Here is a 72089-nt window from a genome sequence, read left to right as displayed (position 1 = left end):
CTATTACCAAATTCCTCAGATATTTCTAATCTATCCAGAGTTTGAGAACCACACAAAACATAGTCTTGATTTAGAAATTAGAATGTCCAATTCAATATGTTAATTTCCATATTAGTCATCCTTCAAAGAGAAGATTCCTCCCCTCCCCTCTGAGGTGGGATGCCCTCTGCTGGAGCAGTAGCATGGTACTTACCCACTCTTTGAGAGCCTCTTGTCTATCCCTTTGTCTCTTGCTTCTTGACAAGCACATCTGGTGTCAAAACAAGAGAAAGGAAGATTAAAAGAAGAGCAGAAAGGTTCTTGTTTGACTACCAAGCTTAAGATTTTACATGTACATTTTAATAACAAAATATTAAACAGTATTGTTATCTTCCACCTGAAAAACATAAGAACTTTAGAATGCTTTAAACCTTATTATCCTATCCAATCATGCATGTTATTATTGTTTAGTGTTTCACTTATCTATATTTTTAATTACCAAATTGGTGGTGGTTGTTACCATTATCATCGTATACAGTCAAGGTTTACTGAAGTTTCCCAATTGTTTTGTTCAGTAATACTATTTGTTTATTGAGGTTTACTCACATGTTTACCAGCTGTTTCATTTAGTAATACTACTTGCATTTTATTGTACTTCAGAAGTCTTCCTTGTGCTCCTTTCCTGCATTACTCGCCTCTCTTTTCTCCATCTAACCATTATCCTAAATTCTAATATGAGAGATCATCTTTTCTGTTTTTCTCAGTCTTGAAAGAACTTTCCACTGGCTGTCCGCTTTTAGACTGTCATTATTTTTTCTCCACCTCTTGAAGGTAGATACAGTAATTGTACCTGTCCAGCATCTATTTTTGCATTTTCTCTTGGTGAGTGAATACTAAAGCCAAATGCCAGCTAAATATCTTCATTCCCAGCCTTCATGGCTGCTAGGGGTGGTCATTAAAACTTTTATTAATAAGATGTAAGTGGAACTCTACTAGTCACTTCTGTGAAAAGTTTTATTTTTATAACAAAAAAAGATAGACGTTGTTGACAAAATCCTACATTTCTTTTTGCCTTGGATGTGTGTATGTGATTTCCGTACCTATAATAGCTATCTAGTGACTCTAAAATTTTAAGCATGAGGAACCAACAGAATTTGAGAGATGACAACTCTGACATTGGTGAGCCACTTAATTAGTGCCAGCAACCACCCATTTGATTTAATATTTTAAAAATCTTACATTTTACACAATGCTGTATGTGTCATGACATGTACATTAATTTCTGTGCAACGTTGCACCGGCTCTTCTCTCTCTGTCCTTCTCTGTCTAGTGTGCTCCTTGTCTTGCTTTAAGTCTCAGTTTAAAACTTACTTTTGTAAATATTTTCTTGATTCCCACAGGCAAAACAGTTAATTTTCATCTGTTCTCTAGCAACAATTTATTCATGTTTAATAAACATTTATCACATTATATTGTAATTCATCCTTTGAATCTGTCACTCTCAATAGATTGTTTGCTCTTTAAGAACAGGCATCATACTTTCTTTATCCATGGTAGTCTCTCCTTATCTGAAGTTTTGCTTTCTGTGGTTTCAGTTACCTGTGGTCAACTGGAGCCTGAAAATATTAAATAAAAATTCCGGAAACACACAATTCATAGGTTTTAAATTGTGCACCATTCTGAGCAGCATAATGAAATCTGGTATGGCTGACTCCTGGACGTTGACTCATCCCTTTGTCCAGTGTCCTCACCCTGTAGATACTCCCTGCCCATTAGTCATTTAGAAGATGTCTCGGTTATCAGGCTATTTTGGTATCACAGTGGTTGTGTTCAAGTCATCCATTTTTTACTTAATAATGACCCCAAAGCAAAAGAGTAGTGATACTGGCAAAGAGAAGCTGTAAAGCGCTTTCCTTAAGTATAAAAGTGAGCACAGTGCAACAAAATATTTTGAGATACCACATTCACAAAACTTTTATTACAGTATATTGTTATAATGGTTCTATTTTATTATTAGTTATTGGTATTGATCTCATACTGTGCCTAATTTTAAACTGAACTTTATTATAGATGTGTACTTATAGGAAAAAAACATAGTACATATAGGGTTTGGCACCATCTGCGATTTCTGGCATCCACTGGGGGTTATCTTGGAAGATAGCCCCCATGGATAAGGGATGATTAATCTATATTTTAGCCCAAGTAAGTGCTTTATAATTGCTTTTTATTAAATTAATCTACACCTTATGGGCCTGGTTGCAATGTCCAAATACAAAAAGTATTATTAAGAATTTCTCCCCCTGGCTTTCTTTCTCTGAGTATATTTCATATAGTGGCTTTTACTGACAAATGAACACAGAGCTCCTGCAAGTACTTTGCAGTACAAATAATTCTTCTAGAAATCTTCCCAGGGATGATTGGTGGAGTTATGTTCTTAATGAGCTTTCTGTTCCTGGAATACTACATAGAATGTTACTGTTAATAACACTTCAATTTAGTTCTATTCTTTCCTCAAAATGCTGATAGTGTTAATATAAAGTTTCCTACAAGAAAAGAAATACTATTTTAACATCTCTTAGCCTAGAAGAATAATTCTTCTTAATTAGAGCAGACTTGGAGAATAAAAACCAAAATAATGTTAAAGGATATTGTCTAGGAGCAAATTTTACCATTTCAGAGTGATTTTACTATTTTACCATCAAAGTTAAATAGGCTGAAGAATATTTTTCTTTTTATTCTTTTTATAGGTTTCAATGATATTTCTAACTAGGATTTACTTTAATATTTGTTGATTTTACTTTCTTTTCTGGGTATTCTTTTATAGATTAAAAAACTCTTTGTGTTTATAGACATGTGAGTCAGACTCTGATGATCAGAGAACTTACTGTGAAAACCCAAAGACATCTTGCTATAAGGGATTCATAACTAAAGGATGAAGGTGAGACAGATGGAGAAGCAATTTAGTTAGACTAAAATAATTTAAACCTTGGCAAAGTAAAACTGTATTTGGAAAATGATACTTTCATACTACGAAACTGGAGTAAATTAAACCTATCATGATTTTAGAATGTACATAAAATATTTCAGTCCTTGCTAGAGAAATGTTTGAGAAATTGATAAATTTTCCTTGAGTTGTCATTCCTTTAGTTTTAATATACACTCAAACTATAAATCTTTTAACTATGTATGATATGTTTGATTTGCTAGTTGTTCATATTTATTACTTTTTATTTTATACCACCAAAAAAAATTCCTGTTTTTCTATATAAATACTTTCCCCAATATCTCATATCTTTCTTGTTCTACTCTAATTGTTTTTCTTTGTTAACTTACTTTAATGAAAAAAAAAAACTTCAAGTTTCTATTTTGTTTGCATTAAAGTAGAAAGTTCCACATGAGATGTTACCAACAAATTCTTGCAGAAGATTTGCAGATGATATAAATGAAAGAGTGAGCCAAGTGTAGACAGACCACTGGGGAACGGGTCTGTGGAGATTGCTGGGTCAAAGACATGTACCCCATCAAAAGTGGATAGCTGCTACTCAGGTTTTGCTAATTTTTAACGGATCTTTTTTTTTTTCCCCCCAAACAGGCTACGTATGCATCCAGATATTTCTGTGTTATCTCCATTTAAAAAAATACTGCCCTGCTATTGAACGTCAATGACTGTTAAAGAGAGAATGATGGAAGAATATATCACTGCCTATGAAGCAGTTTTGTAAATAAAAAAAATAAATAAATATATCGAATGTGAACACAGTGTAACTTCTAGCTCCAACTCCCAATTTACAAGGATACAGAGAACACAGCAGCTCGTTAAACTACACCATGGGGATGCAATCAGCACAATCTGGCTACAGGGAACTACAGGACCAACAACACAGTTTCTTCAAACAAATAACTGCAAGGAAAAAAAAAAACACATGGAGGGGGAATTTACAGATGAAAAGAGATTTAAAAGATACGTTAACCAATTACATGTGTGAACCTATTTAAGATCCTGATTTTTAAAAATTATAAAATTTTTGAGATATGATTGGACACTTGATATCAAGAAATTATTGTTGATATTTAAAAATATGAAAAAGTTAATGTAGTTATATTAGAAAAGCAACTTTAGTGATACATATAAAAATATTTATGAATGTAATTTCTGAAATGCATTCACAATTGAAAAAACAAAATACCAGGAAAATGTCACGTGATTATGAGCCACATGTGGCTTGAGTGCTGACAGTATGCACCTGCTGATCTATAAGAATATATGCAACTAATTTACAATTTTTATTTCTCACCATCATCAAAAACTAGACTAGACTATATTAATTATGCTTAAGAGATATAAAGACATATAGGCCACAATTTTCACTTGGAGAATAACGAGATACATAAATCAAACCTTAAAGAATAATGATATTCCCATTCTCTCACCTCCTGCTTTAATGTTAAACTCTAATTACTGGACTGTTTAAATGTTTTCTCAGATATTTAGTCTTATAACAGTTAATATAATGCTTCTGAGTAATAACAAATTTAAGTTAGTAAACAGCTTATGGGTCACTTTTGCTGTGAAGTGTATTTCTGAGCAAACCATTCTCCTCAGATCTGCCAGTCAGCAAACGGGACATATTCAGAGTGCTTAATGCTATTATGCAACACACTGCAAAATGAGAGCATTTGGGACCAATCATACCCTCTTCTGATGTCCCTGGGGACAACTTATCATTAATTTGTTAAAATCACTTAATTCTGTCTAATTCTCTAAGTCCTACTTGAAGAAATTAAACTTAAGAAATTCCGGAGATATCATCGCTGCAGACACTCCTGAGCCCCATTGTATGAAAGGTGGCCACAGTTCGGGGACTGGCACTTATGTACAAAGTGCTCACTGAAGGCTGGTTACTCTCCCCTCCCCTGCCCCCGTGCTTAATGAAAGCCATCTGATGAAAAAGCAGGATCTTCTAACACAGTGCTTCTCAGTCCAGGGACGGGATGGGAGTAGAAGTGACATATTAAACTTACCTGGGGGGATTTGTGCGTGTGTGTGTGTGTGTGTGTGTGTGTACGTACGTATGTGTGTGTGTATATATATATGTGTGTATATATATATACACACACACATATATATACATATATATAAATATATATTTATATATATATATAAATATATATACACACATACGTACGTACACATATATATTTTTATATATATATATATATATATATATATATATATATATATATATATATATACACCCTCCTCCTATAGATGAATCAGAATTTGAGAGGTGGGGAGGACTGTGAAATCTAAAAAAAGCTCCCCAGAGATTCTAATATGTCATCTTTCTGGTGACGTCCCTGCTCATGGCACCCTGGCTCCCGCCTCCCCGACTCCCTTGTCAAGAACCATTGCTCTAACATGAATCTCGATCTTAAATGAGAGAATTTGCAAAGATGTTACTATTCTGGTCTAATTCATCATTGATCTTAAGAAATCTGTGATTCTGTAAATTTCTTAAGCATATCAAATTTAAAAGTAAATCTTAAAATCACAAGAGTTATATTCTATTGGTCTCTGTTAAACAAGGCTCCTACTTTATGCCGCAAATGTTAAGACAATCTTACTGCTTTTTCAAAAGAATTATCTTTATGTTTAACGTTGTTATGATTGCTAGAAATATAAATTAAAATAAAATACTTCCAGTTAATTTTAGGAATGCTTTTCTACAAGACATCGTAGTTACAGCTCAGGTATGAAATAACTCACATAGAAATATAGCAGAAGGGAAGAAAAGACTGTTCATCCATTATTAACTAGAAAATAAATTATAGAATAAGAAATAAGAAACTAGAAATTGTTATAAGCCAAAAAATAGTCTTTACATGTAGCCATTATGGAGCTACTACAATTTTATATACCAAAGTACTTTGGAGATGAGGTAGAGTAGAAACAAATGACTGCTCATGGACAATTAATCAGATTTCCTCAGGCTTAATTCTGCCTCCTACCTGATGCTTCCATGGTATGTGGATAGCTGCTTACACACAGTTCTTGCACTTGTGAAACCTTGTGATATTTGAAATATCCTGAGGGAGTTATGTCACTTCCTCTGTGCATTTTTCCGATAGGATCTGACTTTTTGTATGAAGGAGAAAATGTATTAGCATAGATTTTTGGCTTTCCGTTTGGAGGTTGATAGTCAAGATATGAAAGGATTGATTCTTCTCAAAATTCTTATAAAACCTACTTTGTGTCTACCCTCTCCTTTCCCCCTCATGCTCCTCTTACCTCTCCATGACAAGCTGTCTCTTTTGTTGGTCAAGGGGCTTCAGTGCCAACAGGATGGTGGCATTCCATCCCAGCTCTGCACAACTGGCATGGAGGCTCCCAGGGCAGCCTGAGGACTCCCAGTTTGCTGGCAGAAGGTCAACTGAGCTAAGTAATTTGTGAGATCTGCCCCGCATTGGGGTTGAGGGATGAGTGAGGCTCAGACACGTATGTTTTAAAAGTCCTAGCACAGTTTATTTATTGTATGGATTGTTCTAAAAAATGAGATTACTACTCTAAGAGGATTACTTTTTAAATATTAATGACTTCTACTGTTCTCTTCATTAAAAGAAAAAAGAAAAAACAACTTACAAATAAAAATTCCTTTGAAGATTGTAGATCTATACAAAGTACAAATCTCAGTTTAAACTTCAGAGGTGAGTGAGATGTAGTTTCTTTATATTTCTCTAACATCTCAATTTCTATTACGTACCTCTGTTTATCTTGTGAGATGACAGTTTGGGGTCCCTGCTCCCTTTCATTAGAGTTCTGTCTAAGGTCTTTATTTTTCAACTTTTGGGAATGGAGAGGACTTGATCATAGTTATTCTCTGGATACATGGGCAGCTACATGCAGCACAGACATAATTGGTCCCCAATTGTTAGCACACACAGATTGTCGCTGTGTCATCTCTCATTCCTGTTAAAGAGCTCCTTTTTTGTCCTCTACTCAGCAAGGGATTGACCTGCTATTACTTCTGTAGTATGCTGAGTTACTTTATTGTCTGAGTCACAGTTTTAGTAGCTGCTTCTAATCCCTCATCGCTCTGGATAAAGGGGACAATTCTGCTGCTTCCAAGCCACGCCGGGCCACATGCACTTCTTGTGACTGTCTCATGTTCATCTGATTAAATATACTCCACAAACCTTACCTAGAGAATCTTGCCTCCAGAGAGCTCTACCAAGGAAGCAGGGCACAGCTCACTCTTCTGAGCGCACTAGGAAAATAGCTACCCTCTGTTCCAGAGGTTGGCCTGGCATGAACTTTTTCTTTTCCTTTTCTGTTCTCCTTCATATTTTCTTTTTAATCAACTTTATTGTGACATAATTTGTATACCATAAAATGCACTATAAGTAATAAGTTCAATGAGTTTTGACAAATATCCATACCCATATAATCATCACCACAATTAAGATATAGAACATTTTCATCACCCTCCCTCACATCCTTTGTAATCAGCAACTTCCCTAATCCCAGAACCAAGTAACCTCAAGTCTGTTTTCTGTTACTATAGAATAATTTTGCCCCTTCTAGAACATCTTATAAACAGAATCATGCAGTATGTACTTTTTCATCTTTGACTTTTTTCACTCTAGTAAGAATTTTTAAAATTTCCACATGTTGGTTAAGGTGACAGTATTTCATTCCTTTTTATGACTAATAGTATTCTATTATATGAATATATTATAGTTTGCTTATCTATTCACCTGATAATGGACAAATGTGCTGTTTCAGTTCAGGAGTATTATTACTAAAGCATTCATGTACAAGTATTGTTTGGACATTAGCTTTGATGTCTCTAGATTAATTCCTGAGATGTAGATTTGCTGAGTTGATAAGAGTTTGATGAACTTTAGAGGAAAATGGAAATTGTTTTTCAAAGTGGTTGTATTATTTTACATTCCCACCAACAATGTCTGAGAATTTCAGTTCTTCCACATCCTTGGTCCACAGTTGGAATTGCAAGGCTTTTTCATTTTAGCTAAGCTAATGAATCTGTAACAGTTTATCATTTTAGTATTAATTTTCCTAATTAAAAACAATAATGAACATTTCTGCATATGCTTATTAACTATTTGTATATTTTCCTTTGTTCATTGTTCAAATCTCTTGCCAATTTTGTAAATAGATTTTGGTCTTCTTATTGAGTTGTAAAAGTTCTTTATATATTGTGAATATAAATCTGGAATACTTGTCAGATACATGTGTTTCAAATATTTTTCCCATCTATACCTTTCCTTTTTTATTGTATGAATTGTTTCTTTCAGAGAGCAAAAGTTTTTAATTTTGATGAGGTCAAATTTATAATTATTTTTTTATGGTTTGTGTCCTATCTAAGAAATGATTACCTACTCTAACGTTGTAAAGATTTTCTTCTGTTCTCTTCTAGAATTTCTATAATTTTATTTTTTACAATATATTCTATCTATGCCTTATTTTGAGTTAATTTTGAGGTACGTTCTAAAAGTTAGTGTCAAGGTTCACAGTTTTTCCATATGGATAGCTGGTTGTTTTAGCATCATTTATTGAAAAGGTTATCATTTACCCTTTAAATTATTTTGGGTCTTTCTTGAAAATTAATTAATAATATATGCGTGGGTTATTTCTGGACCGTTCTAGTAATCTATATTTTATTATAACACAAATAGTATACCTCTTGGCTTCTTTTTAGTGTTAAAACTTGAAATACTTTTTTCTAAATTATTTACATTTTAGAATCCATTTATTAATTTATACTGGGATTTTGACTAGAATTGCACTGACTCTATAGATATATTTGTTGAGAACTGACATCTTAATATTGAGGCTTTCAGCCTATGAAATTGGTATATGTTCATTTATTGATCTTCTTTAAAATTCTCCTAGCAATGCTTTGTAGTTTTCTGGGTAGAGGTCTTGCCCTATTTCGTTAAATTTACCTCCAAATCATTCATGTTTCATGTTGATATAGATTTTCTACTGATATAGTCTATAGAGTATTCCATAAAAAACAGTTAAGTGTTCCCTGAAAAAAAACAAGCTGTGAACTATTACCATATTTCTCTTTTGAAGATATACAATATACATTAAACTCTATGAGAAGTCTTATAATAAATATGTCTTTTTAATTTTGACTAGCTATTTCCCAAAAGAATTTGACTATTAAAACTTTTGCCTAGTACCCGTTAATATGTTATTGAATTAAGCCTCTGAGGAACGCATGATTTGGGAAATAGCTAAATGCCAAGGTGACAATTAGGTCCACCTTAGCCTGACTCCTTCTGTGGTGGGAGGTGGGGTGAGGTGTAGATCACGTGGAAATCTCTGCACTTGAAGATGCACGCATCAGAACTCTGGGTTGTCTTGGTCAGTAGGGGACAGGGAGACAACGAACAGAGCTTGTTCTGTTGGTTAATTATTGAACTTTTACTTTTTTTTGCCTGGGATTTTGTTGTGTTCTTCCAGTCACTCTATCCTTGAGAGGTATGGGTCAATTACCTGTCAGTAAAAATAAATTCTAATGATTTCCATAGCTGGAACTGTTAATGCTTGACAACTCAGAGGTAAAGAGAGTCTCTTAAGGGCATAAGAAACAACCTAAAGCCTTTCCTCCTGATCTTTTGGTGCTCAAAGAAAATAGAGCCTGGAAACCTGCTTTAAGATAAATGAAGAATAGATGGAAATGCTTATCTAGTCAAAGTGAAGTCTTAATATTGAGACATAAATGAAATAAAACAGTTTTTAAAGATTTGAAAAATATGCTAAAAGTGTCAGCGTTTAATAAACCCAAGGTGACAGTCAAGATTTAAGTAGAAATCATTTTGACTTCTGCTTATAAGAAGCTTTTCTGTGGTATGACAAAGCTATTTTTGGCAAAAATCAATATAGAAAGATAAATAGATCAGTTAGTTCTTAAAAGTGCTATTTTTTTTAAAAAAAATGAGGGTTAACCTTTACTACATCCACTGACAGAAAATTATTAGCAGCACAGGGAAAGCATCTGTGGCAAGGAGGGATTATCTGCAAAGCGGCCTGAGTTTAGGAAATTGAGAGAATATGAGTGGTTAGGGTCAATATAATAAAATAATAATAATAATAAATACACGCCTCCATTGTTTTATTTTATACTCTAGGGTATTATTACTACATATATCTCATATTCAGTTTTTATGCAGTAAGACCCTGCCATTTGGTGCCTTGTTCAAGGGCCACAACTTTCTCAAGACTGTGCTCATTGTCTTCTCCACAAATAGAACTGAGTTTGGGGAGTGACCTATGTTTGTTTTTTGTTTGTTTGTTTTTGTTTTTATTATTTTTTAATATCCTGTTATTCTCAGGTTATTTCTAGATAACCTCATCTCCTTTTTAATCCCATGAAAGCCAGGTATTCCACAGTGTTGGAAGCAATGGTAAATATCTTCAACTGCATAGATATTTCTCCAGAGGGAGAGTACACATAATTTCATTTAAACTCCACAACAATGCAGAAAAGGAAACATTATATCACTTTAACAACTGAGCACATGAACGTGAAAAGAGAGAAGCAAATATTTTCAGGTTTTGCTAACATGTATATTTCAAGGGGAAATGTATCTTGATTTTGATTTTTTTCTGTTTTAGAGAAATTTACTTGGTTTTATAAGCAGCAAATGCAAAGACTCATATAAAATATATATAGATCTATGGCTGAGATGCTTTGAAACTGTTCCCACAAAATTTTTCCTCTATTCAGCTTCTGTACAAGAAGATGTCTCCTACAATTTTTATATTTTGAAAATTTCTTCATATACCATACATACATCTGCAATCACAGCTCCCAAGGAAGCAGTGTTGAAAATTTTCTGAAAATATTCTCAATGGAAGCTTTTAAAGATGAAAATGAAAAAGTTGTTTTGACATTATATCTGAGAGTCAGCAGTATATCAATTTATGACTTTACGTCATTCAAGAGTCCCTTAAGAGGCACAAAGACAAACTGGTAAACACCATTATACACTCTGGGAGGAACTGTGTGACCTGGGGTAGAAAGAGCTCGGAAAACTTCTGGTGTCAGGGAAACCGCGCAGGCAGATCCTACCTGTGGTCAGAGATACAGACAGCTAGAAGGGCCTTCTGACATAGTCAAAGTGCAAATCTCTTATTTTTAAGAAGCTCAGAAGTGTTAAGTTTATTTGACCTTGGGTCGTACAGTGAGTTATTGGCCCTGTGTTACTTCAAGTCTTTTTTTTAGTGACTGTCCAACATCTTAGAAACTTGAGCAAAGCTGGTTTCCCTTCAGTAGTTGAGAAGCAGCAGAGAATCTTTATAGATGAATAAATTTTACACTGAATGTAATCATTTTCATATCTATATGTATATTTTCTTTTAGACAGATAAAACTATGAACAAAGGAAAAAATGACTAATAAAGAAAACTCTCCAGTGACTAATGCTATTATAAAATGGTAGAAAATATATAGGAAAGTTTCAGACACAATTAAAACAAAAGTCAACAATTAGCTTTTCTATCATTGCCTTAAGCAGATGTTCAGCATTAGAAACACAATACCTCAGTTCTTCAGAATTTGTCATTCAAATTACATTAAAAACAGAGTAAGTTAGGTATTTAAAGAGCACAGAATCATCAACTTTTGGTAAAATGAGATTGAGGAAAATACTGAGAAGAGAACAAAAATGAGTAGCAGGGAGAGATATGCTTTTACTCTTACCCATTGTTGAATACACCCATTTATAATTCTTGTTTTATTAAAGAGAAAGTATAATTAAATATAATTATAAATAAACCCTCTATTTCATAAATGATTACAGTAAGATTATCAGATAAGGTTTTTTCAGTCCTTCAAACCGCACAATTTTTACAAAGCCTCAATAAAGATTTCAAAAACAGCTAATATAAGGTTGAGAAAACCATTGGCTTATCATCCATATTTCCTTTTAACTATTAATCATATTCGTATATGTTAGTTATAAGCATTTGCTCACTTATCCATCCCACATTTAAAATATTCAATTTTAATAGACCCTGGAAACAAGACAAAATAATCATGAAACATTGTGATCTAATAATAAAAGCAGAGAAGGCATCTAGCATCTAGCATCTATAAATATTATTATAAGTATATTATTATTATAAGTATAAGTATTATTATATACTGTAAGAAAATACTATGAGAGTAAATGGAATGTCGTCTAAATTGGTTTTATGGAATATTTCCTGAGAGTTGACACAAGTCTTTAATGATTTTAAAGATGGTGAATATTCCATACTAATCTGAGTGTTATAATGCTGTGGTGTATGTTGAAACTACAAATTAACCAGCTTCTCATTAATACACTAAGAACCATATTTCCGTATCTTTTTCAACTTATATGAGCTTGGTAGTAGATTTCAGAATCCAGATTGTTTCCTATAACTTTTCACTTACCATCAGCATTCTTTTCAGTTACATATGATATTTCTAAGATTTACTAGGAACACCAGTTAGTCATAAAAATTAAAATTCTATTAAAATATACACAGCAAAGAGAATTGGCAGTAATCATTTAAGGTACACCTTGAAGCAGGAATTAATGCTTCAAAAGGCATTATATTATATTACTATCTCAGCCTAACGTACATTTAAACCAACAAATATTTCAAGGGACTTAACCTGTATTTAAAATTTAAAATTTTATATGCCTCTCTTGCTGCCATTCTTTCTAAAAGTCTTCTTTTAATTATACAAGCTTTAAAAATCCGATGCTGTCCGAATTATTTTCTTCATTAACATTTTTCTGATAAACTTTATATCTTAAAAGCTAGAATGCTGCAACAATGGTTCGTAATTTTCAAGTGCTACATTTCTTAAGTGTGACATCATTAGCTTTCCATTGTTTGGGTATTTATTTTCAAGCTACTTCTCAAGCTGCTCAGGAGACAGTTGGAGTTCTAGGTAAAAGTGGTAAAGGTCAAAATTTTATGAGGAAAATAAATACATAGAGAGAGAGATAGGTAGATCAATCTATGTTGTGTTTAAATATGTTAACCTGTGGAAAAGGAAACAGACATATGGATATATTCTGTCAATCTGTATATTTGCAAACTATTTTTTACTACAATATCGTTACTATGCAAGTAAATGAATTAAAGTCTGAAAAGAAAATGTAGAAAGCAACTGGAACTCTCTTGAGATCAAATAATGTAATTAATATGCCTCTTTTTTTGTATTCCTACCCATTAAAAATGTCATCCTATCATTAATTTTAATTATTATTTTGCATTTATGAAGCACCAGCTGTGTTAAGAATCTTATTTGACATATAGTAAAAATATAGTTCCCAGAAAGAACAATATTCTAGCTGCATTAACCTCCTAAGTGGACCTACTGTTTATATCCTTGATGGCAGCTCACAAGATAATTTTAGAGAAAGCAAAGAGAAGAATTTGGAAAGTGGCTGGTTAGGGTTTGCTATGTTTTGTTAGGACACTTTCTCAAACAGCACACAGCAGAATCACTGGGAGGGCTTGTTAAAGTGTGGATTGTTGGACTCCACTCTGATTTTTTCATTCCACAGGTCTGCATTAGGGCTCAAGAATTTGCATTTCTAGCAACGACTCAAGATGCTAATGCTGTTGGTCTAGGGACCATGCTGTGACAACCAAGGTGCTAGGAGACGGAAAGTACCCAGACTTCCTCATTTGCTGATACATTTTACCCTGTCTTCAAAATACTTATCATCTCTCCCAGGGCACTGCCCATCTTCCCTTCCACCTCCCATCCACTCCATATCATCCACCTCTCAGAGAAACTAAGAATCTTTCTTCAGGACCATGCAGGCTTTCCCCTCATAGGAGAATTTGGCACCCAATTTCCAACTTTATACATTTATATCACTTATGCACTTTCTCTTCCTAAGGAGAAAAATGATTTCCTGAAGAGATAGATTTTATTGCTTAACAATAAGTGAGCTGGTTAAAACTAAAGTAACTAATTTCTAGATGTCAAATTAAAAGACAGAATAGCACTAGAGTTTGAAACAGCTGCAAAAGCAGTTGTGGAAGTCAGCATTCAATCAATGCAAATCCAAAGCAGATGAAGCAGCACTTTTTTTCAAACACTTAAGTGCTTTCTTCTTTCCTATAGCTTATATTCGTTCAGCTGCATTATGATACTTTCAAAATGCCAACATGGTCATTCTGTAAACCTATTCTCTAAAGAGATGGAATTAAATTTTCAACCTTTAATAACATAGAACCAGCACTTGATATCTTGTGCATATAAAATATATACTCCCATTCTCTTCTTCAGGACCTGGAGGGTGCGGAGACAGACCCTGAAGAGAATGCAGGAGCAGCCTTTTTCTGCACTCTACACGTTGCCTGACTCATGAATCGAAGTGAGTTTATAATTTGAGCTCCTTCTGTGCAAACTCTCTGTTCAGTGCTCTGACACAGCATCCTGACCAGGGTGACCATGTAATTAACGTTTGTATTAGTTTCCTATTACTGCCCTTTGAGAATGGAATGTTTGTGTCCCCGTCCCCCAAATCCATATGTTGAAGACCTCTCCCAAGTGTGATGATATTTGAAGATGGGGGCTTTGGGAGGTAATTAGGTTTAGATGAGGTCATGAGGGTGGGTCCCCATGATGGGATTACTGTCCTTATAATAAAAGAAAGAGACATGAGAGCTCTCTTTCCCTCCTCCATGTGAGGATACAGTAGCCATCTGCAAGCCAAAAGAGAATCCGAACCAGGAACTGAATCAGACAGCGCCTTTATCTTGGACTTCAGAGCCTCCAAAACTGTGAGAAATAAATGTCTATTGTTTAAAACACCCAGTTTATTGTATTTCTTACATCAGCCCAAGATGACTAATATACCACCCTAAATAATTACTATAGTCTTAGCAGTTTAAACAAATTTATTACCTTACAGTTCTGTAGATCAGAAGTATAAGTCTCATCAGGCTAAAATCAAATGTATCGTCAGGCTGTGTTCCTATTTGGAGGTTCTAGGAAAGGACCCATTTCTCTGCTCATTTGGGTGACTGGTAGAATTCAGTTCCTTATGATTTTAAGACTGATGGTCCCCTTGCTTTGTTGGCTGTGAGCATAGGACTGTTCCCAGCTTGTCAAGGCGAGCCACATTCCTATTCCCATCCTCTGTCTTCAAAATAGGTTGGGTTCCTCTCATGCTTATCATTTTTCTTCCTTCCTTTTTTGCTACATCTCTCTTACCCACTGAAGAAAGAATATCTGCTTTTAAGGGTTCATTAGTTGGGCCCACCCAACTAATCTAGGAAAATCTCTTACCTTTCAAGGTCCATACCCATAACTACATCTGTAAAATCCTTTTGCCATGTAAGATGTTCACAGGTTCTGGGAATTCGAGTGTGGCCATCTTTGGAGACATTATTCTACCTATTACAATGTCCAGCAATATCAGGCAAACAAGTTTGCCTTTGAGAATGAAAGAGAGCACTATTAATAATTATGCCATGATAAAAGGAATAAACCAGGACACAGGCTACCAAATTTACAGTACTAAGCATTAAGAGAAGGGTCTAAAATAAGGTGTGTTTGTGTGTGTGTGTGTTTGTGGGGGAGGGAGGTGCTATTTGTATACTGGAGTAAGTGAAATGAGCTCTGCTATCAGGATATTCTCTGATTGAGTTAAAATAAATGTTTGGTTTCTGTTGGCCAGAGTATGATGCATGGGGTGCTAAAATGATGAGTAGAAATACAACTACGACTTCAAGAAGCTTCCAGATAATTTTCCATAGATGTGTTTATGAATGTCCACCCTGACTCTCAAACATGCTGTAGATCCATATGAGTTAGTGGGGATAAATGAGCATTTAATCGCAGAAAAAGAGCATTGATTATAGACAAAGAATAAGTTCTCCTTGACCATGAAGACATGTGGAATGCAGGATGATGAGAAATTATTCCCTAACACTGTAGGCTGGCAAACCAGGACTACTGTGTATAACTAAAAAGAAGATAAAATGAATGTCCTATTTAGAACATTTTTTCGATTAAGAAGTAGACTATTGGGGACTCTGCTTTAATTAACCACAGAGTACCACATTAACCTTTTCTTATGTTGTTATAAAGTTGAAGTTCTACTCCCCTAAGTGAAATTTCTTCAAATGCATTCTGCTATCCTTAGGCATATGCAGATTGGAAAAGAAATTAAATATGGAGATACTGTTTCCATTAAAAGGTAATTATGGAACTCAAATTATGCATGTATTCATACATGATTGTATAATGATTTAAAATGAAGCAATTATTTTGAGACATTCATCGGTCCTAGTTAGAAATGCTTGCATATTTTATGAGAATTAATGTTTTATATTTATTTACATTTGAATCATTACGCTGTAAGATGAGACTTTTTGGCTTGGGAATTTTAATGTTATTAATTTATCCTAATCTTACTTGTACAAGTATGGCTATGATTCTGAGTTACACACGTATTGTTTTAATATTCTTATAATCACCTGGTATTTTATGCATTATTTGAAATATTTCTTTGTAAACTGTTATAAAGTTTATATTGAACTTTGATGTTGTTTCTAGACAAATATATTTAGAAATTTTCATGGTTAAGATGTGTATATAAAATAATTTAATAAATGACAATGTACTTTTATGCTCACTACTAAAAAAAGTGAAATATTGTGAAGATACTTTATAATTTAAGAAATTAAAATAGTACTTACTTCTATTTTGAATTACTATTTCAAATATACATTATTTTTGGTAGAAATATGAAATTTAATTTCCTTAATTATGACATATAAATCACATAAAAGTAATTCAATCTAAATTTTAAATAGAACTATAAAATAAATAATTTTGTTATAAGAAAAATATGATGGATAGAAAACAAAGAAAAGTTGTTTCTTTGAGGATGTATAAACAAAGACATTGAACATAAAAGTATAGATCAACCTTGAAAGGGATGTGGTTGATGCCCATGAACATAAGTTTTTAGAATAAGCTTACAATCAAGAAAGGAACACTACTATGTCAAAACAACTTTCACTTTACAGAGATAAGAAAATACAAATGTTGAGTTCTATTATCATTTCCTAATACAAGCACATAAATCAACCTTACCGTGACTTTTTTTCAGGTTGGTAAACTTTCAATAAACACATTTACCACCAATACATATTTACTGAAGAATGTGTTTATGTAATGAATATAATTATGAAGAAATTAATTTTTTTCATCTGACGTGTAAGCACCACAAGTATTTAAAGTGTGAATTGGTGAAGAGCTGTGAAAGAAGTTGGAATGAATTTGAACATGGGAATGGCGTATGTTACAGGACAGCAGTTTCAGGAGATGAATGTTGGTCAACAGCATGGAAAAGAAGATAAATGATACTGGCTGATAACACAACCTTGGAAAAGCCTGGGTCACCAGTAAGTGTTCAGAGCAAGAGTCTGATAGAACAAGTATTCAAAATAGATTTTCAACTTTAAACACTGGGAAAAAAAAAATCTTTTAGTATAGTCGAGCAGATACAAATATGGATAAGACCTGATCTCTAATAAGTGGATAAGAAAGACATTCGTAAACATGATTATATCAAAATACTACAAGTGCCATACAAAACATGAATACAAAATGGCATTACGGAATGGAATTGTGGTTAACTAAGCACGCATAGAATCATGGCTTCACAGAAGTGGCAACTTAAGGTTTAAAAAGTAATTTAAGGATTTCGTAAGTGTAAATGAGGACAAAAATGCTACAAGCAGAGGGAAAACCCTGAGTACAAGCAAAAAAGCCCATAGATACATTCAGGGGGCTGATAAAGGATGGCAAAGGACTATCAGATGCACAGCTTGACCCAATTATAAAGGGCCTTGAGAGTTATAATTATGCTTTGGATTTTATTATATAGTGGTGTAAAAATATCAAGGCTGTTTTTGCAGAGAATGTGTATATAAGAAGATTTAGGATGGACTATAGAGGGAAAGAATTTGCACAAAGGGTGACCTGTTAGAAAGATTCTGCAAAGGTCTAAATGAGAGCTTGACAGGGATCAATAAAGAACTGATGATGTAGCTGGATTAGTAAGAAGAGAAAGGTCAGAGAAAAATGGTGTAGACATAATTTGGAGGCGTGATGTTGCTACCAGAAATAGCCCATATGTGAATAACAGCAAGCTTGAAGACAAGTTAGAAAAGAGATCAAAGACTTAAGCTTGATTTTAAACATCTTGAATTTGAATTGCCCCTGGGACTTTCCATTAGATGTATTCAGCAGGCAGTCAAATATCTGAATCTTGTGCTCAAAAGAGAGGTCAATTAAGAGATACAGATTTGGGCATGTGCTAATTGAACCTATAAATGGGAGGAGACTACCCAAGGCCAGCACATACATCACGGGATGATCTCAAATATTTAAAGGGTGAGTTGTTGAAGAGCTGTGAAAGAAGTTGGAAATAAGTTATCAGAAAAGAGGAAAGTCAGGAGAGGGCAATGCATCTCGTTTGTGATAATCGTTGCAATCGGTGCCACGGGTGTAGCCCATTTCAGCGCCATAGTGGAGTTACCAATAACATCAACATATTAATGCCATCTCTCCTTTTTAATTGCCCATGATTTCCTTAGTTGTTGGTTGGGGAGTAACATCTAAAGTATTGGCAGTCATTTCCCTTTTGAGAATGAGTTGTTGATTCAAAAAAAAAAAAAAGCATTAAGATGTGAGTCTCTATTGAGACATCTCTGCTTCAGTATTTTAGATTGCACTTTAGCAATTTTATAAAGTAGCCCTGAAATACTATCGCTCAAAATTGCAGTCAGAATTCTACAAATCTATTGGGTCATTTTGATGTGGCACAGGGGATGAGATGGGTCAGGTACTTCACAATTCCTTTGTCTCTAAGCACACATTTTTCTCTGGTCTTTGTCAGCACTAGCAGGAAGGGTTTGAAAAAGACATTTAAAAAACGGTGCTGTTAGTTCTCTGCTGTTTATCTTTACTGAAGTTACATTATTTACACAAGCAAACACTATTTGTGCTACACTTAAACACCATCTTTTATTTTCCTGTTTTATTCATACCTGAGGCATTCTACATTTATGCTGTTTGTTTTCTTGGAACTCTGGCACCTGAAAACACTGTCTTTCAAAAGTGAAATTTTTATCCAGTGATTCTTTGGCTAATCTTTTAATTATTCATTTATCATTTCCTCTTTTTTCTTATGCCATTACCGAATATATCTTTTTACCCTTAGTATTGCTTTTTTAAAAAGTTTCGATTTCCTATTACACTAGTAGGTAACTTTTGTTTAATACACAAGAACAAAGGAAACAGAAATTTAAAAAGAACAGAATGGCAGCTGTGTCATCATTCTGCCAGCATAGTCTTCAACGAACTTGGTAGAACTGGCAATGATTTGCAGAACTCAGCGTAAGTAGACTTACACAAACCTGCAGATGTCAATATTCACACACAAATCCAATGTTTTTCATTCTTTAAATAGAAATCTCCACTGAAGAACATTAGAGAAATGTGGAAAAGATATAAACCATTTGCCTAGGTGTTTCTATCCTCAAGATTTGCCAAACAGCCTTGGAGAATTAAGGGAACTATTTGACTCTTGTAACCATCATGTATGAAATAATTAAATGTGTTTTTATAACTCTCTTTGGTCCCCTAATAATAAAGGTAATTAAATCTTAGCTAATGGAACAAAGATAGAAACAAACTAGAATATTTAGCATGCAAGCCCAAGTAGACTGCCAGCATTAAAAACATTTTTTTTGAGGGGGTGGTGGTTGTGAGGGGAATAACAGTGATTTGAATAAATGGGAATGCGGCCTGTGTGCAGAATTTTTGTCAACCTGAACATCTGCGTTTCTGTCCAAATGTTCATGATAAGCCTTTCCAGAGAAGGCTCACAGAGAAAGTGTTTACAGAGCTAGGACGGTCAGATGTTAGTGATAGCAGGCTGAGTCACACATTCTGATCTCTGAGAAGCAGACTGAGAAATCGGTGTGCAAGAATTTTATTGGGAACTGTTCTTGGAGGTTCCTATCAATGTTCACCCACCAACCCAATATTTTCATACTTTAAACAGAAAATCTCCAATGAAGATTAATATGAGAGATATGTAGAAAAGGCATAGTGACAACATACATTTGCTTGGGTGATATGGGAAGGGTAAGAAGCAGTATTGGATAGAGGAGAAGCTGGGCTGAGATATAGTCTCAGTGAAGGTCTCGCTCAACCCTAGAGGGATCTTGGAAAGTAGGGTGGCTCCTAATCAACCAATTATTGAATACAGGCTGACCCAGGAAGGGGTATGACTCTCCTTGTCTGAGGCATTTCCTGAAGGAGAATAATAGCTGAGGGCTCTCTGCTGGCAACACTCTCAGTAACTCAGGAAATAAATTCTTCAGTTCTAAAGAAGAACCTGTGTCATATCACCGTATCCACTCTACTAAAGACCATTTCTTTACCACTCAGATCCACTTCATCATATAAGATCTGAGAGGAGCTCCTCTAAGAATTTGGAAAACTTCCTTTTGTGGGAAAGTTAGAAGAGAAGGGCTGGTAGGACAAAATATCACCCCAATGCTGTAGATGGTCTTAGAGAAGCAACTAATACCATTTCTCTTTGTTCAATTATCCTAGATTCCACTTAGGCTTGTGTCAGTAGCCTACCTGTTGGCATGACCTACACCTTCATTTCCAAGGAGTCCAAGACCCTGGTTATCAAGGCTTTCTGCATTTGTCAAGCAATAGCTTCTACATTTGTCCATTTATTGTCAGAACACTCAGGTCATATCAATAGGCATCGAAGGTAAACAACTGGATGACGAATTTATTTATTCCTGCCCCTCCTTGTAACAGTAGCCCTATTTCCTTCAGATGATTTGTTCAATTACACCTAACAGCGGCAACTTCTTGCTTTGCCAGCTAATCTCTTGGAATGAGGAGCCTAAAGTATCATGAACTATAAGCAACCAGAGATTATAGTTCAGTGGACCTCTTGCTGTGTCCCCTGTAGAAACATTTTTCCTTTGGAAATCAAGAACTCTAATACCACAGAACTCATATTTGGGGGGATGGGAAGCACATATTTTTCACTTGGTTCACCAAGAATGAGGATAAGCAAGGCCAACCTGCTTCCTCTCCTCAGTTTCTAAACACATATATTCTACTTAATGTGGACACATCACCATATAAAAATTGTTGATTTAAAGTGTATACTGCATTCTGGGGAATGGTGGTAGTAGATGGCTGCTGTACATTGGTCAAGTAATTTTGTCTACTTGTCTAGTTGTTGCCTAGTGTCTCTTCCATGGGGGATGCTTTTGGGTGAATGTCAACATGTGACAGGGAGATCCTTGCATTCCCACAGGTCCATTCTCATGCCTTTACCACCAACCTCCTTGTATTCAGTTTGTAAATCTCTCTGTTTTCAACCCCTTGAACAACTAGCCAAGCCATTCTCTACTGCCTGTGAGTTTATATATATTCTAACCTTAGGTCACCCTTGAGTGGGTCTGTAGTGCAGCTGCTGTCCATTTGTGGCTGGCACTCACATATTGAACCAACACATTTATGAATCAATCATGTTTTTATTTTCTCCTCCATTATCTGGCCATATCCCCCTCCCCCAAAGTGGTCGAAAATATAAGCTGGGAAAGAGGAGAAAAGTGGTGAATGACCTGTGGGTCTGGACTTGTGTGGCTTGTGTGGCTTGTGACCCCTGGCCTTCCTGTAATGCTTCTATGTTATAATAGACTCTGATGGGCTCACTTGATCTTATGACTTGGGCAGCTCTGTACCCATGGTAACTCTGCCTCTATCAGTGTTCAATAATATACCAGGAATTGTTTTTCAAAAGATCTAATTATCCTCTAAAGAGAGTCTTATTAGTTAATTTTAAGAGTCTATTCTGTGCTTCTCCCATTAAGATGCACAATAAACTCCACAGAGTATACTTTCCTACTACTCCTAATCTCTAATGTTAAAGAATCTCCTGGGTCTGTGGGGCAAGTGTCAGACCTGCTTGTGCTACAGCCTAGAACTGCTTCAGGGCCCTTTTAAGATACGATTTAAAGCTGGCAACCATATATATTTCCTGGCATATGGATTATAACAGTGTTTCCAGGTATGAAATATGCCATTTCTTTCAAGATGTGGGAAAAGGTTCAGAGGCTTCCACTGGCTTTTCACACTAGAATAGCTCTCAGCTCACAGGTAAGAAACAGTGTGGGGATATCTCAGTTATAAATTAGGGGAACTAGGGAAATGACTCTTCAGGTTCACAGGCCCAATACATCCACTGTGTTCCAGATCTCAGTCAGTACTCTATTTATTAACATTTCCCAGAGGCTTTCACTAAAACTGGGGCACCATGGTGTTATTCATCTTGGTGTGTCAATCTCTGGTTTTCACACTTTTAATTTTTTAAAACTTAAATTATCTTTCTCCCAAAGTATTCAATTATGCTTAGTAATAGCCACCCTATTCTACTGTACTTATAGTTACTCTACCTCATATAGTCTCAAATGCCTGATGTATCTTACCTTCTAGTACATTTTATTCCACTGCAATCTCTTCTCAGCTCATCTCCTGTCAAAGTTTTTAGTAGCTTTCCTATATCCGTGGCAGGGACTATTTGCGCTCTGTTAACAGTGATGGGGTTCTCTCTGGCATTGCCATCTGGGAGGGGTGATCCAACTCTCAGATTCTATCTTAGGGCTTTCTTTCTTAGCCCACTCCTGGCATCATCTATCACAAGTGGGTGAAACTGGGAAGGAAATTTTGGCTTGGAGATTAGTTTCCCCGCAGTTTATTAGGGAATGCTCTCTTAGTCAATACTCATGGAAGGGGAGGAAAGAAAGTTGAAATGGGAAGAGGGAGACACTGGCCTACAATGCAGTCTTGATAAAGACCTCAGCAAAACCCCTGGGGAGCTCGGAGTCTGAAATGACCCACACATCAGCCAGTTATTAGATGGAAGATGCCACAACAAGGGGTTGTACTCTTTGGCAATGTATTAGTTTGCTAAGGCTGCCATATAAAATTGTTCAATTTTATTGGTCTGGAAGCTAAAAGTGTAAAATCAAGGTGCCAGCATATTTGGTTTCTTCTGAGATCTTTCTTTCTCCTTGGCTTACAGATGGCCACCTGTCCGTGGTGTCCTCACATGGCCTTTTCTTTGTGCATACACATCCCTGGTCTCTATGTGTGTTTAAATTTCCTCTTCTTATAAGGATACTAGTCATATTGAAGTAGGGCTCAACCATACAATCTCGTTTAACCTTAATTGCCTCTCTAAAGGCCCTATCTCTAAATCAAGTCACACTCTGAGGTACTCAGGGTTAGGGCTTCACCACACAAATCTGGGGTAGAGGTGATCCAACAATTCAGACCATAATGGTCAATCTTTACTTCTGAATATTGTCTGTTAGTTGTACCCCCAGTACCTGGACAATAAATTCTTTATTCCTGAAGAAGAATCTGGGCAGCACATCATATAATCCACTGAAGGCAGGTACTGACTGTTATAGGATGAATGTTTATGTCTCCTGCAAATGCATGTTATAATTTTAACCCCCATTGGATGGCATAAGGAGGGGAGGCCTTTGGGAAGTCATTAGGTCATGAGGGTAGAGCCTTCATAAGAAGAGACAGGAAAGAGCTTGCTTTCTTTCTCCTCTCTCCACCACGTGAAGATGAGGAGACAAGTGTCTACAAACTAGAAAGAGGGACTTCACCAGAACTCTACAATGCTGGCACCCTGATCTTGGACTTCCAGTCTCCAGATCTGTGAGAAATAAATGTATGCTGTTAACGTTTACTATAGTAGCCCAAGCTGAATAAGACACTGACTCTTTCAAATTGCTCATATTTATTTTTTTCTTGTAGCCCATCTATATCATCTAAGTAATAAAAAATATTATTCTGCTTAGAGTTCTCTTTCTATTCTTCAAATATCAGTTCTCTCCGAGTACCATCGATATTCCTTTCTCTCCTTTGTACTCCTTAGCATGATTCATTGTATTTGCTTATTTTTGCCCTGACTCCTCTTTAGAATGTAGATTCCATGAGGACAGCAATTGTTAATTTGGTGTTTGCTTTTTTTAATATCATTTTTTAAATTGTAGCACTGTTTCTGGTACACACATGGTACTCAATAAAATATGTATATATTCAGCATTTCCAAAGTCAAGCAAAGCTATAACCAACTATGGGTTCAATTAATAAGGTGATTAGAAATAATAATTTAGTCCTTGATCAAGCACATGTAGGTAGGCCTGAGAATGATATAACTTTAGACAACAACAGCAACACAATGTTTTCTGGTCCAGATATAGTAGCCCTTAGATGTGGATGATAACATCATTGGCGATTAATTTATTTGAATTTAGACTTACTTTTTCCAATTTGTAAAATTTGAATACCACTGGAAGGCTGACGTTATTAGTCATTAATATTTTTAGATGATTTTCAAAGATGATTTCTTCAGATTACCTTTCAAAAGACAGCCAGATATAGAGTAATTACATATAGAAAAGAGATGTTTTCATGTTAATGGAGGGAAAAATTGAGAATAGAATACTTTGGAGGTATATGTGTACTAGGTATGAGTTCTTACTTAGCTGTGGGAGAAGGGTATGGGGTGATCAAATCTGGAGCAGAAGAAACCAAAAAGAGTAAACGAAGTATTAAAAAGAGGAGGGGGATGACTTCTAAAATTGAACTTCAGCTGCTGCAGAATTTTGCCCTGGGCACGCATCATTATTTCTGAATTTTCAATACTCATTTAACACATTCATAAAATATCATCTTTTTCCCATAGAAAGCTATGATACAGCATCTCAGTTCAGGTCAGGAAAAAAATATCAATGCAAGCAAACTGACATGAAATCAGAGAACACGGAATGGTAGAGGGTGTTAATAATTCTTTTCAATGGCCTCTGAACAATACTGGAGTATATTATCCAATGCCTAGGACAGAAATTCATGGCGATTCAAAACCAAGGAAACAAACAAAATTAGGCCAAGTGCCCCCCGTTCATAGCACATGATTTATGTTCTTGTTCTTTCACATTTTCCAAAATGATGAACGTTTGATCCAAGATGGAATATGTTTTACTGCTTAAGTGATCTGTGAGTAAAAGAGCACTCATTTCTAAAGTCAGTAATCCATCAATTTTATGAAAATTTAATATAATAATAGGTATGCATGCTCGTTACTAATTTTCAGCGTTGGTACATTTTATATTTAAAAATAATAGTTCCATGTTGTGGTAGGATCAAAAAGTAATATCCCTTCTTATCCCATTACTAAATTTTCTATTAAGACAACTGAAACATTTATTTAAAGATAATAAAATGTTTTTTTAACCATGTTCTGCCCCATAAATTACATTTATATTTTTGCTCAGAACTGATACCCTCTTTTATTTTTTATCGACAGTAAAATCAGTACTAATAGATTGAAATTTGGATGCAAAATAAACAAATAATGTAAAAGATGAACATTAAATTGAACCATGAATCATAATAGAGTGATCTCATTTTTAAATGTTATGAAAATGAAATTCTCTTCATGACAAGATAGTTCAGAGCAACTTAGTTTTTCTCCAAAAACTAAAAGTAGAGAGAGCCTTTGAAAAACAAGGGTGATTCAACAGCATAAATTCAGCAGGGAAAAAAATCTATTTTCTTCTGCCAGCCTTCCCTAGAGAAAGTAATAGAACTAGTAAGGATCAAGCCTAAGGCACCTTAACATACATTTCCTTCCCTTATGTTGCAAAATCACAGTGAGACCTGAATTACACAGGAGCCAACACTTTTAGATTAAAAAAAAAAATCTCTGCAATGATTTTAAGTAAATAAAATATAAATGTAGTGCTCTCAGAATCTTTGTTTTATATACATGAGAAAAAGCTATTCTGAAATGTTCTCAACCTGAGTGATAATTATTAATTACAGTCATAACATCTTTTGTTGGGTTGTGGCTGAAAAATGGAGAGGCAGAGAATACACGTGAAATATATAAGAATTTTATAATTCAGAAAATAATGCATCTCAAAGTTGAGAGTTTTTAAAAAATTCTTTAAGTTTATAAAGATAGTGAAAATAATAAATGAATCAGATAATCAGAATTTTTTAATTTTTAAGAATTTTTAAAGATTTAGAAGTATTTAAATGCAACCCTTCGGTTTTTTCCTTCTAAATAAGTATAAATATTTTAGAAAATGAGTTTAAAATCCTAATATTACCATATCGAATAATTTGAATCTTGGTTTATGTTTCATTAAAGTATGTAAGCAAGCAAGAGAACCAATGTCTCCCATATTTTCTTCATTTATAGCATTGAATATCTTTTGATACACCACATACTACTATCTGTTGTCATTGGTACTGACTCAATCTTCTCAAAAACTGGAATCAAAGATGATATATTTTTAAAGTTTATTTGTCACCAAATCCGTGCATCTCCAGCACTCACACTAGTTCCCGGGGAAGGTACAATCACTCACACTCGTTGTTTCAGCTTCATATGGACACAGTCATTGTTAATAAGTCAAATGTAATTGTCTTTGCCAGGCTATTCTGAAAAATATCTTTTGGTAGTAGATTTGGAGAATTATAAGAAAAACATAAGGATATATAGTTATAGCTTTCCATTTAGACTTACAGCAAAATAGCTGTTGTTCCTTACTTCTTGTTGAACATTTTACACAGAGGGTATTTTATTTTAAGATCTTGACAGGGGTAACTTAAATAGTACCTGATTCCATGGGAGCGATGTCTACAGAATATTATATGGTGATAGAAAGTTGAGTGTGTGTGAGTGTGTGTTTTTTGCAAAAGGTGGTAATATTGGTAACAGGAACTAAGTTTGCTGAATTTAGCTGAGTCATTTATTCACAAGAGTGTCACCTGTCAAATTAGCCATGCAGACCTAGGATGCTTAAGAAGGAGAACTGATTGTTTGAAAAAGAATAAACTTGTTACTTGAGGCTACTAGTTCCCAAGTGAGGTGACCTCAGCCTCTCTGTGGAATAGTCTTTGAGAATAAAAATACATTATAGGTATAAAAAGAGACTTCCATGAACACCAGTAAACATTAGCAATGCCTGTTAAATGCCTTGTGCTGTCACTGTGAGCTTTAAACTGATTTTAAGAAAAGTTATCAATTTCTCGTTTTTGGACAGAGATTCTCATCCTGTTCAGTATCATTTTCTTACACTCTTCTCGATATCTTTTTTTATGTTAGTTCTTTTCAAACCATTAAGACACATTAATGTGCTATCGAATAGCATCAATTTTCACACTCTACAAAGTCAAAGAAAACAAAAACAGGTCTGCCTGTGCCTCCTTTGAAGAGAATCAGTATAATTTTTAGGGTTCATAAAACTCAGTGAGCTGATCTTATTTCATCCTTTTGTTAGTTTGAGCAGTTTTTATGTGGATGAATTTTCTGACAATGGATTTTGTGAACTTTTGACAGTTTCAATAGACGGCACAGACACTGTTCATCTGGAATTAACTCATTTCTATATTCCCATTGCCCACTATAACTTAAAATAACTCTTTTTATTCTCCTCAGAACTGTTTTTGCATTTGCTCTGTAGTATACTGATTGCAGTACATTGGTATCTCTTGGATTTAATAAAAATTCCCAACGTGGGGATTTACCTTTGGAAATAAACTGTTGCATTTTAGTTTCCAAGGTTATTTCTTGTAACTTTTTATTTTGATATAATTTGAAACAGAAAAGTTGCAAGAATAGTATAAAAAACTCATATATTTTTTACCCAGATTTATCGATTGTTTATATTTTGACAAATTTATCTATTTGTCTATCAATCTATCATCTATCAATCATCTGTAATTCTTTTTTCTGTTCAGTAAAGAGTAAATTGAAGATGTCCTGCCTATTTATCCTGAAATAATTGTGTTCCATAAGAACAAAGATTTTCACATAACCACATTATAATTCTCAAAATCAGAAATTTGAGCATTGGTAAATGTTATCAAATTCCAGTCCATATTCAAATAATCAGCAATTGCCTCATAAACACCTTTTATAGCTACTTTTTCCCAATAAAGAATTTAATTCAGTATCATATATTGTGTTAACTGGTTATATTGCTTTTTCTTTCATTTGTAACCATTTTCTCAACCTTTATTATTATTATTTTTTGACCTTGACATTTTTTAAGGGTATAGGCCAGTTATTTTGTAGAATGTTCTTCAATTTGGGTTTGTCTGCTGTTTCCTCATAATGAGATTCAGATGATGCATTTTTGAGCAGGAATACTACAGAAGGTGATGTATTCCTCTCAGTGCATCATATCATAAAATAAATGATACTGGTTTGTTCTAATAAGAATTTTTTAAATGATGCTTTTCTACCTTTTTCTCTAAGTAAATAGCCCACATAACAAAAAATGAAATACAATCAAAAGCAATATAGTTCCCAAGCCTCCTAAGAGAAAAAAAAAATAAAATATGGATCACATAAAACTAAAAGGAATGTACTTTTTTCCAATTTCAGAGAGCTCATTCCTTTTTTATTTTATATTTGGTTTTTATGCCCATATACTGTTATTTTCTTCAACAAATACTCATTGCCTGCTTGCTTTGTGCAGACATTTTTTCTGCCTGGTATCAAATTTCTTGAAATTAAATATTTGCTACCCTACGGCTTCATTTTATATCAAAAATAATCTTAATTCCACTCACATGGCAATATCAAAATGTCTTCAATGAGGTCACAATTTCTTTTTAATTTTCAGTTCAAATGAACATGTTTCCATCCGAGTTCCATTTATCAGATTGCAACATTTTACCCCATTTACTACTCCTGTTATAGAACCTCACTAGATGTCTACAGCCTCATTCCCTCCTGAGTCTCCTTATCTATTTCTGATGACTTTGTTCTTTTCACTTGGTTATTAACCCTCCAAACCACCCTTTGACTCTATTTTTCCTTAAGCTCTCTCTGAATAATGCCTTCACCTTCTCTCAAATTAGAACTTTAGTTATGACTTTTTCCTGGAACTCCCTACCTATATTTCCAGGTGCTTTCTGGAAATTTCCACTTTGACATCTACCTTAAAGTCATCTCTATGCCTCAGCTCCAACCCTGCTTCATTTCCTATATTTTTTATTCAGATTACTGGCATCCTCCTGCTTCAATTTAGAATGTTGCTAAGAACTCACCAAGAATTTGGTCATGGCCTCTGTTAAAACTGTACCACAGTCCACCTCTCTCTCTCTGCTAATTCCTGCTGCCCCCACCATTAGCAGGTATTTCTAAGAGTACTCACCAATAAATGTTCTACATGGAAACCTCTCAGTCTGTTTCCAAGGGAATCCAATATATGAGACAACTTCCAATCTGCTGGACTTGGAAGGAATAGAATTTAATGAATTGGTGGAAAATTCTCCTTAAATAAGTGCTTTAGGGAAAGGGAGGCTTTGGACTCCTAAGAATCTACTGAGTTACATTCCTACCCAAATGTATTAAACAGAGTAAAGTCCCAGGTACACAGCCCTGACCCACTTCATCGAAGCAAACAGGATTTTACACAGGTCCTAGAGCAGGATTTGCCAGTTGATAATAGTGCTGAGACCTGACCTCAGCACTGTGGTTGTGTTGTTATTTCTAATCTCGTTTGCCTATCTGTGAGGCTCTGTTCCACCAAGTGCTTAGATAATGTAATATTTTAAGATTTATTTTGAAACTTCTAGAAATAAAAATATCTCTCCATTTATTTTTGAGATATTGCATTGATTGGTAATAGCTGCACTTAAATGCTGTAATATCACATTTCATTATAAGCAGATTTATAAAGCTAAGAATAAAGAATAAGAATAAAGTCGCAGCAGGTGACTTCGAGAAATGAAGAAATATGCCAGATGAGTAGTCAACTTATCAGGGAGATCACTTTGTAAGGTATATAAATGTCTAATCACTATGTTGTACACCTGAAACTAATATAATATTGTATACCAACTATAATTGAAAAATAAATTTAAAAAGAACTGGATTAATAACAATTTTTGAAGTAGTTATAAAGGGTAACAAGATTATTATTATATATACTTGCAGTACTAAATGACATTGTATACAAATATATCTATATCTATACTACAGCTAGGCATGATGAATTGTTAAAGTTCACCATTCAATTTGACTATTTAAAAAATATCTGTTTATAGAAATAATTATCCTTTTATGTTCTTGCCTCTACTAAAGCTTCTTTGTTTTCACTGAGACTAAATAAAGTCTATACCCAATCTACATGAGATATAGTCTTCATCATCTCTATGTCTAGCACAAATAATTTTATAGTTTCCTCTTCTGAAATATGTATAGTTCATATTAATAAATTTAAAAAGTAAATATTTTTAAAATATTTTATATGTCAGGCACTGTACCAAACACATACCATGGGGCTAGAATTTAAAGTCAAGCATTCTGACTCTTTACTTGATACAAAATCACTTTTCTTACAATATATAATATTATGGACTAAAAGTTTGTATCCCCCCAAATTCATATGTTGAAGCCTTAACTCCCAATATGATGATATTTGGAGAACAGAGATTTTGGGAAGTAATTAGAAGTAGATGAGGTCTTCAGAGTGGGGCCCTCATGATGGGATTAATGACATTTTAAGAAGAGACCAGAGAGTTACTTCCTCTCCCCACCCCCGCCCCTGGCTCGCAATGCATGCACTAAGGAAAAGCCATGTGAGGAGACAGTGAGATGGGGGCCATCTGCAAGCCAGGAAACATGTAGGCCAGCACCTTGATCTTGAATTTCCCAGCCTCCAGAACTGTGAGAAATAAATATCCATTGGTTAAGCCCCCCAGTCTATGGTATTTTATTATGGCAGCCTCAGATAAGGTATATTAATTTTATTGAAACTATAAGTGATTTAAAAGTATGAAGATATTCAACAAAGATTGAGTATAATATTTGCCATTAGGAAAATTTTGTGGAGGTATTCTAGTAAACAAACAAGCAACTAGCTTTTACTTTCAAATAAGCTACCAATACTTGATGATGCTTAAAATCTCATTTATTTTTTCTTTGCCTAATAATTACTTATGGTTTTATAATTTTTGAGGGGGGAAGAGCTTATGCTAAATTTTCTTAGACACTGCATGCCATATATTCGTATTCTCACTTAGTGTTTCTATTAAATATATGTTTACTAAAAAGTTTTTATCTTTAGACTAAATGCAGAGATATGCTGCTATCATGCAGTTAGAATTTGAAAGACATCTCTACATTTTTTATTAAAAGTAGTATTCTATGTCAACTATCCAAGTATCGAACAATATCTCAGCACCACAGATATAAAACGAAATACATGAAATATCCAGAAACATCTGCCATTCTCCAGTGAATACTCTGCAATCAATCTGTGCTATCATAAAATAAGAATAGAGGTCTTTGCTTAGAATTACTTGTGCACAGTACCTCATTAACTAACCCAGCCAATCAATTAAAGTCACTGAAAGGGGCATAATAGGACTTTGGAGGAAGATAACCATTTTCCTCATTAAGTACTAACAGGCCAGTTCTCATACTTTTCCGATATCATTATGTTCCCTCCATTTCCTCCCTACCCATTAACTATAATCCTAATAATCACATATCTGCTTAGACCAGTCTGTCTTTTTAATTTACCTGCTGTATCATTTGAACATATTTCCCTGATAGTTACAGATTTTCTTCCTTTGGCAAAACTGTCAGTCCAAAATAATCTTACCTTTCATTTATGAACCTGCTTGAATCTTAAGCAGTCTGGTAATAAAATGCATGGTTGAAAATATGAGTGACTATGAAATGAACTGCATGAAATTGGAACAGTGATGAGATGCATTAATAATGTCAGGATGTGTCCCACATATGACACTGTTCTTGGTGTGAGATGGCTAACTAAATAATTGGACAGGAAATCCCCTGTGAACTGGCAGAGGGCATTCTGTTTACACACTTAACTATAATGATGTCTGTGCCAGTGCTAAGGAACTTTCTACCAGTTTTAACAATAGGATGTAAAAATATTCTTGCAGAGACAGCTTACACAGCTGAGATAGGAATACATGTTAATGAAATGACTCTTACTATTGAGAATATTTTTCTTAAGTAAGTCTGTGGTATTTTTGAAGTCATTTATTTAATAGAGGTAGGGTATTTGTATTTAATTTGGTGGCCTAAGCATACATGAGCACATACCTTTTAGTTCTTTTTTGGGGACAGATTTGCTTTTGCCCCTAACTTTCTGCTCCTCCAACAAACCTGCCTCTCTCAATTTAAGGATTTGTGGTCAGATTTGGCAACTAGTTAGGAACATTATAGGTTGTCTTTTGGGTGCTTGAATTCTTTCATAGAGGACATGGTTCCCATATGTGAATTCCTTAGAATCAAAAGCTTGCCCGACTTGTTTTCCAAAGAGTAAGTTCAACCTGGCACTGAGTCATTTTTGATTGTTTTTCTTTTATCATTCTTCTAATTTACACAACATTTGCTTTTTGTATACTATTACTTTTACATGAAAAAGTACAACAAATTATTAGTAAAGTTAAATATCAGTTGCTCTCTCATGTCATGTTACTTTCAGTGCCCTCTGTTAGATGGTCATTTGGATGAACCACTTTGTTTCTCTTATCATTTTTGGAGGACACAGTCAAGTATCATAGCTGTCCAGATTCTAGGCAACACGAAAAGTGGTCATTTCATCTGAATTACCTAAATAGTTCCTGTCACCTCTTGGATTTATTACAGACATCTTCTCTGTTAAAACCCAACAAAGGATGGCCACTAATGCTAAATAATACGTAGTAACTAATACATAATAATATTCCTTTAATTTGTTTGAATAAATTTTAAATAGCTGGTATGCAATCATTTAACAAAAGTTATTATTCAGCATGTTTACAAAGTATACTGATTGCATTTAAAACAAAGAAAACGTAGCTCTCACTAAAAACTTAAAACTGGTCATCAATTACACAAAATATTTAACAGGAGCAAGCAGTTTCCAAATAATAGAATTCTTTAAATAGTGGTTGAACAGTGTAGTAAGTACAATATGTTTAAGTCAAAGTTCTACTTACTTATAAACTCAGTAACATAAAGTGACAAAATTGTTAATATTTAATATAATTGATGAGATCTGGTGCATTCAGGGTGGTAGATATATTTAATATAATTGAAAGCTTCACATATATATAATCTGGATGTCACACGTAAAAAGTTCAGAGAGGACCATGAAACACAAATAAAAGTAGTATACTATGAGTTGAAAGAATGTGAAACTGGGAAAATCTTTAACCATTATTTGGATTGGATCACATTTTGATATTAAATTGCATTAAAAATGAAAAAAAATTGCAAGAGAAAGGTAAAAATTACCACTTCAAAATAGACATTGATATTATTTTAACGTATATCTTTCCAATTTTTTCTTTGCATATGAGTTCTTACTGAATTACTACAATAATAGTATATAGGTATTTTATATACTCCTCCAGTTAATGTACTCCTTGAGTCTATATAAAATTCATAAGTGTATATTTTGTTGCTGCATGTTGTTTTATTATGTGGAATTGTTAATATTTATGTAACTATTTATCTATTATTGGTCATTTAACTTTCCTGTTTTTCCCTATTATAACACTGGGATAGGCATCTTTGTGAATTTAGTATTTTCTATATTTTGCTTTTATTCAGAATAAATTCTCAGGAGTGAAGTTGCAGGATAAAATTTCTAAATATTTTGTCGCCGAAGCAAAGTGCACTTTAGTTGATTATAAAAAAAGCCACGAACTAAAGAATGTCACTTTATAATAACTTTTTCAGCCATTGTGGAAAAGACCAATATCCATTATCCCCTTTATTCTTGTAGAAGCCCTGATTTTTAGCTGTTTTCAGCTAGATGCATAGTGTATTTGAAAGAATCACTTCAACTCATCCAATAAATGGAATTTAAAAATCCCCAAACCAACTTCAGTAAAAGGGGGATTGTTCTAGATCATTCTGAAATTAATAATTAAACAGCGATTTGGTTGTGAGATTTAATTATATCCTTGTGAAAGTTTGCTCTTGTTATGTCAATATTTGTAAGTGCAGTTGTTCAGGCCAACAAATACATGAATTGATTAATTTTTCTATTTAAGCAAATAATTTTAATTTCTAAAACCATAAAACTTGAAGAAAAGTTAACACATCATTTGATGGGTCTTCTTCTTTGGGACCAAGTTTTATTATGCTCAGCTGAAAACACCAGATTTGTTAATTCAGAATTGTTGATTCAGCAAACAGACTGACTATGAACTCCTAGTTAATAATGTTTGAAGTTCGAGATTTGCTTGTGGCCAAATTGGACCTTCCTATGAAAGGTCAAGGCTTCTATACTACACTGCCTTCATTTTCTTAAAACTTAGGTCTGATTTAGCTATGTGCACTTGGCCACTACACGTTCCGTATTGGATGAGGTCTCTTCTTCCCTTGACTTTTCATGGTGGTGAGCATATTTATCTTATTGTGTAGTGATTTGTATTCTCACAGCAGCTCTTTTCTGTCTTTCTCTTTCTCCACTTTTCTCTCATTTCCTTCCTCACTAAACAAATTTTAGACTGTTGAATGGAGAGAGGCTTGTTCTGCCTTCCCCATGGTAGAGACTTAATAAATATTTGGCTAATTGAATTAAAGTCCTGAAAGTTATTTGTCTAGGATAAGAGTGAGCTGCATGTGTATTTCTTTACTCCCCTTCAGCATTCATGCCAACTGTTGCCTTAAATCATGGAGAATTGAGCATCCTGGTGCTTTTGTTTACTTTTAAGCACTCCAATTTGACTCTGATTGATGAGGTGGAAAGTAATTTACATTTGATGTGTGGCTCCCTTATCTTAACCAGAATGACAGCTGCCTGAGAGATAACTTGTTAAATGTAAACTATATAGTTACCCATTGCTTTCACAATATGCCTTGTCTTAATACAAGCGAATGTAAATATAGGCCTGTAATTACTTTCTGTTCTGCTTCCCTGCATTTATGGTCCTGAATATATACAGATGTTAGAACAAAATGCAGCATAGTTGTTTTACCTCCAGTTTGGTGACAGAAAAACATTTTTGAAGGATTCAAGGTTAAAGTGGATGCTTCTACAAATAAAATAACTTCAGAATTTGTTTAGCTAGTACCTGCCTATCATTAGTTCATTTAAGGTTAAATAAACTTTGATCTTTAGTTGTCTGACAAACCATAAGAATTCAGTTCAATAATAATCCTATATCTAATGAAGATTTTTAACTACTTTTAAAATTATTTGAGACATGGGCCACAAAAACCATTTCATAAGTTCGGGAACTTAAAATGCTATTTAAAAAGCAAAGTGAAATTATGCATATTTTAATCATAAAATTTTTTATTAGTATTCCTTGGTGTATTATTCTCCTTGAGGTCTTGAAAGTGAACATGGCATGTCTGTGGTATAGGACTAAATATATTGTACTTGAGCAAAGCCAAATTGATTGACTTTTGTCTAGAGATTTAGCGGGTTAGAAGGTATTTCCTATTATACCAAAAAGTTAGTATTCCCATTATACACTAAATGAAGTATTTATGAAGCACAGAGGCGTAGGGTATCTCAAGTGGAGAATTACTGCTTAATATATGCAAAAATCTAAATACTCTCTTCATCTCGTTTATCTCTGACTCTATGCTAGTGTCAGTAGCCTCATGTATCCTGACCACAAAAGATATATTACAAGTTAAAGACTTTAGTGACAAAGGATATATGATTAATAAGAAATAACACTTTGGGGACTTTATTTAAATCTTCTAGGTATTTCTTATGTGTTACCTTATTTGGAATTTTATAGAATCACAATATGGTATGTCCTTTCATCCACTTATTTACAAACAGGTTAATATATTCTAAGACATTTTAGAGAAATTCGCTTAAATTTTTTTAACATTTATATTTCCTAACTTTCAGTAATAAAAAGACTTATTTTTTAAATTTTTTTCAGGAAAGGTTTTTAGCTGTTTAGTATAATGACATTGATTGTAACAGATGACCGAGTAACAGACATAACACAGTTTAAGGACAGAAATTGAGAGTGGGCTGCCTTTCTCTTACATAAAACAGACTTAACACTTTATCTTTTTTAAAAATAATTACCCTAGGCTTAAAGGAGTTATAAAATCTGAGTTTGAAAGGCAACCAACTATACTAAAACTATGAGTAAAGAAAGAAAAGCTTATTCTTGTGTTTAACTACATTTTAGCCTGCAGTCGAGTGACCTCTAAGACCTGAACTTCCATTGAAAATATTTGGTTTGCCTTCTAACTCTGATTTATCAGCTCAGTGTAACTTTGTCTCTAATAGTTATAAATTTGTTTTTTTTCTATATTAACACAATTTAAGTAACTTGATGACAAATAAGGCATTCTTTCGCATGTCTATTTCACGATTATTACATAAAAATTGTATACAATAACTTTGTGCCAGAATTATAAAGGTTCATGATTTATCTTTGTAACCCAAAGCATAGGGTAATGTTTCATGTTGCAAAAAGAAGCCTAACCTTTTTAAGTTTCCACAGTCATAAAGCAATTTATTTTTAGTTTTCTGCTTATGTTTTCATAATTTCTGCTAATAGGTAATAAAAATCTACTATGCTGCCGTGTTTGCTTAAGTATATTGTAGCTTACATACTGGCACTTCGATTTTATAGAGCATTACTTATGTTTATACTTTTGAGTAATATATATAGGTTTGTCATTATACTAATTTCTAGGATACCCTTTGTAAAGTTCTCATGAGGGTAGGCCCTGTGTCTTTTCATTATAACCTCCATTCACAGTGCTTAGCATTGTGCTAGCTTATCGATCCATATCTGAATGAATGATGACATCAAACTCTTTAATTTAAATATTATAAATGCAGACTACCATGAAAAGAATCAGCTCCTTAAGATTTTGATGATGTGAATAATATGTTAATTTTTGGACTGCTAACAATTGATACTATGGCATATAAATAATATTACTAGGAAACATTACATAGAGCATGGTTTTAACCACTGTAATACTCTTTACATCTATTAACACATTTAATCATTATGGGGACACTATGTTATAAGTGCTGTTTTTATCCTCATTTTATAAATGGGAAACTGAAGTTCAGAGATGTTAAGATAACTTGACCAATAACACAGTCAGTTAGCGACAACGCTTGGATTCAAATTCAAAACTGTTGGCTCAGGAATCTATGTTCTTAAGCAATACTCTATTTTGCCTCCATAAAACTCTCTTGCTTTAAGAATGGGAATAATAATAATACCTAGCATTCAAAGAGCATTGTGCTTTTCAGCTTATAAAACTACAGTAAATTAGAAACATAAGTTGTCTGTTAATAGAACTTTAGTGGAATATATACAGTAGCTTGGAGATTCATTAACTTGGTGAGCTTAACTTGGCTGAGGAGAAGTTTACATGTTGGTAAATTTAGTTATCATTGAGTGACTTTTGCATATTTTAGACTGAAAAAAATTATTTCCTTTTATTCTCCCTGTTGCTAATGTGTGACACCATAGAACAGAGGTCGGCAAGCTTTTTCTGTAAAAAAAAACAAAAAAAAAAACAGATATTTTTAGGCTTTGTGGTCTACATATGGTTTCTGTCACACAATTTTCTGTGTTCATCAGTTGATATTCATACCTTAAGTTTTCTTTTCAGAGCCGTGCTTCCATGGTACACTTTCTTTAGATTATGAAGCATCTCCTGTACCCTATACACACATTCATGACAATGTTTCTACCTCTTAAGATAATCTATAGCTTAAAGTTAAACCATGTATTTTTTTTTTCTCATGAGATTCTTGGAGGTTCTTTTAGAAAATTCCTCCTCCAGTTATCGGTTATGTCAAGGAGATATTCAAGGAGCATATTATTATGGGAGCTTCTCAGTCTTGCAAGTGATCTCTCATCAGCATGTTTTCCCTGGGTTGACACACTGGAGCGATGTATTACTAGAATGTCAGACACCTATAGCAAGAATTCTAAAGGTGGTACATAGGCCGGTACATTTTTAAAAATCATCACCATTTTTATCTTCGAATTTCATGTTGATTTAGGAAGTGAAAAGATGCTTTTGATATTGAAGTTTCAAAGACTTTCAGTCTTATTATCAGATTTACTGGCATATAGGAGGAATAATTCAGCAATAAATTGAAAACATTTTTTTGCTAAGATTCCAGTTTCAGTGTTATTTAGAAAGTTCAATTCCCTCTGAGATCTAATCTTTAAACGACTATATATTTTAAAAATTCCCCTGAACTGCTAAAGCTAAGTCATGCCCATATTATTTTATCTTTTATAAGTTTTCTGATTAGAAAGGGAATATATGCATAGTAATAAGTACATAAGAAGTCAAAGAAAAAGTAGAAAAAATTCTCTTTACACAAGAAATCAACATTACTATTTTGATGTATTTCTTTCAAACTTTTGTCTTAAATAGTTTTCACACTGTCAAAATCATGACAGTATAAATTTTTATTGTGACTTTTTTATTTAATTTTGTAATACCAGCATATTATATTATTATATTATATTATATTATATTACATGATATTATATTATATTATATTACATGATATTATTATATTATATTATGCTGGTATTACAATTTTATAAATATTTTATTGGCTGCATAATTTCCCATGTTATGAATGTACTTGATTTTATATTACTATTTATCTATTGCTGGCCATATATGTTCTCACCGATAGTTTTAGAAACATAAATAGCTCTCAGATAAATATAGAGATTTTTCTATGTTATAGATTATTTCATTTGTTTTAATGTTTAGAAGTATAATTATTGTGCTAATGATCATGATTATTTTTAAGGCTCATAATTATACTGCCAAAATGCTTTCAATATTGCTCATATAGCTGAAAGGAAGGGCAGTTAATTTCTGTGTAATGAGAATTCAATGTTACTAAGTGGATATAATTAATCAGGATAATATGGTAAAGAAGAGTGGACCTCGTATTCCATATTTTAGAATCATGGCAAAAGGCTTCTCTCACCTTCCATATTATTTTATTTCATTCAATTTCTGAAACTTCAGTAAAAGCATGAAAATTAAGCATTAATGTTAGAGGTAAAACTCCAATACAAATTCTACATAATTTTCACCAATGCAGCATTTCTCAAAAAGTATTTTTTATAGCACTTTTCCTATGCCACCCATCTATCTTGGTCTAAGACAATGAGCCATCTCACAATCACCATGAAAGCTCATACATACACTGGCTGCCGAAACACTTGCTCAACAAAGTCAGTGTGAGAGAAAAGAATAGTCTTTCCTTTGAGCACAGCAAAATTGGAACTCAGGTTGTAAAGTGAAGCTAGCAAGGGATTGTTTATCATCTTATTAAATGAATCATAATAGCTATTAAAACCAATATTTCTTATTTCATATTCATCTATCATCTACTCCTCTAAAGTTAGCTTATTAATATTATCTGATGATAACCCAAAATTTCCTAAAAAATATTCCCAACATGTCATAACCACAGCAAGTCATTTGAATACAGGTGACAGGTAATACTCTGAAGGGCTGAGGGGACGCCAATATCCCCTAATTGTTTGACAAGCCTCACTATTCCCCTTCTCCTTGTTTTAATGTCAAAAATCATTATTTGATCGGATACAAAGATTTAACTTATTAGTATTAGTATAGTCTAGTTACAGAAGAGTTTGATTAGATTGTACATCATATTTTTAACACTTATAAACTACTATTGGATAACTATACTTTCTACAGCTATTATTTTATTTTTCAACAACTCTAAATTATTTTATTTTTATTTTATATCTAGGGAAGGAGACGCTCATGGAGGTGTTGTTCTTTGTCTAAGCTCATTTATTCAGGATAAGTAGATACAGTTTAGCATATTCATACCTTATTGATTTCAGTTTGTGGTCTTTTCAATACATTATACTAATAAGTTTCCTACCTTTCTAATCTTGGCCTCTTAAAATTTTTAATAAGGTGACATTTTGAGAAGTGTTAGATAGGTATGGGTAGAAAAGGAGTTGACAAAAATGAATGAATGAAATGAGAGCCTGTGGGGGGAAAAATCAGATTGGTATGAGGACTTTGCAGGATGTCATATTGATTGTTTACAGTCAGAATCTTTTCAAATTGATTATGGTGTTTATAGGTTCTGATTGCTTGGTGCTTATTTTTTTCTAATATTTTGAGTATCTAAAAAACATATATGCCTATGTTAGTTAGAAATATGGATAAAGGATATGCAGAAGTCCAACTATTGTCTTAACTGGGATAATAAAATATTTACTGTTCTATTTTCTTTCTGAACTTACTTTTTCTCTACCAGTACAGAAGTGAATTTTAAAGATCAAAAAAGTCAATGTGATGATGTCTGCTATTGCAATATAACCTTAAAAATAAAATTATTTCCCCTTTGTTCCTCAATTTGGATTTTTATTCCTGAGATTTTATTTATACACATTAAACAGAAAGTTATTTTCTTAGATTTTTTTTTTTGTATTGACCTCTTTCTGCCTGTCATTCATTGCTGTGCTTGTTAACAACTTCACTGACAAACTCATGGCTCATTGAGTACCTGGATTGAGTACATACTGCCAATTACCAATCAATACCTATGGATTTGTGAGTAGCTACCCCCTCTGTGCTGTGGGTCCATAAGCTTTCATGAACATTAAAATATATTCAATTAAAATTTTAAAAAGGAGGAGTAGGAGCAAGAAAAGAAAGTCTGAAAGGGCCAGTCAACCAACTTGCCAGTTTATTCACAGATACTGAAGACATATGCTCAATTTGCCATTTCTTTATTATAATCATGCAATCAAAGTTCAGAAAAAAAATCTATAGGCAAAGAATATGTGCTAGGTTACTTAGGTTATAGGTTCAGATGAAAGTATTATTACTCCTGCAAACAAAAATCTCCCTTCTTATTGATGCCAGTGCCACTTAGCATTTTGTTATTTTTTGATCCATAACTTAGTGACTTTATTATAGCCAATGGGTAGCTACACAGCATTTTACTTCTGAGCAGTAATACAGTCATGTCAATTACTTAAGAATAAGGTGTTAATGGCTTTAATGAGCTAATAATCATGTAATAAAGCTCAAGCGTATTACTTTGTGTCTCTGCGAAATTGTTTCCCTTTACCCCGTGAGGTGATATGCTGTGTTGTAAAGTCGTACACACACCATAGTGCATTAATTGATCTTTCAAAACAACACTTTATGGCCTTTCTTGATTTGTTTCATAACAATCTCCTGTTGATTGCCTAAAATTTCCTGAGAGAATTGAACTTAAGACTAATTTAAAAATTTGCATCATGCTTTCCTGGTTGCTTGTTCCTAGCCCTCCATAGATTAACACAAAAATTGTTTTACTGTTCTTGATACATTAACCACACACACAAAAAGGATGTCTTCAAGGGAAAAGAAAATATAGCTATTTAAATTGAGGCAGTTTATTAAATCAGTCTGTAAAATTTACTGTTACAGTAGAAAAATCGAAAGAATAGAGCTTCCTACAACTAAGAATATTATGTTTTTTCCTTACATGCAAAAAAAATTTTCCTACCTTTCCCCTTTTTCTAAATAGCGTTTAAAAATTTTATTTAATACAAAATATTTAAAATAAAATATTTTAAAATTTAAAATAAAATATTTATTTTTTAGTATGTTTTAGTAATAATTGCAGGAATAAAAATGATGTAAATTTCTTTTTCTCATCTGAGAAAAATTAAAGATTTTTTTAACCTTTTCTGGTAGAACTCAAAGCTGACTGCCATTTCCGAATTTCCAACAGTAAATTAAGTTGGCAGTGGTCTCACTTTCTATACTCAAACACTTTATGCTCACACTCTACTTTTGCAATTCTTATAGAGTTGGGTCCTTCCTTTACAATTTAATAGATTCAGCAGAAAATCACTGTAAAATCACAATCACATTATTAATATTTAGAAACCATATTTAGAGTTAAAATACTATAAATCTTGACCAGAGGAATATGCAGATGTAGGCACAATTAGTTTTTTCATTACAGAACCTGTTCGTTCTTATTCTACGCGATGGAGATGTGACATGATCAGGCAAAATAAGTTTTTCTAATTTAAAAAATTAAAATAAATGATATCATTTTGAGAGCCCCTTCAAATGCTATGAAGATAGGATAGGATCATGTGTAAAAATGTGGTGGTGGTGGTGGCAGTGGATGACCATTTTAGGTAAGAGGGCCAGGGATTTTAATAATTATGTATACACACACACACACACACACACACACATATGTATTTTTTTTCTCTGTTTTGAAAAAAATTGAAAGGGTGGTGGTTGGGGCCAGGAATTTCCCAATGACTTTGAGTCTTTTCATGCTTATGTGAGCAATGGCTTTTCATCAAACTGCTGCCTGATGTCTGGGTAAAAGAAAGTTCCAGACAGAGAAAATATCAACTGTAGAAAAAATTCTTAAAATATACACTCTGGCATTTATTTGTACAATTACCACAAAGCAAAATCTGCTTTAAAAAATTTTTAGCATAAAGTATTTATATTGATTCTGAAAAACTGTCTTGAAATCTGATCATTTAAATGTATTTTTTGCTTAAGATCTTGTTCCTACATTGCTAAAAATTCTGATTTGTTGCAAAATATTTCAAAGAAAATATCTTTTTTCTTTTTTTGCAATTAAATAATACTCCATTTCTTGATGAAGTGAGTCCAAAAATGTTTAGCAATGCTATGACTATTTCAGAATTGATGGCAAGAAACAAAGTTTTAAAAAAGTGATGTTTGTGGAGAAATAATTAAAATAGCATGAATATTAAATGTCAAAGCATTGAACATTTAAAGCTATATCTACGATATTTCTAAATATTTCATTTATTTTTAGAACCAGATTATAACTTATTTTTATTATTAGACAGATGTAAGTATGTACTCTATTAGAAAACATTCAAATTTCTTATTTTCTAATTGTAAAAAATAAAAATATTAAAAATAATAATCTTCATTACTTGGCTATGTTCATGTATTATGTCATTCAATCCTCACAACAACCTTGTGAATAATGACTACGGTTTGCATTTTATACATGAGAAAAATGGATTTAATCATAAAACTAAAAATGTAATGCAAAGCCAAGGTCAAAAACAAATAAGATACCGTTAAAATTATTTTAAGGCACTAGAGTAAGCACAGATCAACTAGAGAGACTCGAATCTTCTGATATCTTATAAATTACTAAAAACATAACTCATCTGATTAAAAAAATTGACAAATGCCCAGATGCCTTCTTATAAAAATTCAATACTTTATTTTACAAAATATACCTATTAAAAAAACAACAACAAAATTATTGTATTGTCACCATTTAGAGGCAACCACTGTTAACTGTGGGCTACATATTTAACAAATGTTTCTATAAATACACAAATATTTCTATCTTCTTTTGAAAAAAGATTATATTCAATTTATTTTTACCCAGACTTTTTTACTTAATGTAGAATAAATATACTTCTATGGCATGAAATATTATGCTATCATGTAATATTTAGGAGCTGTATGGTTTTATATTGTATAGATGTATCATGAACATTAACAATTTACTTCATCGATACCTATGTGGTATATAATATTTCTATGCAATGGCAATCGTAGCATGAGTTTTCTTAGAAAATATTAGTATCTTCTATATGTCTTTGGATACATTTCTAGAAGTGATATTTCAGGATAAAAAAATATTCAGTTTTGAGACTTTTGATACATATTAGCAGATTATCTTTCTGAAAAGTTTTATATTCTCAACGGCAGCATATGAAAATTCCTTCCTTGTCAAAGTGTATCTGTATATATTTGACTAGTGCTGTTGGCTTAGAAGAAAGAAATAAAAGAAATTCTAAATAAAAGCAAATCACAACTGTGAGTTGTGGAATAAGCCAGCCTAATTCTTTTTTCATTAACCAAGAACTTTTTAGCAACAGCTATCTAAAAGGAATAAATGGATTTCAGACCTGCTGCATAATATATCCATTTTCCAAAAGTGTCAATTCATGATTCTCAGCCATTTCAGTTTCAAGACAAGATAGTGGAGGTAAATAGAGACTGGTTCCTTGCTCAGCCCCACTTTATCTCACATTGAGAGAGCTTTATGCACACTCCTGTGACATTCCAGTCTACATGTTCCAAACTCCAAATACCTCCCTCAACAGATTCTCCTTGGCCACTTCTCACTCAAAGATGCACACACTAGTGTCATGGGATTTCCTGGGGACACACGCACAAAGGAGAGGATCTCACAGGATGGATGGTAAGAAATTTTTGGATGCCTCTTTGGATCTTGTTCTAGAAGGGGAAGGCCTGTGTTTCCATATGGGCATGCCCTTTGGGGTTGTGAACTCCTCCTCACCCTATGGGGAGGGCTCAGATGGAGAAAGTCCACAATGGCATCTTCTAAATGTAGAGCTTAGGTCAGGGGCCTCTCTTTCCTAGATTTAACCATAATAATGCTTATCCTGGTTATGGGGGAAAAAAAACTAGTACAAGTTAAAAGGGATCAAAGAATTGGTGTTCGGAGGCAGGTTCTGCTTTTAAATTGAATTTTCAAGGTTTTTGAGAAGATAAAATGTGAGTAAAACCTTAATAAAAAAGAGATAGAGTTAGCTCTTGATTATTTAGAGAAGCATATGTGAGGCAGAGGGGAGCAGCAAGTACAAAGGCTCTGGGGTAAGAGCAGGCTTCATATATTTGAACAGCAAGAGGCTAGTGCAGAATGAAGCAGTATGAGTGAGACGGAAAGGAATGAGACAAGATCAAGAGATAATGGGGGTGAGGCTGAGGTATGAACACCTCATATAGGTACTTGCAAGTCATTGTGAGGTCTTTCTTTTTAACCAGATCAAATGAGTAAACTTTTGTAGGTCTTAAGAGTAAGACGATCCACCTATATTTTCAAAGATCTTTCTGATGACTGTGTTGATAATAGATTCTTGGGAAGCAATGGAGGAGTCAGGGAGACTCGTTAGTGGGATTTGCAGATACTCAGGAAACGAATAGTGGTAGGCTGTACACTAGATGAGAAATAGTTGATTATGGATATATTTTAGGATGTAGGCAGCTACATTTATTTTCTGAAATTAGACATGAAGAGAATAGGGGGTGGGGAAGGAATAAAAGAGAATAAAATGCGGAAAGAGCAGACTTTGAGAAGGTAATACCAGGAGTCCAGTTTCATATTTGTTGTTTTGAGGTATATACTACTTGATATTAAAGTAGTTGTGTGGATTTTAAAAGTTGAATATATGATTCTAAAGTGTAGTACATAGATGTAGGCTACAGATGTACATTTGGGTGTTGTGGGCTTGTAGGTGATATTTAAAGTTGTAAGATCGCATAAGATCACCATGGATGTTAATATAAATAAATGAATTGGGGTAAAGATGAAGAGCTGAGTTGTAGGCTCTTAGGGAGAAGAGGAGGGATCAGCAAAGGAGACTGGGAATAGGAAGGCAGTGAGTTTGGAAAAAAACTAAGAATATGTGGTGTCCTGCAAGCCAAGTGAAAAAGTATATCAAGAAAGAGGGAGTGATCAACTAGGTCCATGCTGCAATAATTCGAGTTAAGATAGAAACTGAATGTTGACCACTAGATTCAGCGAAGTAGACATTACTGTTGTACTTACCAAAAGTGGCTTCATGGTGTTTCATACAGGCAAAGCCTGATGGAGTACATTTAAGTTAAAAGGGAAGGAATGGAATTAGAGAATCTAAATGTAGGCGATTATTTAAAAACTTAAAATATACACAAAACCAATAAGTATTTAAAAACTTATTTATACTCTCTACTCAAAAATAAACAAGTTTATTTTATATATTTTCCTTATGTGTATATACGTTAGTAAAGAAATTTATACCATAAACATTCCCTGTGTCAGTAATTATTCTAGGAAAGCAAGATTTTAATTACTGCAAGAGCAATAGTTCATGCCACTGCTATATTAGTATTTATTTAACTAATCCCTTTGTATTGGATTGTTTCTTTATTTGTTATAAATAACATTATGATTAATTTTATTTCACATGAAGCCTGGTGAACATCTCCGGCTATGTTTCATTAGAATAAACCCATAGATGCAGAATTATAAGGTCAGAAGGTGTGAGCATTACTGCTTTTGATATATTCTTCTAATTTGCTCTCTTGAAAAGCAGAACCAATTTACACTTTCTCATTAAAATATAGGAGTGCACGTCCCATCACTTGTTTGACAAGTAGCAGGTTTATAATTTAAAACAATGCTGTTTTGACATTAGGAAATGTGTAGCTCATTGTTGCAGTTATTTAATTTTAATTGATAGCTAATAAATTAATTTTCTTAATAAATTTAATGATCTTAATAGCTTAAGTTTATTGGCTTTAGGTTTTTTTCTTTATATTGTTTGTCTATAGAAGTCCTTTTCCAAATTAATTAGGATAGTCATTTTATTCTCATTAGTTTTTCTATTACCTATACTTTCAATGAACACATTGCTAATATTAGACATTTACCTTGCAAATACACTTTATCCTGAAATCAGATATTTATGTTAGTTTCTTATAATTCAGTTATGGTTTTATTTTATAGGAATGAAATCTAATTTATTTGTATTTTATATTGTGAGCTCACATACAACCATACTCTGTAATAAACAAACATCGCAGCAGCATTTGTTCAATAATTTACCATTTAATTATTGCTTTAAAATGTCACCTTTACCTTAACCCACAATATTTTATTTGATAAAATATGCTCCTGGACTTTCTGTTTACTGAAATACTTTATTCTTATACAAGTTCAAATTATTTAATTGTTCCTTTACAAAATGTTTTAATAGCTAGTAGTTCAAGTCTAAAAATTTCTTGATTATTCTCACATATATATAACTCCAGATAACTTTAGGACTGTTATTTTTCTTATATTTTTCAGAAATATGGTTGAAATTTACATTGGAATCAATTTAAGTACTTCTCTTAAATATCTCTGTAATTACATGTGCTCATATTACAATGTTAAACATCACATTAATAGAAAGATAAAAATCACATGATCATCTTAATAAATGCAGAAGAAGCATTAGACAAAATTCAACATTCATTAATAATAAAAACTCTGAACATATTGGGTACAGGAGGAACATACTTCAATGTAATAAAGGACTTATATGATAAACTCATAGCTAATATTATACTCAACAGTAAAAGTTTGAATGCTTTTCCTCTAAGATCAAGAATGAGGCAAGGGTGCCAACTCTCACTATTCTTATTCAACATAGCACTGGAAGTCCTACTCAGAGCAATCAGGCAAGAAAAAAATTAAAAAGGTATCTCATTCAGAAAGGAAGAAAAGAATCATCTTTTTTACAGATGGCATGATCTTATATATAGAAAATCCTAAAGACTATACCAATTGTTAGAAATAATCAATTAAGTCAGTAAAGTTGCAGGGTACAAAATCAATATATAAAAATCAGTTACATTTCTGTATACTACTAATGAGTTATCCTTCACCCTAAAAAGCTAAAGAAAATAATCCCATTTACAATAGCATCAAAAACAGTAAAATACTTACAAACAAATTTAACCAAGGATGTGAAAAATATGAACACTGGAAACTATAAGTATTTTATGACAGAAATTAAAAAAGACACAAAGAGTGGAAAGATAGTTTATGTTCATGGATCAACAGAATTAATATTGCTAAAATGTTCATATTACCCAAAGCCTTCTTTGGTTCAATGAAATATCAAGATTCCAATGGCATTTTTTACAGAAATAGAAAAATCAATTCTAAAATTTATATGAAACCACAAAGACTCCAAATAGCCAAAACAGTCCCACAAAAGACCAAAGCTGTAGGCATCACATTTCCTGATTTAAAACTGTATTACGAAGCTATAATAATCAAAACAATATGGTACTGGCATAGAAAACAACACATAGACCAATAGAACAGAAACAAGAGCCCCCAAATAAACCTATGCATATACAGACAACTAATAATTGACAAGGGAGTGAAGAATACTCAATGGAGAAAAGATAGTTTCTTCAATAAATGGTGCTAGAAAAACTGAGCATTTATATACAAAAGAATGAAACTGCACCACTATCTCACACTATTCACAAAAATTAACTCAAAATGGATTAAAATGTAATGTAAGACCTGAAACCATAAAACTCCTAGAAGAATACATGGCAGAAGATAATGCAATATTTTAAAGCTAAAACATCCAGAACACAAGCAACAAAAGCAAAAATAAACAACTGGACTGTCAAAATGAAAAGGGCAACCTATGGATGAGAGAAAATATTTACAAACTATATATCAAATAAGGGGATAATATTCAAAACATGTAAGGAACTTAGACAACTCAATAGCAAAAAACACCAAATAATCCAATTAAGAAATGGGCAAAGAATCCAAATAGACATTTTGCCAAAGAAAGTATTTAAGTGACCAATAAGTACATGAAAAGGTGTAATGTCATTAATCATCAGGTAAACGCAAATCAAAACTGTAATGAGATATCACCTCTCACCAATAAGAATGGCTGTTATCAAAAAGACAAGATAACAAGTGCCATGGGGAAAAGGGAACCCTGTGCACTGTTGATGAGAATTTAAACTGGTATAGCCACTATAGAAACAATATGAAAATTTCTCAAAAATTAAAAATGAAACTACCATGCTATCCAGCAATTTCACTTTTGGGTATGTATCTAAAGGAAATGAAATCACTATCTTGAAGACCTATCTACACCTTTATGTTCATTGTAACATTATTTACGATAGCCGAGAGATAGAAACAAACTGTGTCCATTGAAAGATGAGGGATAAAGAAAATGTGTGAGTTACATATTTAATATATATATATATAATATTCATATTATTCAGTCATAAAAAAATGTCTTGCCATGTGTGATAACGTGGATGAAATTCGAGGACAGTATGCTCAGTAAATATAAGTCGGGCTGAGAAGACAAATACTATATGATCTCTATTACATGTGGAATCTAAACAAACCAAACTAATAGAAACAGAGAACAGAATGGTGGTTGCCAGGGGTTAACTTCCCTTGTGTATGAGTATGCCATGCTAGTACATACTCATACTTTAATGATTTTTAAAAATTTTGCTGATTTCTCCTTGCCCACATTATGGTGGTTAGTTCTTTTCCTTGTGATCTACCACAGGTGGTACAATTCACATGCTTGGAAAATCCTGTCTCTCTTGGAAATTCAGGTTATGATGTTGTCTTGTGACCTCGGTTGTCTGCTGGGATCATAAAAACTCATGACTTTGTATTTTACCTGGCTTTCTTTAGTTGATTGGGAGTTACTTTCTTTACAAGTTTCTATATACTAAACGGAAGCAAAAATTGTATATAAAGTTAAACATTTATCTTTATCTGTTAGACTCTTTATAGTACTTCAATAAAATTTAGTCTATTTATAAACGATGATCCATAGCCCAGATAGCTTCCATAAATACTACTGTTTTTGTTCATGCCTTAACACTTAAAGGATGGAGATTTTTATCTCCACAGACACCGTACATTTCTGCTCATCTATTGTAAACATAGCTCTATTGAATAAGAGAAATAAAGTATCTAAACGGACATAGAAAAACTGGTGGGAGAAACAAAGTGTAGACAGCAGAGAAGAGATCATAATTTTACCCTACTAAAACCAGCCATTGTGCTGTATGGAATAGCTGCCGAGTACCTTCATACCTTGGCTTTTAACATGCATCTCTTACCTCATTTTCTGACTTTCCCGTCTATAACTGCCATTTTATAGCCAAAGTGAACTACTCATCCCAAACATACTTCAGTTTATATGCAAATGCATTTATGATTCCCCTTGCTGCACTGCCTTTCCAATCTGTGTGCTCTACTCCCAGCCACTACATTTCTTTGGAGAATTAAAATGTCACCACTTCTATGTAGCATTTCTTAAACCTCTTATACAGAGATAATTGTTCCCTCTTCTGTGTTTTCCTAAGAGTCTGTTTACCCTCTGTTGCTTTATACTGCATTTGGTGAATTACCTGTTCAGTCTTGCAAAGACAAAAGCATGTAAAACCCTTGAGGGCAAGGTCAATGGTCAGCACAGATCCAGACATATCACACTATTTATTTGTGAGTAATCAAATATTTCCTTTTTGAATTTCTGAAAGCATAATAAATAAGACTGGGAGGTGGTATTCTCCATTTATAATAAGGATCAGGACTTTGATGTCTAACTCCTCCACAGAAGAATAATCTAGAAGCAAACAGTTCTAATATATAAAGACAAAAGATCTCTCTGAGGATTTCCCCAAGGCTGTTCAACTAATTTAAACTTCAAAGAATGGGGTCAGGAACTAAGGGCAGCAAAAAAAGACAAACAAATGGATACTTAGCAAATTCCTATCCTTATCTCTCAGACTTTAGCCTGAGGACTTATATGTATGACTCCAGAGTTTGAGGGACCCAGAATCCTCCACTTGTTTCTGTGTTGTAGAATAGGCTATTCTTTGGTTTACTAGGATTTATTTGTGGTTCATTGTCACAGTTTCTGCAGTAAATGAACTGTGTGCCCACTTCATAACGCTTTGAAAGAACCTCATTTGATGAAGGCAAATGCGTAGTACCCTAGTCAATTACGAAGTCCACCAACAAAGATTTCTATTTTCCAAACCAGACACTCAAATTTTCTTTGTTGCAAGGAAATGGAAATAGGATTTGTGTTGCCTTTTGCTTCATGTCCTTTGCACTGTAGATTTGTAAGTGGTTGTGACTAAAGAACTGCGATGCCAAGAGGAAGCCAGTGTCATTTGGAAAGTGTGACTGTGCCATTTATTTTCCAAGAACATGTTTGGGTTTTATGATTTCCTGGGAATAAATTTTCTTTCTGCTGACAATGAGAGTAATTATTGCCTTGAAGAAACCTGCTAAACATTAAATTTACTTTGCTTATTCTGAAAATAAAAAAAATATTTATTCCTATGGATTAAAAATATTCAACCTTAATGTTCAGTTGTTCTTGGCTGCATTATGCATTATAGTTCCACATACAGTATTTGCTAGGTCTGACACAATAGAAGAAAAAGGCACTCAGGAAATGTGGCTATTGATTATATTCTTTTCTGCTTCCTTATATTTGGAATTATTACTTATGTGAAATTGTGAACCAAGTGCAGAAAGCAGTGTTGCTGCCCTAATCTCCTGCGATAGCCTGAGAAACAATTTGAATACATAGAGTCATATAGAAACAATTACCCTTAAATATTTCCATAAAAATTTCAGTTATTTCTTTATGGGTTTCCAGTAACAAGTGAAAACTGTATAGGCAGAGGAAATATGTAAAATCTTCAAAGATATAATGAGAAATGAGATCACTTCAAATTGCTTGGAAAAGAAAATATCAAAATAACCAATTTAGTATATTCAGTAATACAACAGGTTCTTGAAGAATTGTAATTTAAAAGATATCAAGATAAGCAGTATATTCCCAAGAAAGTGACCTGACCATTTTGGCCCTATATTCTGCTTATTCCTACCTTCTCATAAACAGCCTAATTAGGCAGCAAGGACAAAGAGGAGATGAGCTATGCTTTTTCTTCAACGGAGATTGGTTCATTTCTTTTGTTCTTTCTCCCCAGGAAATTGGTAGTTAGAAAGCAAAATTATTTTGGGAGAGAGAAAGAAAGATGTGTGTGTGTCCACTAATGAAGCAGAATTTCTGATGTTTGGCCCCCTTACTTGAGGTTTCAGGTTTGCTGGAATTTAGAATCCATCTAAATACTTTAACTGGGTGGGGAGCTTTCTAGAGAGATTCACAAACTGCTTTCTCTTCCATGTCCCATCAATACTGACAGAGTGCTCAGACTACTTCTAAAGTATCTACATTTAATCATAAGACCAAAAGCTTCAGTGATGCCCAGAGAAACTGTGCTCCATGGCTCTGCCTAGTTCATGGTGGCTTTCTGGCAAGGTGACCCTATGACAAAATGCATTTCCATTGTTTTTCTGCACAGTCATCAGTTTGTTTTTTTTTTTTTATTCCTATTGTTTATATTACTACTAGTACACTTTCGGCATTCTACCACTATTCAAATTCTGAAACCCCTACATCATCACTACCACCCCAAAAGCATATCTACCAAAAGTTCTAGAACTCTTATTCTGCTCCATTCAACTACTCACTTATTCTTCAAGATGAAGAAATCTTATTTTAGAAACATACTCTGAAAAGCCCCTAGAATCCATATAGCCCTGCCCAGGAGCTGAATTGAGTCAGTTTTAATCATGGTGGCTCTGAAGCTATGAAATTCTGGGTTTTTCACTTCACTTCCCTGAAGGAAGTAAATCTGTGGTTCTTAAAACCTTGCTTAGAAGTGTATTTCTTCTTTCCTCCTATAGCCCCTACATGGATTGTTTGTAAGAGCTTTTGCTCAAAATAAATAAATGCATACCTCCTGAGGATATAAAGACCATAAACAGACATGCCAAGTGTGATTGAGCAGGAAGATACAAGTCTTTGAAACCAGGCTGACTTGGGCAACACAGCCAGCTTCTCCACTGGTTAAGAAAGACCTTATTCTGTCTACATCTTATTTTTCTCATCCGTGAAATGGGACTAATACATATGCTCATAAATTATGGAAGATAAATATGATAATACACATGAAACATTTAATATGATGCCTGACATACAGTGCTGTATGTCAGGAAATGTTTCATTCCCTTACTTGTCCCTCTTTTCCATCACCCTCAGATCAATTAACTTGAGCTCAAAATAGAAAATATACAAGTAATTTTAACATAACTGCCATAGAGAAGTCCCAGTGTCTGATCATAAACTATGGAATCACACTACTGTTGACATTAATTACCTTCTTTCAAATATACTCCAGTGATAATTGTTATTATTTCTGCCCTCAATTAACTCAGTTGCTCTAATTTTATCAAAGAAAATGCACTAATATTTTTTTAAAATTATATATGTACACTTACTCCAAAGAGATCCAGTCAAAGCACTTCTGGACAGCATATGTATTATCTCCAAGAAAACTAGAGATTGGTTAGAATTGGCTTCTCTTTTTGGATGCTCATGAGAACTGACAGAAAACCTTTACAATAATCAAAGTTTAATTCTCCCTTGATATTTTCATTTTCTCTACTATTCATTGAGAGAAATCTGGCTCAAGTTAGAAAAGCAGTTGACAATCAGCAAGTACTTTGGTTCAGGATGTTATAACCTGTCAAAAAACAAACTTTCCAATGTAATTACAAATTACTCCTCTTTGGCCCCATTACATCTCATAATTGAACTGTCACTTACTCATTTTATTCATTATGATAATGGATGCTGTTGGTAAACGTATGTAAAGTGTAACAAGTAAGGTTGGGGCCTGTCAGGAGGAGAATTTGATATATTGTGCATTTGAGCATTTGGAAGACATCAGTCAAAATCTGAAATCTGTTTAAGCAGACTTCTGGGCTTTGACAGGAATGATAACCCATTTACCATCTCTGCAGTGAAAAAGTGCTCTTTGATGTCCAGATACTTGTTGCGTTAATAATTTGTATTTTAAGGTGCATTCAAAACAATAACAACAACTACTTCTCCTCCTTCCTTCCTCCCTGCCATCTTCCTTCCTCTTCTTTGCCCTAGAACTGTGAAGAAAAGATTCCTTGTTAAAAGTTTATATATCTTTTCTCTTTTCTTAGCTGCAGAATCCAATTTTTTTAAATTTCAAGTTCCAATTTTTTATTCAAATCTCCCAAATGCAAGTTGATATACTGTATTATCAATTTAGTAACATTGGAAAGGAAACTGATGAAATAATTTATCTTTTTTCTTTTTATAAGCCCCAATCCTTATGAATTTTGGCTATTGTAGAATGAGACCAAAGTGATAACATATCTGATAGCAATTTAAAAAGTTTACCCCACTGAACACAATATTGAGGCTAGAAAGCTCTTGACAGCATCCAAATTTCACTTGGAGATATAATGTACTCATCTAAAGTATTTCACAGTCAGAAAGAAATCTAACTATGGGCGGTGAACACACAATGCAATATATATATGCCTTACTGTTGAACTGTACACCTGAAACTTACTGGATTTCATTAACCATTGTCGCCATAATAAAAATAAAAATAAAAATAAAGTATTTCATTTTCAAGTTATTCCATGCTCTTCCATGGAGTTGTGCTTTGTGTTTTGATAAAAACAAAATAAATAACCCCAAAACACTGCTAATCAAACATATAAAAAACAACAACACAAAACAAGAACCTTGGAGGTCAATTAGATAGCAAAACAATTCAACCTAATGCATACATGGCTGATATGCACACCCACCATCTACAGCAATAAATTAAAGGCTCTGTACTTGCCATAGCAAAGAAAACTGGTTAACTTTGACCCAGGCATTCTTAGAATTATTTTTCCATAGGTCCCTTTCTTGTGTAACACTTTATAATATCTCATAGAATAGTGGTCTTGGAATCATTGTAGGAAACATCATTTTTGCGACTGAACAGAGTCTTGGGCTATACTCAGGAAAATGAAGTTTGAATCTCAGCTCTGTCACTCGCTAGCTGGTGAGTCTATCCTCTGTACAATAATGGACTTTGAATTTGACCAGTAAGGTGCTTTCAACACTAAAATTCTATAAAACGGACAGATTATGCCTGAGCAAACAGTTATTTTTTGAGAGTTTCTGGACTTAAGCTTATGCAAATAACTTACCTTATTGTATAAGCAGAAAACAAAGTCTCAATTTTTAAATTCTTCCCTAGTTTAAAAGAAACTCAAACAAGAATTAGGATATGGCAATTTCCTCATGACTTTGTTTCTTGACTTCCTGTACATTTAACCATATTTTTTTCTGTCATGGTTATGATTACATTCATGATTGAAATAAAAGATGGAAGAGATCAATTTTTCAGATGAAGTTTTTGAGATAATGGTTATCTTTTTACTAATTTAAAGCTGTCCACATTCAGACTTGAAATGGTTGACTAAAGCAACCGCAAACTAATTCTCCTGACATCATAGGTTGTTTTACGGTTGTTGCAATCTGCGGGAATGTGATTCTTTACATTAAACAGAAAAGTCTTCTAATCTGGTTGAACTAAGCAGCTCAAAAACATTAAGTAGGAAGAATATGCAAATGCATTTGTACTTTTGGCTAACCTTTTTACGTATAAAATTTGATAGTTTTGCTTTTGAATAGAAAAAGTAAAAAAAAAGTATATTTATTTTTCATAAAAATCTACTTTGTGGAAATGCAGACCCACAGATTTATTTCATAATTTTTATATTTAAAAATATTTAATTGAATTTTCAAATGTTTTCATATATTTTTATCTTTAGAATTTAACTTTAAATACTATTTCTGATAACAGGTGTTTTGTCATGTGATATTATTTTAACATTACTAAATATGGTATAACGATCGTGAAGACAGACACTTTAAACTGTATAGAACAGCTAACTTCAGTCCAACAATATCAAAAAGCTTAAAGGACATAGATCCAAATTTGCACAAAGGAGGAATTAAGAAGGGATCATTTACTTCACTAGGATTTTCTTAATTCACCAGTTCCTCTCACAGTTTTACTCTAGACAGTGAACCAACCAGCAATTCTTTTAAAATGCTTTTGGACTGATAAAACTAGTTTTACAGATCTTTGTTGCAAGCATAAAGCAAGATAGACCAAAAGTCATATATGATTGGTCAAATCTAAAAGGCATCTGTGTTCATAGGTATTTGATATGGGTGCAAGCCTATGGAAAAGTGGCTGCGTAGGAACATCTCTAAACTTCCTTAAGATCCTATGGGCCCAATGGTGAGAATTACAAATGTAGGTGATATATCAAATGCAGTAGCTTTGGCCAACAGCACAAAACAAGGCCGCTTTTTCTCTTATTATTTATAATCTGCTTTTGGTAGTGTTCTGTTGTCTTCACAGATTGTGAGTTCAGATATGAACATTGAATTTAGGTCACCTAAAGCTCTGGTCATTCTGTGACACTTTAACAGCAGAAGTGCCAACTCACCCCCTATTTCTGTGGCCCACGGTCAGAACGAAAGACAACACTCGACCACATGGCATGGAAGCACCTAACTTAGGCCTAGTCAATGGTGAAACAGTCCAGATTAAGCAAACTCAAGCATTTTTCTCAATGTCGCCATATACTGTCAATCCAGAAATAAATTCCCAAGTCATGCGAAAGTGTCCCATATCAGTAAACTCTCCTATCTAGCTTTACATTCCATCTCTTGTCCAGTCCAACACCCTCTGGATCCACTTCCACGCTGTTTCCCATTTTCTTGCCAGTACATATTAGCCAAGTTCCAACTCTTACAATGAACAGTCCCAGAGCAGACAGTGTTTTCCCTTTTGGCCTCTGGCGAGACATGGCTCTAGCTACTGGCCTGCATGTAATGAGAGAAGGTGGGCAGATCTGGGAAAGAATAAGCATTGTCTTATAAGGCATCTGCTATAAATAAGGTCCTTGCAAGGCATCCAGACACAGGTAAGCTAGTCTTCTCAACAGTAAGGGAGAGAAGATTGTTTCCGCTAGCCCAATGGAATAGGGAATATGAAGTTTCAGGTATGAAGTACCAGGTCTCAGGATCCTACTTTTTCCCTGCCAAGGTCCTGACTTTAGTATAGAGGCCTGTCAAGCTCTTATTCAGTGTTCTGTATGACTCTGCTAATTTTTCAATTAAACCCTGGGCTGGAGATTTAGCACAGTATAATCTAATGCTGTGAAAGATGTTTCATGGAGCACTTACAGCATTGACAGAAAGCTCCGAGTTGCTAGTGTACTAATCTGTGCCTTGCTTTTGCATTGCCCCTTCCTTCCTCCCTCCCTCATGCATTTTTTTCCTTTTTCCTCTTCCTTCCTTCCTTCCTTCCTTCCTTCCTTCCTTCCTTCCTTCCTTCCTTCCTTCTTTCCTTCCCTACTTTCCTTCATTTTTCTTTAAGGATTCCAAAGCAGATAAGAAAAACTTACTAACATACAATCTTTATAATTTTTATTGCCCTCATCTTGTTCATGTGCTACAGCTACTAAATAACCCAGTGCTTTCATTTTCACCTGAACTTCATCCCAACCCGAGACATAGGAACAATGATGCTAAAGCATACCAAAGGCCATTGTCACCCCACTTTGTATCAGCACTGTCATCTTTGTTGCTGTCTGAAGGGTGAGTGTTTCACTTTCAGTATTTCATCCTTGAATACTGGGGTTTACTTTCCAGGATCACATTTGGCTCCAATTTTGTGTGAGTTCCTTCTAAAGCAGAGACTGAGATAAGGATTTTGGTAAGGGTGACTTATTTAGGAGTTAGGGAACCTTAGCAAGCAAAAGGTGTGAAAAAGGAAGAGTCAATTATGTAGGTTGCTGCTGTGTGCAATGGGGGTTTGAGTCCTTTGAGACCCCTGAGGAAAACACAGAACATCTTCCAGAATTTTCTTCCTGGAGGACAGAAAGCTATTATTAATCCACTAGCACCTGTCTCATATTCCTGGGAAATCCTGTGGTCATGAATCCCCTGTAATTCTGGGCTATGTCTGCATGTGGGCCAAAAGACTTCCTGCGGCTTCAGAGAAGCTGATAAGATACACAGCGCTCTTGAGATCAAATGCAGTCAGTACAAAGTGGTGACTGTGGCTAAAATTTAAGGTGAGCAGAGAGAATGTGACACGAGGCACCAAGCCATCAACTACAACTTGAATCTATAGGTGACTGGTACTAATTAATATATCTATGATATAGCAATGGCCTATTGTGTATTTCCATGGATTGTTGGTTATTAAATTTCAAGGCCCTCAATTTTAATATGCTAATAAAATGTCTAACTAGAAAGCTCACGTTAATGCAAATGTGTAAAACAAGGTGCCCTAAAGTAAGGCATATTATGCATTTTTTTCTTAATTATTTTTTCATACAAGTCTCTATTTCATTACTTTTGTAATTTTGGTCATAAATTAGGAGCACTATAACTTAGTGTTCAACTTAGAAACACCAAGTGTAATTTCTTTTTGACTTTTTATTTTGAAATAGTTATAGATGCTCAGGAAGTTACAAAACAATAGAGAATCACATGTACCCTTCATCCAACTTCCCTGAATGCAATACAATTTTAAATCTATATCCATTTCTAGTTTCCAAACTGTATATTGACCTATAAGATTAATTTTTCAAAAGCATAAATCTGATTATGTCTCTTCTTAAAAATATTTGATTTCTCCACATTGTTTGTCTTGTTTTCAAGACTCTTTCCCCACAAATGCTATATGTTTACTTCTCCTTTTTGGTTCATTTATTCATCAAATATTTATTGAGTGCTTACTAGGTGTTTGAGATACAGTAATGAGTAGAGCTGGCAATAGGCTTGTGTTCCAATAGGAAAGACAGACCATCTATAAACACACTAAGCAATAAACACTAATAAGTGACATAAATCCAGATTATGATAACTGTCATAAATGATATAAACAAATCGATGCTATATAAAAATAACTAGAGCAGTCAGTTTTGGACGGGTGATGGGAGGCCTCTCTGAGGAGGTAACCTAATGTTATACCTAGGAGATTTAAGCAGACCAGCTGTGTGAAGGAAGAGTAGTAGGCGAGAGAATATTTTAGGCAATGAAAAAACAACTGCAAAGGTCTGATAGTAGGCTTTGCTTTGAAAAGGAAGAGAAACGAAGTCAGCGATTGAGGGAATGAGCGTGGAAAATGACAACTTCGAAGTGATACACAGGAACAATACTGTGTAGGACTTGGAGGCTATGGTATGAACTTGGGGTTTTATCCTAGCTGTAATGAGAAATCAGTGGAGGTTTTTGAACAAGGGGATGCCACGGCTGGCTCATGCTTTGGAATACCACTGTCCAATAACACTCTGTGCAGTGATGAGAATGTTTTCTACTCTATCTAGCATGGTTGCCATGATAAATTAGACAAGTCATCACCTCTAGAGCACAATTTGCATCTTTCTTCTATCTGTGCTTAAATTATAAAGTTATCTGTTTGAAATACCATCTCTCATTTTTATCTGGTTTTACTCCATCCAACATTAATAAATACTTCTTATACTTCTTTAGCCAAGGATAATTGAAGAGAATATAATTTATATAATGACCAAGGCACATATGTACATATATTTTGAAACTGGAATTTGAGGAAACAGTACTTACTACTTATGATGCCCCTGGACATTTTCTTTTCTTTTCAATTTGATCTATTCTTTAAAATACTGCACATATTCAATTAATTGATTTCTCTCCCACTAAAAAGTCAAGACCTAGAGTTTTAAGTTCACTTAAGACTGATATCAAATACTGCCTTCTCTCTGTAAAAGCACATTCTGTCTTTCTTAGGGTATTTACTGTACTCTGCCTTTTTCTTAACAATATTCATTTACTTTTCTCATCTATCTGATTCACTGCAAGTTCTGTTCTGGAAACTAATGATTATCTTTCATATAGCACAAATAACAAAGTTGGTCATCAAATAGGTATGGACTGAGTTGAACTGGAAGATGTATGCCACTGCACACCACACAGCCGTAATACCTACACTTCATGCTTTCGGAAAGCACAACTGGCAGCTGGTCCAGACCTCAGCTCTGCACTGTGGAATTCACAGTCAACTAGCAGTGAGTAAAACAACTTCTATAATCCACAGACTTTCTGAATTTAAAGCTGTAAAAACACAATTAAGGATAACTAAATAGGGCACACTAGTTTTTAACTTCTGACTCGTGTTTACCCTATGATAACATTTTATAATGCTATTGCCACAGGGTGATTTATTTGAGAAAGCCACGTCTCCACTGCTTTGCCCTTCCCCAGAATATTTTGTCCTGAAAGTCTCTAAATTCCAAGGGTATAGATAAGAGTCTTTTTGTGCATTTGTGGGCAGAAAAGAGAAATTTCAGTGTATGTAGGTTTCCCAGGAGAAAATCTCAAAAGAGGCTTTTTTTTTGGTTTTGGAAGGCCTTAGACTTATTTCAGTGGTTAAGGTGAACTTGTCCAAAGTCAGAGGAGTTTGGTGACTGAGGGAGACTCTGAGGGAGACTCTGAGAGGATGGTATTAAAGCTCTCATAATAGGAAGGAGAATAAGGAATTTTCTAAGTGTCACAGAGAGTTGTACCTGACCAAATAGCTGCTTTGAGAAGGATGAATTCTGAGGGGGATGTCTGCTTGGTGGCCAGTGCATACTGAACACTGAGCTCTGCAGCCTTGACAGAAGCCTCCTGTATCAAACTTGGCCCATTGGGAAAAAAACCTTCCAGGGTCCCCGCTGGCATTGGCTGGGCCACATGGACCCAATCACAGATCCCGACACTGGCAACCAGGGCTCATTCTGTTTCTCGGGGTATTTTAAAAGATAATAGTTTCCAGTATCTTATATAATAAAAAAGATAAGGATAATTCTTGAAAACTGGCTAGTATTGAAAATTTTACTAACCTTGGTGTTTAAAGACATGTGAATATTTAAAAAGTAGGCATTATCTGTAATCCAGGTTCCATGAAACAATACCATTCCCATTACATAATAGCTTTAAAGTGGATTAATTCAACTGGACATTTCTTAGTGCTCTGAAGGTATCTGACTCAATATATTCATTCTACTTTAATAAAATAAAGCAGGCCAAATAAATCGATCTTTCATAAATGTTAAGGTCCTTTTTTTTGATATGTTGGAAAACCAGTGTTGCCTTGTATAATGCAATACATTGGCTCATGAGGTGTTAGTGTGCTTTTTTGTTAAGAAATACTTATGATGTGAATTTTGGCATTTTAAGTGAACAGATTAATGCTTCTGTTATACTATAATTGCATAAAACCAAAGAAGGCATATCTTTTCTGCAGTTGGCCTGTGGGAAGCAGACTATTGGAGAAGACAGCATGTTATTATTTCTCTACCTTAAAGACAATGACCAAGAAAAAGTATATACTAAACTCATGGACCTTGGACTTAGAGAGGATTTAATGAATTTGACCTCAAAGGCAAGGGAAGTAAAAGCAAAAATATATTAATGGGACTATATAAAACTAAAAAGCTTCTTCACAGCAAAAGAAACCATCAACAAGGCAAAGAGACAACCATCTGAATAAGAAAATACATTTGCAAACAATGCCTCTGATAAGGGCCTAATATCTAAAATATACAAAGAACTCATACAACTCAATAACAACAAAACAAACAATTCAATTAAAAAAATGAGTAGAGGACCTGAATAGACATCTCTCTCAAGAAGATATATGAATGGCCAACAAACATATGAAAGAATGCTCAACATCGCTAGCTATTAGAGAAATGCAAATCAAAACCACAATGAGATACCATCTCACACCTGTTAGAATGGCTGTCATCAACAGGACAAGTAATAACAAGTGTTGGAGAGGTTGTAGGGGAAAAGGAACTCTCGTAAACTGCTGGTGGGACTGCAAATTGGTAAGCTACTATGGAAAACAGTATAATTATCTCAGGATAATTATGCTAAGAGAAATAAGCCAGACAGAAAAAGTTGAAAACCACTGATATCATCACTCATATGTGGGATATAAATCTAAAAGCAACAAACAAACATGGCAAACAAACACAGACTCATGGACACGGAGAGTGGATTAGTGGTTACCAGAGGGAAAGAGGTACATAAGGGAAAAAGAGGTCAAATATTTGGTGACAGAAGGAAATATAACTATGAATGGTGAACATATAATATAATATATATATATATACATATATATATATATACACACACACACATATATATGTATATACATATATATGGCATATTGCGGAACTGTACACTTGAAATTTATTGGATTTTGTTGATGTCACCCCAATGATTTTTTTTTTTTCAGTATGGTGACATTGGTTAACAAAGTCCAATAAGTTTCAAGTGTACAATTCAACAGTAAGTCATATATATATTGCATTGTATGTTCACCACCAATAGTTAGATTGACCCCACAAAAAGCTTTTCTTCCGCCTCCAGTTTCCACTCTCTTCTCTCCTTCCCTTTATATAAAAACTACTCAAAAGAATTATCTATAATCCTTGTCTCTTCCAATTCTTTTGCCCACATCACTATATCTAAACTCCTAATATGGTCACGAATGTCCTCCATTGCTAAATCGAGTGACCAGTTAGTTCCCTGTCCTTATTTTCTTGATTTAACAGCAGCACATAACTCAGGTACCTTCCCCTCCCTCTACTTGATACACTACTTTCACTTGGTCCCCAAATACTTTCCTCACTTATTTCTCTGAAACTCCTGCTCAGTCAGTCTTTGCTGGTTCTTTCTCACCTCTCAGACTTTAAATGTTGGAATGTTCAAGTCTCAGTTCTTGGTCTCCCCACACCCCTTTTTTCCTCTTACATTTGCTATTTTGGTGATTTCATGCAGCATCGTGGTTTTAAATGTGGATATGCTGATGACTCCCAAACATTTATCTTTAGTCTGGGTTTTAAATCCTATTGCCTTCCCAACATCTCTACTTGAATGCTTGATAGGCGTCACTAATAAGTATGGGATGATTAAAGAAGGAATGAATAAATATATTTATTACATAAACATTTCCAAGCCAGAGTCCATGTGTGATATTACAGCTCCCAGTGTTTGTCCTGCATGGTTTATTATTAATTTACTTTCCCTTTTTCTTTCTCTGATTTCTAAGTAGATGTTATATGGTGACATCAGAAGAAATGCTTAGTAGACTGTGAGATTCGAGTTTTGGAAACAAAGCATTTAATCAACTAATCAGAAAGTTTACTAAATACTATAAGAAAGGAACTTTGCTTTAATGGGACTTAGAGAAGAATGAAGAATTTATTTATTTAAGAAATATGTGGCACGCTCTGTTCTAGGTACTGGATATACAACATGTGATAAAACAGACAAGATCTTTACTCTCACAAAATTTGTTTTATAGTGGGGCAAGAGGGAGTGAAGAGGAAGAGACAATAAACAAAAGCAAATAAATATACAATAGGCCAAATGGTAATAGGGCTATGAATAATAATGCAAGGAATGGAGAATAAAGCGAAGTGGCATCTATTTTAGATAAGATGATCAGGGACAACCTCTATGAGAGGATGAGGTTTTGGCAAAGACTTGAAGAAAAGGAGGGGAAAAATCATGCCATATTCCTAGGGAAAGAAGTTTCCAGACAGAGAGCACAGACAGAGTAATGGCTAGAAAGAACTAGACTACTAAATGTGTTTGTAAAACACAATGCCTACTATACAGTTCTCAACTGCTATTTGGCTTTGTTTGCAACCTTCTCTTTCCTTCTCATTCATAAGAAGTTAGGGAAATCTTTGCAAAAGTATCCAGTAGGGTTTTGGTTTAAAGATTATATTATTTACATACTATATTCTTTTTGCTTTTCTGTATTAAATCAATTGTTTGTCTAGGTAAGAATGGGAACACATAATAACGACACCAGCCACCTTAAGGGAAGCATCAATCAAACCCAGCATGATACTGTCTGTGAATAAACAATGCTGTAGATGAGTATAACACAGACATGCAGCCTCATTTCTATTTCAGTGAAAAGTTCAGTACAAGATGTTTTCGTGAAGGTAGAAAATTTGTCATACTGTGTTTATGACCACAAAAATGAATTTGGACAGGTTTCTATTTTCTTTTCTCTTCTCAAGAACAATTCACATTAACCTAAATCACAATATCAGTATATCTTTCCTTCTTGCTACATATCCTATTTTGTTATTTAGCGTTTCAATCTCTGGCAAGTGTTCTTTCAGTGTTGAAATCTCATTGAGCTGTGATGCATTGTATGTAGGTTACTTTGGGTGTTTAGAGATTATGACTGAAGAAATGATTAGTTATATTACACTGCTGAAAAAAAAGCTGTCCTCATTTTTCTTGGGCTGCTCATTTTCCTAGACAAAGCATGCAGCAGAGGAAAAAAGGTGCAAACTTCCTTGCCAGGTAGTGAGGTTGGCCAAATCACACAAGCAGTTAGTGGATTGAAACATGGTCTAGCCAAATAGTCCAGTTTCCTGTATTAATAAAGATTTTTAGAAGAGCTTTCCTTTCCAAGAGAAGATAGACTAATTCAAATAAAAGAGTTGAACCAGTTGTCAATGTATAGAGCCAACGTCTCTTAAATTGCTGGCTTGACTGTTGCAGATAGCTCTGGCTAGTTCTTTGATTACTTATTTCTTGCTTATCTTATACCTAAATAAAAATAATCTGCATATTACTTCTTTATGCTGCCAGGTTTAAAAAAACGAAAGAACATTGCTACTAAAATTCTCTTTATATATTATCTTTTCAGTTATTAAGTTAAAATATTCTCAGTGCCCTGTAATGATAATTGTTAAACTTTTCTCTATTTTAGATGTAAAAAAAATAATGATAATTAAGACTATCCAATAGACTCTTAAATAATACTTTACAACAAATAGGAGGTAAGTATATATTTTAGAAAGCTAACACTGAGCATACTGAGTTTAACTAGCTAGGCCCTCCAGCCCATATTTTATAATAAACTCTCATTCACAAGCAACAAATCGGGTGTTACCTATGTATATGTGTTTTTAGGGCCAATAGTTTCATATGCAACTTTTCTGCTGAGAGTGAGGCCGCTAAGACTGTGAAGGAGATATTGATGGTTTGAAAAAGAGAAGGTAGAAGAGTGGAAGAGTTTACTGACAGGGAAGTAAGTGATTGAAGGGCCAGTTGGAGATTAGTAACAGTCATTTAAAATGAGATAGGTAATTATGTTGTGAAGAAAAAACAGACATGAGTGACTACATACTGAAAGACTCCATTTATAAAAAAAAAAAAAATCCTAGAAAATGGAAAATTGCATAGACAGTAGGAGAAGGGCTCTTCAGTGAAGAATAAATGTTTTATATCTGGATTGTTAGTTAGTTATATTGGTGTATGCATTTGTCAAAACTCATTGAATTATATACTAAAAATGAGAGCACTTTATTGTATGTACATTTTATTTCAATAGTTGATTTTAAAATTTAAAAAAAATAAAATAAAAAGTGAGACCATCAGAAAAGAATGTTTTCATTCTTCCTCTATCAAACTACCTACTTGTTTCTAGACCCATATCATCTGTCTTTCCTCAGGTTATAAGAATGAACTATTTCTGCTTCTCTACATCCATCACTCCATTTATGTATAGAATACCATTCATTTTTTTCTCCACTCCAGGGTTTTTTCCTACAAAAATCCACCCCCTCTTCTCTTTCTTTCCCTTGTCCCTCCCTCCCTCTCTCTTCCTCCCCTTCTCCCCACTCCCACATAGGATTATTTAAATCAGAATAGGATAAACTATCTCTCATCTTAAAACCTCAACCTATAGCTTACTTATAAACTACCTGCTGCCTGATTTCATTCCTTTCTTAGAGCAAAATCTTTTGAAAACTTTATCTATGTTTACTGTCTCATTCACTTTCCATTTTCACAATCCATTCTACTTTTCCAATTGGATTTTGTCCACGCCATACTGGAACTTCTTCTATCAACATCACTAAAAACCTCTATACCTCTGTATTCCCAAATGCTTTGCCTAATTCTTAGTGTTCACCATACTCATTATCTGTAGCATTTGTTAGAGTTACTCTCTCTTTAAATGCTTTCTTCCCCTGGCTCCAGGGATACTGTTCTCTCCAGGTTTCTTCCTGTCTCCCAGGATTCTTCCTATTGGGCTCTCTCATTAGATCTTCCTCCTCTTCATTCCTCAACCTTTAAATATTGGCATGTCCGGGGTTCATTTTCTACATAGCCCCTTTAGGTAATCTCAGGTCTTACAGCTCCTTAACTTGTAATTATTCATTGATGGTTCCAGATTTATACTGTGTATAAAGCTCCATACTAAAAAAATTCAACTGCTTATTTGACATATCTAGTAGGATGTCCAGTAAGTAGCTTAAATTTAATATACCTAAAATGAAACTCTCGATTCCTCCTCACTTCTGTAACCCTTGTAGTTTCACATTTTGTTTTATAAGATTTAAAGATTCTTCTGGTGGTGACTCAGAAGAAAGGCAGAACTGTTTGTTACTTGCAGCTCTGATTAGGAGAAAAGCTATTGTGCAGGGACACTTAGAGTGTTGCATCAGGGCAGGGTAACAACAAACAGAAGCTTATATATGGCAAGTGGTTACTAGATTTTGCTGTATCTCTAGAGCCTGAATAATTTCTCAGGGCTCCTAGGCATAAGGACTGTCCCTAGTTATCTAGTACCTGGCCCTAGGGAAATTAGGGCAGGTGTATAGTGGTCTAGAATGTGAGAACCAGATAAAGGAAGTGGTTGGCTTGTTGACTTAATCAGCTACTCAAAAGGGGAACTGACCAGCTTCTAGCTGGGGCCTCAAAATTAGGTAAAGGTAGTATTAAAAAGAGAAAAGTAATTGTATCACACATTTGACCTAGTATTATTCTCTCTCACACATGCATTTGTGTGTGTGTGTGTGTGTGTGTGTGTGTGAGTATCTATATTTATATGCAAAGATGTATTGATTACTCTCCACTGGCTCTTCTCTTCCCGTTCCGTTATCTTTAGAGTACTTGGATAACAGTTTCTTTTGTAGTTTCTCAAATATCTTTCTCTAACCCTGATATGAAATAAAATCTTAGCAGGGCCTATAATTCTTGAACTGCACCATTTTTCTCACAGTGGTTGGTAGCTGCTCTTCCGGCTTCCACTGTTGTAGATGAAGATTCTGACTCTTTGTCCTTTGCCTTTTATTTTTCCCCCTGAATCTTACAACACTTTTTCTTTTCTTCTTTTTTTTTTTTTCTCTAGAGTTAAGAAATTTTACAGGATATCTTTAGGTGTCTTTTCTCATCAGTCTGGCCTGGAGCTCAAAAAGCCCATTTAATCTATGGCATCAGGGTTTTAGTTCAGGGAAAAACATCTCCTATCGTTTGTCTTTTTATTGATTCTCCACCATTTGTCTTTTCTCTCTTCTTCGTAGTTCTTTTCATATTATATTAAGTCTCCTGTTATATTCTCCAAGATTCTTTCTTTACCGTCATGGTTTTGTTCTGATTTCTCTGTCAGTTTTTCTCTGTGCTTCAGAATATTTCTTACACTTCATCTTCCAGAAGATACATCTGAGTAGTAAACATTCTCTCTTTCAACTCATCTCACAAATTGCTTGCTTGGTATATCATGTTGCTAATCTACAAATATCCTTTTCTAGGTATTTGCTATACTTGAGTCTCTTTCATGTCATTCTGCTTGTTCTGGCCATTCTTTCCTTGCATTTTTTTTTCTTTTTTCGGACAAGTTATTTTCATTGTTGGATTGCTGAGGTTCAGGTCACAAATGAGGGCAGTCCCACAGGTAGTCAACACCATCTTTATCCTATAATGGACAGTATAGAAACATATGGGCTGTCATGCCCTGCAAAGGTCCCTGAGATAAGTCACTATGAGTGGGGATTTCCTTGTATCTTCCAGCCTTGGGAACAACCTTATTAGCAAACTGCCTCTTCAGCTTCTTCTTGGCACTTTTAAAAATTAGTTCTCTGCAAATGATAGAAAGTTTCTCACCAGTTCTCATTATTTAAACCTGAAAATACTCAGACCACTCTTGGCCCTTATTTGTGGGGGGCCCCAGAAGTAATGTGGCTCACTAGTTGCGCTCCAATCTTTTAATATGCATTATTTTTATTAGGTCACTTACTTAGATATTAATTATCCTACTCTCTCATCAGATTAAAAACACCATGAGAGCCAAGATTCTTTGTGATTCATGATTCTCTCTCCAATGTTTGGCATATAAATAGTATATGTTTTATAAATATTCTTAAAATTTTAATTAAGGAATGAAGAGAGTTGTTGGAGAGCAGAGTAGCTGTGAGAGAGTAAGAGAAATAGAAGTGAAAAGAGTAATTAAGGGATGCTGATGTGGAGTATATAATGTTGAAGAAATGTCAAAAAAATATGTAAGCAATGTTGAGATTTCTTGAGGTTGTCTCTCTCTACATGTCTCTGTGGACTTTGGCTTCGAAAAGGCCACTAATACAATTAAACTGATGTTACTCTCTCTATATGGTTTGTATATGATTTTAAGTGTAAAAATTAAAAAAAAAACACATTGTATTTACATGTGCAATCAATCAGTGCTTAATGAGAAATTTTCATATGGTGACATTATTAAATCACAGATTTGATTTGAAACTTCAAACCATTTAGCAGACACAGATAGATTTAGTAAATAATCAAATTAGCAAGATACATATATGCAGTTATATGCCTTGGTTTTTAAAGCACATTAGGAAATATTCATATTTTTTTATCTGCCTTAGATGAGATTAATTTAAAAGACTTAAACTAATCTTTTAATAAAATAATATATAATATAATAAAATAATATATAATAAAATAATATCAAATATATAATATATAATTTAATAAAATAATATTAATAAAATAATATTTTAAAACATTTAGTTTTCTCAATCATTTGTATAAATTCTACAATTGTGCGAATGTATTAAATTTTAGTTAACATGTGGCTAGAGAAAAAAAGAAGGAGGAAAGGAGGGGGAGGGAAAAATGAGGGAGAGGGAACGAGACCAGGAGTGTGAGAGAGAAGACCTGAGTTTTAGTCTTGATTTGTAGTGTTTCTTAACATTTTGGGGTTCGAGAAATCCTTTTATAGAATGAGAATTTTAACTACATGATCTTATTGCTCCCCAGCTATAGAATTTTAATGACTAGAATGAATTTTGACTTAAAAATTTCTGATTACATTTAATCTCCATTGAGAAATCTGTGTATATGGTATGTGTACATGTGTCTGTGTGTATATATATACATGTATATTTATATATATATGTACATATATATTCACACATAAATGCATATATTAAGTGGTATTTACTAAAGTGAAGTCTTCAGTTCAAAATGTTAAATTTGACCAAATGCAGTTACTTATGAAGTCATCTATTACTGTTTTAAGCAAATCTAGTGAGAACCTATTATTTTGACAGCAAGGATGTCAGAATGCTTGGATGTTTGCATGATATCTTTCATCACGGTGCTACAAGTTTCATAGGATTGTTTACCCTTATTATCTGAAGTAAGCAAGCAATGAGCTATATGGGTAAATTTCAGCAAATAAAGTGAGCCATATATATTACATATTACCCACATCAACAATGTTCAAAAACTAATGTTATCTTTCCCAAGAATTTATATGCCTATGTATATTAAGCAGGCAAATAGGTATATTGCTTTGAAAGTAAGTCTCAGTCTTTCATAGTTTTGTCAATATAAACTTTTTCATAGACTTGGATAGTTGGTAGCACACTGTTACATGTAGATTTAGAAGGCATTGGTAATTTGTTCCTAAAGATGCAGGCTTTCTCGCATAAATATCTTTTTTCTTATAAATTGACAATAAATGCATTGTGTGTTTCCATTCTCGTATAAAATAGAACTTGATGATTATATTTTAATGAGGGCTGTGGTTTCAATGTATGAGCAAAGTAATAGCTCAGAAACCCTTTTGCAGTCTTATCCAAATCAGAATAAATATCTGAAAACTTTACCAGAAGAAATAAGATAATTTTCAACCATGTTTAGTCACCAAATAAATAGAAAGGAGAAAAAAATGACTTACATCACACCTTGTAATTATGCATCTCTTGCCGAAGTATCCCAAAATGTGCAATTAAAAGATAACTACACAAAAAATAAAGACTTAATTTAATGTTGAAATAGAAATTCAATGACTTTGAGTATCCAGAAAATAGATGTGTTTCTTGGTTTTCCTTCACAGCCATCTGCCCAATGGATAAACATTTCTTTGAATTAAAGAAGCATTAATGATAGACATCTTTCAGATGAAATTACATGGTCTCTACTGAATCCAAGGTTCAGAGAACCTCAAACTTTATTTCAGAGATATGCCAGGACTCTTAGTTTTCTTTACTCTTTTTTTTCTTTAGAATATGTGCTTTCTACTTTAAGAGATGAAATCAAAATAGCGAATGCATTTATTTATTGTTGGTATATTAGTTTTCTATTGCTGCTATAAAAAAATTGCCACAAATTTAGTGACTTAAAACAACACACATTATTATGTTCTACTTCTTTAAATCAGAAGTTTGAAATGTATTTTACTGGGCTAAAATTGAAGTATTGACAGTACTACATTCCTTCTGAAGTTTCTAGGAAAGAATGCTTTTCCTTTTCTTTTCCAGCTTCCAGAGGCCTCCTGCATCCCTTGACTCATTCCTTCCTAAACCTTCAAAGTCAGCAACAATAGATAGAATCTTTTCCATTGGCATATTTCCCAATTTGATGTTTGCTCTTTAATCTTATTTATAATGTTTTCATTGCATGGATATTTTTATACCAACATAGTCACATGTACTGACTTTACCAAATATTAACCAATATACATAGTTTGCTAAAAGAATCAATAGTGACAACTGTTAGGTATATATATGACTAAATTAGCAATCATTGTTTTTCTACACAGGCTTCCCATGAGAACTAAGTACATGATAGCAACACTGCTGGGGTAAAGAGCAGCCACTGTTTTATCAGCTGGACTAGTTAGTGCCTAATACTTCAAGTTCAGAGTCCTAATAAGACCCTGTTGGAGCACACAGTCTGCTGAAGTGAATGGGACATCTTTCCATAATACTAATCCTATGAGTTTACTTCCTCTACCTGGCTGCACAATCCAAAGTGAAAACCAGTCTACTTTAACTACGTGTAAAAAGAAAAGAGTCACAAGGGAGAAATAACTGGCTTACTGATTTGAACTGGAGGTGACAGGAAGCTGGAATTAGAAGTATGGCCAAACATATGCATTTCAGACTGCAGTGACTGCCCATTAATATGGGCCAATCAGTGCCTTGGAATATAATCAAGGAATGGAGAAGGAATAGAGAGCATCTCACCCTACAAAAAATTCAACACTTTAATAAGAGTTTAAAAAAATTCAAGTTCAATCAGTAGGAAGAAAATATATCAGCATGGATCATGTCTAAACTCTATGGGAGAAATTTGCAAATAAATTTACTCTTTAGATGTCTGAAAGAAAAAAATTCGCCCCATTATAAGATAATAGTCATTGAAAGCATTACATAAACTATCACAGCAGATAGTATAAATAATAAGCTTATTTGGAGTTGCTTAAAAAGTAAACATAAGATTGGACTTTAAGGCAAAGACTTTTTACTTTTATCCATTGATCTTACATCTTAAATTTTTTACAAAGCAATATATTAAAGATATAAGTAAACACACACAACACAAAAAATATTAACCCAGAAGACTATATAAGAAAAACAAAATTGTTCCTCAGGAATAAATATTACACTTAGCTCCAAGATAAATATAACTATATAAATAAGTAACCAAACAGACTTGGCCTTTATTTATATGTTCAGAGAAAACTGCTCCAGGACAATGCAATTCATGTAACTTCAAACATATTTGCATTTTTCATACTCCTAATATTTGGTAGTTCTCTGAGTTATGACTTGGAAATGAACAAAAGATTTCAGTGAGCATTGTCTAGGAGTCTCTCCATTGATTATCTATCTCACATTTAATAGATTTACTAATCGTAAGCTATTTTATAATTTTGTGGGTTAGAAATTAATCTGTATAGAACTATTGATAATGTAAACAATATTTGTCTACAGTAACAGTTGTCCATAATGCATTTTGTTCAGTGAAGATACAAGTAATTTCTGCCATGCAGAAATAACCACAAACATCTCATTTTATTGCCCTAAGGGATATTAATCTGTTTAGTATTAACTAACATTAATTTCAGCATACACACATAGTATATGTTCTTTAAATTCCCTTTGAATCAGTTTTTACATCTTATTAGTTTGCTCACTGATTTCTGAATTGAATAAAATTGCTGACTTGCATTTATTCCACATTTGCATGAAACTCATAGTTTTA

The sequence above is a fragment of the Pteropus medius genome, unplaced genomic scaffold (genome assembly GCF_902729225.1).
Source record: "Pteropus medius unplaced genomic scaffold, Ma_sr-lr_union100, whole genome shotgun sequence".
Taxonomy (NCBI): Eukaryota; Metazoa; Chordata; class Mammalia; order Chiroptera; family Pteropodidae; genus Pteropus; species Pteropus medius.
This window is presented reverse-complemented; position numbering follows the sequence as displayed.